This window comes from Nymphaea colorata, chromosome 4 (assembly GCF_008831285.2).
Source record: "Nymphaea colorata isolate Beijing-Zhang1983 chromosome 4, ASM883128v2, whole genome shotgun sequence".
Taxonomy (NCBI): Eukaryota; Viridiplantae; Streptophyta; class Magnoliopsida; order Nymphaeales; family Nymphaeaceae; genus Nymphaea; species Nymphaea colorata.
Genome location: NC_045141.1, coordinates 26,578,302 through 26,636,213, shown reverse-complemented (window position 1 = coordinate 26,636,213; position 57,912 = coordinate 26,578,302). Strand labels below are relative to the sequence as shown.

At 38.5% G+C, this 57,912-nt stretch overlaps 7 protein-coding genes across 16 annotated transcripts; 5 read left to right on the top strand and 2 right to left on the bottom strand.

Moving 5' to 3' along the window:
• Positions 1 to 1,418: 1,418 nt before the first annotated feature.
• LOC116253112 (ethylene-responsive transcription factor ERF106-like) lies at positions 1,419 to 2,924 on the top strand. The gene has a single exon (XM_031627880.2). The coding sequence runs from the start codon at positions 1,898 to 1,900 to the stop codon at positions 2,753 to 2,755; it is 858 nt and encodes a 285-aa protein (XP_031483740.1). The 5' UTR covers positions 1,419 to 1,897; the 3' UTR covers positions 2,756 to 2,924.
• A 2,233-nt stretch (positions 2,925 to 5,157) lies between these two features.
• LOC116253620 (ethylene-responsive transcription factor 5-like) lies at positions 5,158 to 7,093 on the top strand. The gene has a single exon (XM_031628542.2). It carries the CDS (start codon positions 5,503 to 5,505, stop codon positions 6,697 to 6,699), a length of 1,197 nt encoding a protein of 398 aa, XP_031484402.1. The 5' UTR covers positions 5,158 to 5,502; the 3' UTR covers positions 6,700 to 7,093.
• A 5,257-nt stretch (positions 7,094 to 12,350) lies between these two features.
• Positions 12,351 to 17,697, top strand: LOC116252477 (nudix hydrolase 8). 4 transcript variants are annotated; one of them, XM_031626761.2, is made up of 9 exons: positions 12,351 to 13,072; positions 13,685 to 13,956; positions 14,227 to 14,292; positions 15,524 to 15,661; positions 15,764 to 15,820; positions 16,303 to 16,353; positions 16,523 to 16,557; positions 17,172 to 17,280; positions 17,367 to 17,697. In XM_031626761.2, the coding sequence occupies exons 1-9, from the start codon at positions 12,940 to 12,942 to the stop codon at positions 17,565 to 17,567; spliced, it is 1,062 nt and encodes a 353-aa protein (XP_031482621.1). In that variant the 5' UTR covers positions 12,351 to 12,939; the 3' UTR covers positions 17,568 to 17,697. The 4 variants fall into 4 exon arrangements, with proteins under 4 accessions (XP_031482621.1, XP_031482623.1, XP_031482620.1 ...); XM_031626760.2 differs by having other exon boundaries at positions 12,353 to 13,072; positions 15,743 to 15,820; XM_031626762.2 differs by lacking the exon at positions 12,351 to 13,072 and adding an exon at positions 13,079 to 13,505 and having other exon boundaries at positions 15,743 to 15,820.
• A 3,554-nt stretch (positions 17,698 to 21,251) lies between these two features.
• LOC116252478 (deSI-like protein At4g17486) lies at positions 21,252 to 26,075 on the top strand. 3 transcript variants are annotated; one of them, XM_031626766.2, is made up of 6 exons: positions 21,252 to 21,515; positions 22,180 to 22,423; positions 23,673 to 23,960; positions 24,033 to 24,113; positions 25,115 to 25,274; positions 25,628 to 26,075. In XM_031626766.2, the coding sequence occupies exons 2-5, from the start codon at positions 22,273 to 22,275 to the stop codon at positions 25,255 to 25,257; spliced, it is 663 nt and encodes a 220-aa protein (XP_031482626.1). In that variant the 5' UTR covers positions 21,252 to 21,515; positions 22,180 to 22,272; the 3' UTR covers positions 25,258 to 25,274; positions 25,628 to 26,075. The 3 variants fall into 3 exon arrangements, with proteins under 3 accessions (XP_031482626.1, XP_031482625.1, XP_031482627.1); XM_031626765.2 differs by lacking the exon at positions 25,628 to 26,075 and having other exon boundaries at positions 21,253 to 21,515; positions 25,115 to 25,533; XM_031626767.2 differs by lacking the exons at positions 21,252 to 21,515; positions 25,628 to 26,075 and adding an exon at positions 21,887 to 21,930 and having other exon boundaries at positions 25,115 to 25,533.
• Positions 26,076 to 27,871: 1,796 nt separating this feature from the next.
• On the top strand, positions 27,872 to 35,994 carry LOC116252558 (uncharacterized). Of its 2 annotated transcripts, none has more exons than XM_031626905.2 (12): positions 27,872 to 28,181; positions 29,235 to 29,319; positions 30,150 to 30,201; positions 30,298 to 30,318; positions 31,043 to 31,096; positions 32,091 to 32,141; positions 32,649 to 32,711; positions 33,004 to 33,069; positions 33,171 to 33,209; positions 35,018 to 35,137; positions 35,271 to 35,363; positions 35,713 to 35,994. In XM_031626905.2, exons 1-12 carry the CDS (start codon positions 28,094 to 28,096, stop codon positions 35,908 to 35,910), a joined length of 930 nt encoding a protein of 309 aa, XP_031482765.1. In that variant the 5' UTR covers positions 27,872 to 28,093; the 3' UTR covers positions 35,911 to 35,994. The 2 variants fall into 2 exon arrangements, with proteins under 2 accessions (XP_031482765.1, XP_031482766.1); XM_031626906.2 differs by having other exon boundaries at positions 28,126 to 28,181; positions 30,298 to 30,323.
• An 84-nt stretch (positions 35,995 to 36,078) lies between these two features.
• Positions 36,079 to 46,694, bottom strand: LOC116252557 (lipid droplet phospholipase 1-like). 2 transcript variants are annotated; one of them, XM_050077428.1, is made up of 12 exons: positions 46,617 to 46,694; positions 44,353 to 44,513; positions 42,916 to 42,983; positions 39,098 to 39,168; positions 38,791 to 39,003; positions 38,341 to 38,501; positions 38,185 to 38,240; positions 38,047 to 38,099; positions 37,851 to 37,974; positions 36,826 to 36,923; positions 36,558 to 36,709; positions 36,079 to 36,290 (listed from the first exon to the last, which is right to left on the bottom strand). In XM_050077428.1, exons 2-11 carry the CDS (start codon positions 44,481 to 44,483, stop codon positions 36,638 to 36,640), a joined length of 1,047 nt encoding a protein of 348 aa, XP_049933385.1. In that variant the 5' UTR covers positions 44,484 to 44,513; positions 46,617 to 46,694; the 3' UTR covers positions 36,079 to 36,290; positions 36,558 to 36,637. The 2 variants fall into 2 exon arrangements, with proteins under 2 accessions (XP_049933385.1, XP_031482764.1); XM_031626904.2 differs by lacking the exon at positions 46,617 to 46,694 and having other exon boundaries at positions 44,353 to 44,991.
• On the bottom strand, positions 44,471 to 57,490 carry LOC116252556 (protein ARABIDILLO 1-like). Of its 3 annotated transcripts, XR_004172230.2 has the most exons (16): positions 57,358 to 57,490; positions 56,975 to 57,279; positions 55,023 to 56,784; positions 54,673 to 54,831; positions 54,468 to 54,548; positions 54,225 to 54,356; positions 53,295 to 53,422; positions 52,195 to 52,282; positions 51,306 to 51,400; positions 50,620 to 50,683; positions 50,210 to 50,385; positions 49,625 to 49,846; positions 48,127 to 48,211; positions 47,536 to 47,721; positions 46,617 to 46,694; positions 44,471 to 44,513 (listed from the first exon to the last, which is right to left on the bottom strand). XR_004172230.2 is itself a non-coding variant. In XM_031626903.2 (14 exons), exons 3-14 carry the CDS (start codon positions 56,466 to 56,468, stop codon positions 47,539 to 47,541), a joined length of 2,859 nt encoding a protein of 952 aa, XP_031482763.1. In that variant the 5' UTR covers positions 56,469 to 56,784; positions 56,975 to 57,279; positions 57,358 to 57,490; the 3' UTR covers positions 47,207 to 47,538. The 3 variants fall into 3 exon arrangements, 2 of the variants coding, with proteins under 2 accessions (XP_031482763.1, XP_031482762.1); XM_031626903.2 differs by lacking the exons at positions 44,471 to 44,513; positions 46,617 to 46,694 and having other exon boundaries at positions 47,207 to 47,721; XM_031626902.2 differs by lacking the exons at positions 44,471 to 44,513; positions 46,617 to 46,694; positions 57,358 to 57,490 and having other exon boundaries at positions 47,207 to 47,721; positions 56,975 to 57,337.
• Between the last annotated feature and the right edge of the window lie 422 nt (positions 57,491 to 57,912).

Here is a 57,912-nt window from a genome sequence, read left to right as displayed (position 1 = left end):
ATCTAGATCCAAATCGGTAACTGGGTCAGATTCTAGTTGAACTTGGAATGGTTCATGTAAGGATCCATATTGGGTGAATGAGTTTTTATGATAGTAATTAGCCTCGTACTCCAACCTGCGAAGGTGCCTGCACAATATATCCCAACTAAACTCTATTTTTGGATACATGATCTGCAACAATATCGGAACCGAATCTGAGTCTGTTGCAAAGTTATGGACATGATTGTGAAGAAACTACAAAAATCATCTGAAAAGATCCATTCTATGCGTTTATGGTAGCCATCATCCCATCAAAGCAAGCGTTCTTTTAGGGAGTGTTTGATGGTTTGAAATTTTGACTCGAATAGAAATTCCAAAATCATAATTCCTCTTCAAACTATAATGGAATCGAAATTTGAAGTTTTAATTTCCTAATTTAGAAACAAAATACTCCCTGCTTATTTAATACTTTCAATTTAAAAAAAAAAAAAGAAACATTTTGATTCTAAAATTCCGTGGTTGTGGATATATCAAACACTCCTAAGAACATCCAGAGGATGATAACTCATGGGTTAAGAGAAATATGAAGATATGAAGTCAATGTTTATGAAATGATCTCGAATCTGGATATGGGTTGATTTATAAACTCTCTCTCCTTTTCCGATTGAGTTGGGCAGCGTGTTATAGTGATGTCTTCATTGAGTTTGGAGTGCTATCTTGATGGTACTGAAAAGTATTGACATTGAAATCATAATTGCAATTTTCATGTATGCCAAGGAAACCAGTTCTTATCCCCTCTCTCATCTTCCCCCATATGTATATTTTGCTGAATTCGAATTGGCTTGCTGGTAAAAGCTTGAGCGTTGACTGGCGATGGAGTCAAGTTGACTTGCTTCCCATCGGATGAAGAACGGGTGTAAGTTGGTATGCGAATACCCGCCGGCATTTGAATGGACCGAGGAGTGACATGACATATCTTCTGGGTCAAACCCCGATGACTTTGGACCCAAAAGCCAGTTTTGGTGTGATGGGTAGGCCCTCCTCTTTGTTTGGTTTTTGTTATGTAAAACTTAGCGGTTGGTCCGTCCCGACTCATCCTCACTGTGTTTTTAAGCGAAAAAAGTTGAGTTTCAAAAGTTGAAATCAAGGAAATTTTTCATTAAATGGTACACAATAAATGAGTAGGGTATAAGGGAATAGACATATTTCGGAAATGTTCCTAATCCAATCAGACTCTCTGGTAATCTACTAGCTAGTTAAGATCGAAATAATGGATTTCTCTTCTTCTTCTTTTACTACCTATGAGGATGAATTTTCCAGTAAAAATGGCGTACGAATGGGTGAATAAGGATGAAGTGTATGGAGACAAGTCGTAGATGCTAAAGAGTGAAGACTCGGCGAAGGAGATGGTGTTCTTCCTCGCTCCGTTGGCTGCAAAAGGAAAATGGCGTCTTCCTCCCACCATCCCTCTGCTCTCAGCATCTTCTTCTTCTTCTCCTCCTCCTTTTTCAAACCTTCTCCACTTATTTATGCTCCCCACCTTCTCCCAACAGTCTCTCCAACTCACTATCTTCTTCTTCTTCTTCTTCTAGGACTGCCACCTTTCCTACTGTTCCTTTATTCTCGAGCTCCAGCTTTTCTCTGCTGTTTCGTCACCTCTCCCCTTCTCTGTCGACGCAGTAAACGAGCCTTCTGCTAGCGGAAAGCTCACTAACTTTAAGCTGCTGTCGGATTCGTCATGGAGCATTTCAATTATGAATGATTGGTGCTCGAGAAGATCCACGGAAACAATTTACGCGACGATTCATCGCGCGTCCCGTCCTTTCTTCGCGGTGATTTTGTGGACTATTTCAATTTCGATCACAGCGAGGGAAACGAATCCCAGGACCTCTACAACTTCTCGGTGTTCGGCTCGAAAATGGTGGTTTCTGAGCAGGGAGTGGTGGTTCCGAGCGATCAAGTGTTTGTACTTGACGATCTTTGGGAAGAGTCCCGCGGTTCCGTGAGTATCGACACGGAATCGCAAGTCATTGACTCCAAAATGAATAAATCGGAAGATTCCTGTCAACAATCTTGCACTCTGGAGGAATATTCTAGCCCGGGATTGAGAATCGTCGACCTGAAAGCGGAGGATTTCGATATTCCTTTCGACATTGATCAATTTCTCGCCATTTCTGTCCTCGAGTCCCCGATCAGCCATCAAAAGATCGATTTCCCGAACACCTTTGTCTCCGATACTCACCGATTCAACGATGGAAGGTCGACGATCCTGGAACAAAAAACGGCCACTGCTCCTCCCCATGGTGCAGTCCACCGCAGCCAGCCTCCAGTACCGCGAAATGTAGAGCTTCCGGCACGGGACGTAGGTGGAGAAGAGGAGCCTGAGAGGCATTTCCGAGGAGTGAGACGACGGTCTTGGGGGAAGTTCGCGGCAGAAATCCGCGACCCACTGAAGAACGGCGCAAGAGTTTGGTTGGGAACGTTCGACACAGCGGCTGAGGCCGCTCGGGCTTACGACCGGGCGGCCTTTGAGATGAGGGGGCGCAAGGCCATCCTCAACTTCCCGCTCGAGGCCGGTCGTCTCGGGTCGCTGAGCGAGAGCCGTGTCTGCCGGAAGAGGAAGAATGGCGGGACGGATGCGGCTGACGCCGACCAGGTGGCAAGGAAGAAGGAACGCTGCTCGCCGGAAACCGGCAAGGAGGAAATCCTCAACGCTTCTTCGTTATCTCCGTCACGGTCTTGCACCCATTGTTGGGATATTGACAACAGCTTCTAGTAAGCTAGAGAGGGATCATGCAACGGACAAACAGATGTTCCGTCAGTCGGATATCTAAGATGTTCAAAAAAAAAAAAAAAAAAATGATGATCATATCGGTTCCTCGCAGAGGCGTGATAGAGATGTATAACACAATTCTTTGATTTAATTAAATCTTTTATTGCTTCGACATTGTTGCGAAGGTGCGAACTTTAGTACTGGAACATACGATTTCTCCCTGGAAGAAAATAGTAAATCAAAAATATTGTATATTGCTATCATTCTTCAATGATCTTGCAATATTCATATCCCAGCATCTTATGAACTTGATTGATTCATGGCCAACAATTGTGCTGTTTCCCAAATAATACGATGATTCGGTGGTGTTTATGTACAATCAGGCTCTTTGATCTTGTGTGCTTCAATTGAATAAATAGTCCGGATTTATGAGCATTTTCCAGGCGATAAAGTCCAAGCCAAGAACCAAATCTGGGTTAACGCTTTAGTCGAAACAAACATCTGCTCAACGCCATAAACATCGTTTGTCTATTGGCCACTTATCCAAAACAAGGCAGACCGACATAAATTTTGGCAACAAATCTTAGCGTACTTTCAAAACAGAGATATCTATTGAAGTATTTTGCTTTGCATCATCTATAGGAGCAAAGAATTGCTAATTACTTTGTCTGAAATGTGTAGCAAAGAAAAAAACAGACTTTTCTTAGTTCGGTTTTTTCAAGAAAAGGGATACTCGCTTTACGCCTCAAACATGTTAGATGGAAGCTTGGAATCATTTGAAAAGAGTCCTCTTTTCAATTAAACAAAAAAAAAAAGTGATGAAAAAATTTCTTTGGTGAATGTTGGCTCTCTCTCTTTTCTGGGGCCAATCTCACATATCACCCAAAAATCTCTACGGACCTTTAGATGCATTATTGGACCCGCTTTTCCCGAAAGACAAACACTGGAAGTTTCCAAGATCCCAAAACCATCTGCCTTCTTTTCTACCAGCAGGCAACAAGTACACAATAAAAAAGGCAGGGAAACATCTTTGCCTAAAGTAAGTAAGAATGACAAGTGCGGACATACAATATGGATCCGGTAGTCGACTCTTATAAGACCCACAAGAACTTAATTTAGTAACTACATTGAACACAGATCACGTACAAGGAATGTAAAATGTTCGGACTTCGGAGTCGTGTTGGATCCAGCTTTATGAAATTCCCACTTGATCAAATTTTTATGTAAATAGGTTCACATTCAAAATCTTACTCTCTAAAACTGAATTCAGATCCAACTAGTGTGTGACTATACATTCATATGTAATCACGTTGGATCTTCATCAGATTATGCTATGAAACTGCAATAAAGAAACTGAAACCAACTAGTAACAAAATATGGATTTCCTTGCAGGATCCAATGAAAAGGAATTCTAGTTGGTGTGTCTGATCCACTTGCAACCCAATTTTTTTTTTGTTTTTGTTAGATTCGGTTTTCATGCATAAAATTTGATCCAATTTTGGAAAGTGAGACGTGGCCTTCCAAAGGATCAAGGTTGGGACAAACTGGGACGGACCCACATCAAATTGGCTGGCCGTCTGGTGGAGGTGGAGACAGCTTTAGCTTCTGTGCAATGTTTTTGTACTTTGCTCCACAACTAAGAAGCATCGAAATCAATGATCTGTCTACCGCATCAAGGGCGGGGCGGGCCAAACGGTTTATCAAACTTAATCAGGTAAGGCCAAACTAAATCAGATAGGGCCAAACTAAATCCAAATCAAATTTTATAATGTGATTTTTTCTTTCAAGTAGTTGAGGCAGGCCACGGCCTAAGCGGCCCCCCCTCCCTCCGCCCCTATCCATCACAAGGGTGGATTCTCTCTGACTTTAGAAGACAGGTAGGTCCATGAGGACGTCGGTAGCAAGATAGAAACAGAAAAGAAAAGGTGAAGAGCCCCGGTTAGGTTTAAAGTGACGCCGGCCGGCTGAATTGCAGCGTAGGATGTTGAAGATCGACGTGTTCAGGTATCGGCTGGGACCTGGCCTCAAGAGCTGTAGCTAGGTTTAAATGAACTTAGTTGGAGATTAGCTTAGCTTGGTTCACTCGAATATATGGAATACTAAAAAAAGACCAGGGAAAAATAAAGAGCTTGACTTGAGTCAGGAGATCTTCTAGAGGAAAGAAGTTTAGATTAAAATAATTCCTAAAACGAAAGCTCATCTGTTTGTTAAGGAGATGGTTGATGACTTTTGATTAGAAACCACTTGGATTTCAAAGGAAAACTATGGCTACGTCCCATCAATTCATGAAATTTAAAATCAAGCGCGCACTAATAAGTAATAAGAAATGTTGTACGTGAAACGTCGCCAAGTAAAAGCCAAAAGGTGAGTGGGGTCGCAGTCACTGGTAAGAAAGAGGGGGAAGCATCGTCTACTGGCGGCCTCTTGGCAAGAAGACTCGTGGAAGCAAGCAATCTCTTGCTTTTCCCCTCGGGGATCCCCTGGCACGATGGTTCCCTGCCACTCTCCTCGAACCCCCTGCGAAGCCTCCTCCTTCGTCTTCATCCTCTTCTCCTCTCCCCCTCTTATACCGCCACCATGTCACTCCCTCCAGCCCACTCCCCGCCGCTCCTTCCTCCTGCTCTTCCACCGCCTCTCCCTCCCCCCCCGCCACCTCTCACTCTTCCTCCTCCCCTCTCGTTCTCCCACACTCAGGGAGTAAGAAGCACTGCGGAGCTGATTCTGAATCCTCGACCGCCGAAGCGTCTTGGATGGAAAGCGCGAGTTCGGACCACGTGGTGCTCCAGAAGATCACCGATCACTTGCTCGGCGAGTCATCGTCGCCCGCTCTCGAGGCCATCTTCGACGACCTCTTCGCTCCTGCCGGTAATCCTGACGCGAAGCTAGTAAGTACTGCAAATGGAAGCCCCGGCGTGCTTGTCTGGCCGCCCACGAAAACTTCTTCTCCCGAAACTCCTGAGCGGAATCCTGCTCCCTTTTTTGATCGCGAGCTGAGCCTCCCGGCGGATTTCCGCGCTTTTCGGGGAAAATCGCGAGTTTTCCGCCATACGGGGTCCGGCTCCTTCGTCTACGAGGAGAAATTGGAGAGCTCTGCCGATTCCATGGGAGAACCCGGCGGCTTCCCGGGGCAGAATTTCCGGTCGATAATGATCGAGCCGAAAACCGAGACGGTTGACGACTTTTTCCAGGATCCTCACCACCTTTCGTACTCAACGTCCGTATCGTCGTATCGCGAACAGGAGATCGGAATCCCTAACTTCGGGAACCGCGGATTCCCCGTGGCTCTTCAATCACCGGACGAGAAACTGCCGATTGTCCACCAGAACGTCGCTATGGCCTCGCCGGGAGCCACCGGCGGAGGAGGAAAACGGCGCCGCACTGCGGCGTTGAATCTAACCATCACTCCGCCAACTCCGTCGCCATTGAGTGTCGTCGGAAAGGAGGACGCCGATGTGCGCCACTATCGGGGCGTGAGGCGCCGGCCCTGGGGCAAGTTCGCGGCGGAGATCAGGGACCCGGCCAAGAACGGCGCACGGGTTTGGCTGGGAACATACGACACCGCAATCGAGGCCGCCCGAGCGTACGACCGTGCAGCGTTTGAGATGAGGGGGAGCAAAGCCATCCTCAACTTCCCCCTCGAGGCCGGCAGCCACTGGCAGCAAAGTGAGGGCCGCGTCTCCCGAAAAAGAAAGAACGAAGGGCAACCCGAGGTAGAGGAGCCGTTGCCGGCTGCCGAAAAAACGGAAGAAGCGGAGGGGGAGGAGGAGGAGGAGGAGGAAGAAGAGGTAACGGAAGAGCACCGCCAGACGGAGACCGGAGCTGCCCCACCTTTGACACCAACAATCTGGTCAAGTGTCTCCGATCTGAAGGGCATCTTCAGCGTCCCCCCGCTCTCTCCTGTGTCACCCGGCCACCCCTTTAGCTTTCCTCAGCTTCTCGTCAATTAGGTGTATCGTACTTCCGGCAGGCGGATCGACGGAATCCTCGGGGAATCCCGTCCGGCGAAGGTCTTCCCCCGAGAGATTTGGGAATTCCCATAATGACCAGATTATCCCGGCCGGTTCTCACTGGAGATAGTAAGGTGTTGTACGTAACTAGGTGTAGGGCTGAAGTCGTCCTTTTAGTGTTTATTAGGGTTTGTTCGGTCAATTCGACCTAGATAAACAGGATAAGCTTGGCCAGAGGCCTGCTGGTGTGAATACGCTACCGCTCTCCCGTTCTTTATATTCTTTGATTATTTATTTGTTATTGCTTGTTTGTTCTACTCAAGCAGACGGTAAAATGATTATCAAGCCCATAAGTTCCATGTTAGTCAATTCATAAGAAAATTTGGTTTGTTTACGTTTGAAGAAATGATATGATGCAATTGATCTTATGAATGCAGAACGTCCCCATGAGTTTTATGATTAATTTTAGAGATCGTCATCCCAATGAGTTTTATGATTAATCTTAGAGGGCGTCATCTCAATGTTACTATCAGAAGGAGACGTTAAGGAGAGCCTTTGCTCCGAACACTGGTTGATAACAATCTTTATTAATAACAGTTAGATCATAAAAATTGAGTGAACAAAATCAATTGACTATCGTGCTAAAATTCTGGTTCAATCTGTGAAATTGCACTTCCAATTTGAAGATCATTAATGGTGGAATTTGGTCCTCTTTACTAGATCTGGCAAATTGGATTCAAATTTGGATTCGCAATAGAATAATCCGGTCCATTGACATCGCCCCCTAATCAATCAGGTGGGCTTTTGAATCTTCTGGAGTGAGGACCCTTTGATGACTGATATGAGTCTCAGCCGGTTTCTTTGACTCACCTTGGTCTTACATAGACTCAAAACCAAGCTGGCTGAGCTCATCATGGGTCACCACCAGCCACCGGCGGTGATAAAAAACAGAACTAGAACACCATTATCAAGATTTACCACCTCTCGTTTATATCGTCGCGCGCGGTGGCTGGAAATCACAGCCTCACAGAACGATCGAGTCAAGCCGGAGACCGTTTTTTCCGGCGAGTCTGGAACCTGATTATATGGTTCATATTTTTATGGCTTATCAACTTAACTCGATTATTCACTGGCGCCGTCAAGGTTAGCCAGCTGCTGAATGATGAGGTCGGTTCATTGTTTTTCTTTTTTCTTTTTTCACGACTTTTCGATGCATTTTCCTTTAATTCCGTGGAAAGTTGATTTGGTAAATTGCTTGCTCACCGACTACGTGTACGTGGTAGGAAGATGATAGCACAAAAAAAGAGAAAGAAAAGTCTGGTATGACGCTCAAGGTAAAAAGAAAAAATATTTTTCAACAAATCCTTCGTCCGATAAGAATACCCTTATCAGTCTTTTGACTGTTCAACTATAATAGTTTTTTTTCTTTTTTATGTACAGTTGGTAATGGTAATTACTTTGATTTAGCTTGTGATATATATATATATATATAGAAAGAGAGAGAGAGAGAGGCCAGTTGACTCATGCTAAGTTCATGCCCAATAATTAAAATAAAAGTTAAAAGCTGGGCTGCAATTTATAAAATGCTCATTTCTCGTGCAACTTTCTTGTGCTATTTTTCCATGAATTCAATTCACTTGTACATGTAGAATTCCTTCCATCAAACACGTCATGCCTTTGGTTTAAATTTATATGAACGTACACGTACCTGAACACCATCCCTAGCTTAAACCAACACATAAGTGAGCCACCCAGTTTCTGTTCTGCTCATTCATTGGTTATCAAGGGATAATGTGGTCACAGCCTACTTGCTCTCACCGTTGATATGCAGTCACTTTCTTAAGCAACCACTGTCATTGATTTCGACTCTGCCTCTTGCTTTCCACCACTAATTTCTTCCTTCTTTGTGGTTATAAGATTTGATTTTGAAAATAATTTTTATGAGAACCATCTTAGAACATTTATTTGATTTTACCTCATGCAATTATGAAGGTGAGTAGGACATTTTGATTATAGCTCGCAGCCATAACGTAGCCCAGGGTCGGGGCTTCGAAGCATGATTGAGCTCAGGGCTTTTAGTTTTTAATCCCTTGGGATATGAAGTGTCTTACATTAGACCGTATTTACTAGCAATCTAAATGCAGCCAGTGAAGACTGAAGGGATCATTAAGAAACAGTAACATTCTTGTTACTCTCTCATGCATTTAACTCGAAAATTTGTTAGATTCAATGACTGTTTGTAAAAAGTGTTTTATGAATCTGCCCACTTTGAGGTAGATGCATTACTGTTACTTTTCCCAAACAGCCTGACATTTTTGCTGCGATGCTGAATAATGATTTCTGTCCAGCCGTTTTCCTGATCTTAGACTTTGAAAAATTTTTATCTCATGTTTATGCCTCAGATCTCAGATCTAGAAAATACAGATATTTCCTAAGGGCAGGTGCAGAGCCAAAATTTTTGACAAAAAAGCATTCATTCAAAAATATAATGATCGAAGGGCACTGGACAAATCGTTCAGGGGAAAAAGAGTATAAGCAAAAGTATATTGTTGGGAACCACCAATATGAAAATTAATAAACGTTGTGGCACTGTGTATGCAACTGCCCACACAGACCCCGCGTGCGGCTTAGCTCCTGCCTGAAGTAGGTTAATTTGGTGACACGATCAGCGAAAATCTTAAGCCGCCCATGCATCTTTGGATCGAGATTGGGGATGTATTACCTCAAATAAGAAAATCAATCGACAGATTTTTCTTACAAATTGTGGCTCCTATTTCCATAGAAGGTCCCATCGTTGAAAAAGATGCGGGCGTCGTCGATGAAAAAGAAAGCTGCTGGAGTTTTGTGCTAAACCAAATATTGAAGCGACCTTTTGAGCATTCTCGCTGCAACTTACGCGAAACGGAATTCAAAAGTGGGGACTGTGAAATTGGATCTGCAGAGGGGACTGCGACTCTAGACATGCATGTTGGATGTGTTCTTACAGGAGTAATTTTGATCTGCTGACAGATAATTCGAGTGCTCTAGCCATAAAAACTATTCAAAGAATTTCGCCGATATCGCTAGAACTTTACTGGGCCCATTGCCAAATTCAATGGCTCCCACAGGGACAGGGACATGCTTCTATCAATGCGATTGGTGGAGAGGGAGATAGAAGAAGAGCCCGAGCCGGAAGAAGCTGGCTTTTTATTGGCTCGTCTGATCTCCCAGCTCCAGTTAGACGCATGAGAATAACAGATGTGACATGGGAATTGATAGTACTCTGATCCTTTGAATGTTTCATCTAAATCCAGCTACAATGGAACTTCCATTGTAGCAGAGTTCAGTTGTCGTTGGACATGGCCAAAAGGAAAGATAAAAGAGAGCAATAGAATCTAGCATTTAAGCGTCTCTGAAAACCCGCATGGTTCTTAAAATGGAGGATTTCAACTGGAGGGATGAGAGAGTTCGAGTGGCAGATCTCTTCACCCTACAGAAACAAGTAGCATTTAGAAGAGATGTTGGAGTTCGAGTGCTAGAACTCCTTGGGGCGTTTTTTGAGCTAGATTACATTGAATTACCATGTGACAGCTTTAAAATTCTATCAGTTTCATTTGTTTCAAATGTAAAGTATGAATCACTTACATTTTGATGGGTGTTCCGCTTTTAACTTAGGTTTCAAAGCAGTCTTAAACTCCAAAACGAAGAGAAAGAGAACCAGTTTCGGCTTTTCATGGAATCACCAGTTACGCATCTAAAACAGGTAAGTTGGTAATTAAGGTCTGGCCTAACTTCAAGATCCACCTATCGACAAATGGGAAATTTTTTTATTAAACATGCAAGATTTTTAATTGCGCGGCAGTCGGCTGCTCAGAGAAAGGGCAAATGGTGTTAATCTGCTAATCTTATCGTTTTGTTTTCATAAGCACGTTTAGATGCATTAATCGCTAAATCTATCCGCCTTCAAGTGTCAGCGAAAAACTTCACATATTTATCATGTGCTAAGGTAAGGAAGACGAGACAAAATCTTATCATCTTCTTTTTCAAACGCGTCTTGATATATATATATATATATATATATATATATATATATATATATATATATATATATATATATTCCCTTGCTTTTATAAACTCGTTTCAGGATTTTTTCCTCGACTACCATTTTGAATGGAGTCTGAAGTTGTTTTTATCTCATATTGATCACGAGTCACGATCTTTGCGCAAGCTGCCACCAAGTGTCAGCCGCACGCGGAAGAACAGGTTCCGCAAGAATAATGCAAATATTAATTTGGCATTTGGTGATATATTAACTTTGCTTTCCATGCATTTTTTGTGGTGTAGAGAATTTATTAACTTTGCGTTGGTTTCCATGCACGTGATTTTCCGCTTTAAAGTCATGCCTTCCTAGCTTGATAATAGGAACGTTTTGTCTTCACAATCCATAACACCTTCGTTCTATAGAACTGTTGACGCATTTCTTTGCTAACCAGAGCCACTTCTAAGATTTTCAAGTTCAAAGAAGGTTAAAAAATTCAATATCTTAATCAGAATCCCCAGTTCGAATCGAACCGAAACGGTGGACATAACAGTGCCACATATCAACTTTTAGTAAACTTTTAGACATTGTTTACCAATATTTCACAACCCGATTCAAGCGAATTGGACAATTTTTACGACGCTGGATTTATTTTTCCAGAAAAAGACCCACACGGTGGATAGCAAACATGAGAAAAGTTGTCCGCCAATAATTTTTTTTCAATCGTGCCAACACGCACTAATTGACAACAAAAAAAAAATTTGAAGATGCATGCATTATTTGTACGTTAAACGGGTGGCGAACGAAGTATTGAAGCCGCTGATATTTTAGCTAATCGGCGGGATAAAAGTTCCAAGTTATTTTTTTGTCACATTTCCTCAGACCTCAGTCACAATAATGCCTGAACCCTGCATGGGGGATTGGATAAGGTGGGAAATTTATTTATTATGTTTTTATTGACATTTTTCATATTCTTAGTGTCAATCTGAAAATTTTGCTGTTCCAGAGACCAACAGCTCTTTCAAGGGTAAGTGTCCTTAAAGAGACAAAAGGCAAAAGGTCAGTCACTTAAAATCTAGTTCAATCGACAAGAAATTAAAAAATATTCTTAGAATGAAAATTTTATTAGACTGCATATTGTTATTATTGTTGCAAGGAGGTAGATGGTTTAAAATATATTAGATTTATCGAAATATGTAAAAAGAATAAATCGGATTTAGATTCGTTACACTTAAGAAATCCAAATATTCGAATGTGAATGAGAAAACCGACCCAATTACGTGCAAAGGTAGAATTTTATTTTAGCCAACTCTGAATTTAATTAGAGTCTAAATCCGAGAATAAATATAAATTTCGGCAGAATCCTTCTAAGGCGAATTCTGATGAAAGCTGAAACAATTCAAACGGTTTACATATGCTGATAGCCTGCCCTTGTCGATACCTGGTTTCTATTCTCTGCTAATCTTGGGGCTGATAAGACTTCCAGCAAAGCTGGCAGAAGAGGGACAACCATGTGGGTCACGAGACAAGCTCCCTTCATTATACAATTACCCGAATTTGTCGACATGCTTGTGTGGATATTTTGGCTCTTCTAGTCTTCTTCTGGTAATAAGTTAAATCTCTCTCAATTCTCAGTGTGTAGCTATTGAGGGCCTCCCTGGTCTTTCAGAGTGTAGTTACCGGTGTTGGTCTTCCACCATTGGTACCTTTGTGGTCCTGTTCTTGTGAAACTTGATGAATTTGCTTTTGCTGTCAAGGAGACCAGGCGCCGGTCATAGAAATTTCCACGTTTGTTTGACATGTTTTTCTTCTTTACCAGCCATGAAAGTCATTTTCATTAGACCCCACTTCTAGATACTGGGCTGTTATTGAAGATAGGGTGTTCGTTCGTGTTGCTTTTCTTTGTTGTTCTTCTTTCTCCACATTTTGCAGTATCTGCCATGTGGATTGTGGCGTAAGAGTGAGGGAACTTAAGTCCTTTTTTTTTCGGTTCATAGTGGGCGCTGAGTCGATCCTGCTTTCTTAGTGTATTCCTTGTCGTCCTGGTTTTGCTTCTATTTTGAAAGTAATGTGGCCATTTTTGTTGCTTATAGTACTACTGAGAGGGTTTTTTATGGAATCAGGAAGGATATTGCTGCGAATTTGGGGAGATATAGAAGTATAGGCGAATTTAATGCGTAATTTCTTTAGGTATCGGTCGACATTGTTTATATATCACCTTAATGGAGTCGAAATTGTTTAGTTCTCGAGTTGGGCATGTGTTGGAGGTAGCAGATGTTCGTAGCATTCATACAAAGCTTCGTTCAAATATAATTATCCGGAAGAGGATTCCATGGTCCTCTCTTTCTTGTCAAGGTAGGGTTTCCTCTCTCAGGTGCACTCTGAAATGGCGTTTAATTGCTGGCAGTAAAAGGGGATTCTTGGTGATATTTTCTGGTGCATTTACTTTCAAGTTCTTGATTTTTTATACTTGTACTAATACAAATTTATTTGGGAGAAGTTCTGGAGCAGAATCTGGAAATGGATCGTAATCTTTTTAGTTTTATCTTAATCTTTCCACTAAACCCATAATTTACAGGAACGCTCCGTTATCTCTCATACATGCTGTTAGTGTCTTCCCTGGAAGCAACTATCTCCTGTGTATATGTCGTTCAATTTGGTTAATTTGGTCTCCTTTGAGAAGAAGCTGATAGAGATGAAACCGTACCTTGACGACCTAGCACATTAACACATAACAGCCTTCAAAAAAGATGACATTGATGATTTGTGGCATATTCTGCTTTTCCTGGTCTGGTTTCTATCCCATCCCAAGTTTCGTGAATAGTGAAAGTTATGACAACAAGATGTATTATCACATTAGGTGTTCATAACTACTTCGGTATATGCTAAATTACGAAATAGATGGCTGTCTCCAGCTTTTTCATCTGATGGTTCTGTTTTCTCTTCCTACTCTGTTGTTTCCTGCAGGTAGAGCTTTCAAGCCTTCCTATCCAACGACTGAAACATTTAAGCTGGAAACCGATGTTGTTGGCAGAAGTATCTTCATGCCAAACAAAGAATCTAGGATTCTTGGAAGCAATGGTGTTCCATCAACCGCAAAAGCCAATGTGAATTTCTTAAAGTTGGATGCCTTTGAAGATGAATACGGGGGAATCATCATCAAGTCAGAATGCTTGCCTGCAGATGTGAATACATTTGTTTCACTCCTTCGGACTTCCCTTAATCGTTGGAGGTTGAAGGTAGCTTCCTTTATCACTGTTCTTCCCTAGTCAATCATAGCAAAGGCACTGGAAAGAACTAGATGCTATAAACTTTTTTCCTTTATATCCCCTGTGTGAGCTAGTATTGGAATTTTACAAATTAAGAGGAGAAGCCCCTCTGTACTGCCTGCTTCCCCTAAAAAGCACGCATGCACACCTACATTTATCTTCCCTTGCCTAGCAGTCTGAAAAGGTCATTTCCCCTTGATTTCCAGCTCCATCTTTCGCTTATCCTTTCCTCTTTTGCAGGGAAAGAAAGGAGTATGGCTTAAGCTTCCTATTGAAAAATCTGAACTTGTCCCTGCTGCGATCAAGGCAAGTATCATTGCTAAAGAAACATCAGTTCATGTCATATATAATTTGGACCCCTAGATAAGTCACTGGCATTTTCTTTATTTTGTTATGGCTGCCTGGCTGGTGCTGCATGACATGATTTTTTAATGATTTGCCATAAAAAGGTCTGAAGATCAAGTAAACAGTTTTGTGGCTCATTGTAACTTAAATGTGGAAACTAGGCTGCTTCTTTTTTCCTCTATTCATAATTTGACTCATCAGGAGCTTTGTTTTTCAAGAGAAGTTGTTAGATTTTTTTTTTTAAGGTTTACAATGATAGCTGTCATTGTGGCCCACAAGTTGTCTTCTACAAAATCACAAAGCACAATGAAGGCTTTGTACGAGTAAATGCTCTCTGCACTCTGCAGTATTACAGTTTCTGGAATTTATTACAAAAAGCCACCGTGAGTTTATGAATATTGTGAATTTTTTTCTGGTAACTAGTTTATCATTCACAAAGTTGGAATAGGACAAGAGCAATTTTGAAAAGGTTCAATGGGCCAGTAACAATTTGATTTTATATCTGCCATGCCTGGCACCTGTGAGTGTTCACATAAATTATGAGCTGAATAGCAGTTACTCAATAGAACTATATTACGCATTTTGGTTTATGATAGTTATCACAAGTCCAACCCAATCCTGTAACTTCAATAAAAGGAAAATTCATGTTAGAATTTCTTTCCAGGATATGCTCTTCTCTTCAACATTAACTTTTAATTTTTAGTTATTTTTATCAAGAACCTGCTGAATACCCTGCTGGAACTTTGGCCCTGTATCCAGAGTTGGACAAAGACAATGGCAAGGAAATGATGTGTTGCTCCATTGGAACTTTTTATCCTTTTCAGTGGTAAAACTAATCTTAGATGACAAATATCTGAAAGTTCAATGTCTCTCCAGCGATACTTTGTTTCTCCTGCTTGCTGCATATGAGCTTCTTTTCCTCTTGAATGTGAATGGAATTTATGGCCGTAGCAAATAAGGGCGACTTTCGCATTGCAAACTGCCCTGTGGAATTAGATGGTCATTAAGATAACCAGGGACAGGCTCATTATCCTATGTCACTTTGGCAGTTAAGTGTGAGATTTACAAAGTTTTCAAGTGATCAGGCTGCCCAAGGATTAGATTAATTATTGGATGAGATCTTATACACACTGCCTTTAGTAACTGGACTTACAACCTTTTCTCAGAATTCTAGTATTTGTGTGCCTTGTAGGAAGGATTTATCTATCACCATGCAGAGCCAGGCTATGTGATGCTGACCTATTGGATACCACCAGGACCATGTCTGCTTCCATCTAATGCTACACATCAGGTTGGAGTTGGTGGTTTTGTAGTCAATGATAACAAAGAGGTAAAATAAATGCTTAACTTAAGAGCATAATTCAAGTTTTATAACATCCATATAACATTTAGGGCATATGTGCTTATACAGCTACTTGTGGTGCAAGAAAAGCACACTGCTTCAGCATTTGAAGGATTTTGGAAACTACCAACTGGATTTATTCTTGAGGTATGAATCTGCAGATGGATCTCATTTTTCTCAACAAATGCATGTTTTTTAACACTCCACGCCCATCAAGGGCCATGTAATAAATTTGTAGGTTCCACAATGATGTACTGGAAAATGGTGTCATTGGCACCAGAAAAATTATCCTAAAATGGTAATGCCACCAGGGATGGCTCAACCTTGGGATAGAGTGGGTTTTGTGTAGGCTTGGATTCTATACTATTTTTTCTATGTCTACATACAGGATGCATGAACAATTCCTGTCCGTGATTAGGCTTAAGCTGGTACCTGCTTATTTGGCTTCTATGGTCCTAGCTTGGACAGAATAAACTCAAGCTAATGTAGTCTCCTGCAGCTTCTACACTATCCTCTGACCTTCTAAAAGGAAAAAAGTTGTACCACAAGCAAAATGGTTATAGGAGTTCAACTTGTTGATTTTGAACCTTGGGGATATTAATATTGTTCTCCTCTATTGGAATTGCCAGGATGAAGAGATATTCTCAGGGGCCATCAGAGAAGTTAGAGAAGAAACTGGTGTAAGTATAACCTGAAACCCCTTTGCTTTCTTTCACTGGTAACTTTCCCTCCCTTGTTTACACTTGTCAATAGGTTACTGGAAGTTCATTCACCATTTGTTCCGCTGTCATTCGAAATCTTCTACATCAGAAAACCCTCGCATTTTGATGATAAAATTCTATTGTGCAGATTGACACGGAATTTCTGGAGGTGCTTGCTTTCAAGTGAGTACTTTTTACTATTCACCTCTTCCTTGTTTGAAAGCATCTGCACCATGCCGTTGTGCTTGTAAACATAGTTAGATAGGCAATTTGGCATTTGAATGCCAGGACTTACGGACACTTTTTGACATTTATCATGGTCAGGACTCGCAGTATAGGTGCTTGACTTTGTTACTTTGAAATACCCGATTAACCTTGACTGTCCAACCAATGCCAAGTAATCGTACTGGATAGCTTTCTTTATCAGTTTTGGTTCAAGGCAGATAGTGACAAGACCTCTTGTTATTCATGCCTTGACAGTGTATATTTGGATGATGAGAAATTATTATTATTCTTTCCCAACAAAAAGAGGTCAGATCATAATTAACAGTAGCCCAATGCACTAGTCCAGAATGAACAGCTTTCGATGAAATCCAAGGGAAAACCCTTGCTATTTCCCATGTACAGTAATCATTTCAGTAGCATTGAACAGCAAGACTTGAAACTATCCTGTACTTCGTTTGCCCCTCTGCTGGTCTTTTCTTTTAGTATTTTAATATCAACATTGTTCGATCAAATTTTTTTTATGTTTTGGGCTTCCAAGTTTCTTTAATTTTTGATTCTTGAAAAAATCTCAGACATGCTCATGGGGTGGCATTTGGGAAGGCAGATTTGTTTTTTATTTGCTTACTGAGACCGCTATCAAGTGAAATTGTAGTAGATGAGTTGGAGATTGGAGACGCCAAGGTAATTTTTTAAAAATAAAAGCTAAACTATAACTTTGTACAACAATTTCTGATTACCTCTCTCTCTCTCTCTCTCTCTCTTTCCAGTGGATGCCTCTCAATGAATTCATGGAGCAGACAATTCTTCAAAAGGATGACATGCTTACCAACATCATGAAAATATGCATTGCGCGGCTTGGTCAGCAGTATCGCGGATTATCAACAGCTCAACTTGTCTCTATGTATGATGGCAAGCCTTCTTCTTTGTATTTCAATTTGGCAAATGAAAATGAAGGCCCGTGCATGTGAAGGACTCAAGGGGGCACATATTTTTTTCACCTGACCCTCCCTGAGGTTACGTAATTTGAAATAAATGTGTCTGTGACACGGTGTACATGCTTTAAAAAATCGTAATGAAACAACACGATTCAGCTTTCTACACTGGTGTTGATTCTTTTGTATGAACTTTCTCTTGTGTTGCACATACTCCTAAGGCGAATACTGCAAAAGCAATCCATTTAGTTTGCGCCGATAAGAAAAATTGAGACAACCGAAATTTTTTATTCCTCAAAAATTTACTTTTTGCTTCGTTTTAATTGGTAGCTTTTGTTCTGACACCAGATCAAAAAATACTGTTTTCTTATATGGTTTTACTTGATTGACAAAGAACTTTCTCCGTTCGTAGACGCACAATGTTAAACACAGCGGCGAAAGAAATTCAAGAGAGACGGAATGGTTGCTGAACCTTAGGTGCAGGATTGCAGAAATCACATTAATTTGATCATCAAGGTCTCTTCTGTGCCAACTTTGGACTTCATTTCTGTTTGATAGTTTATTGCGTTCTCATCCTGAGCCTTTCTCGATATTTTCCTATAGCATCTCTCCTTTTTTCGTCGTTTTTAAGCTTGAGGTTTTTCTTTTGTTCTTTCACTTTAAAAAAAAAAACTTTCTTTTTATATTTGCAAGAAAAATCCTAGAAATCTATTATCTCGTAACATTTTTAGCGTGTTTTTGGAACTCAAAACCTGGTTATGAGTAACCCAGTTTTGCCGTCATCCAAACATCTCCGAAAGGGTTGATACATAGAACATTTTTTAGGGTGTTCCATGAACGAATTTGTCACAATTTTTGCCATATTCATAAAACAGTTGCACATTTTTTTGTTTGTCAAACGGACCGTAAAATCTTTTGTAATATTTGAGACTGACTTCAAACTGAAGTGGCTCATCGTCCATGCCCGATCCAGTTCAGTCTGATTCGTTTGCATCTTTAGTTGCACTTGCCAAATGAAAATAACACAACATTGCCTTCCAATTGCATCTCAGTGGAAGATGCGGCTGAAATCATAACTTGGGTTGCTGATATGGTTCATGAGGATTTTGTTAATTTGATGATGGTTTTTTTTGGGGGCTTAAGTATGAACCCTAGTTCTTGTTCTAAAAGACTTGAAATTTTTATTAGAACTATTTTTTGTAAATAAAAATTGGTCTATTTTCTTTTATTTTGCTACACCTTTTTTGAAAATTATAATTTAGTGCAGTCATGGACGTGAGACAGTTTTTTTGTTTTCCCAACCCAAGTTTTTTTTTTTTTTCTTTGTAATTTCTCTTTGTTTGTCCTTTTTTCTTGTTATAGTCCATAAATTGGCGCTGTTTGGTTGGAGCTTTTTCACAATCTTATATCCCAACATTTTTCCATTTGAAAGATCCTTTTTTTGTCCTTAATTTCAAGAATGTTTCTCAAATTTGCAAATTTAATTTATTGACCTTGCTTTTCTACAATAACCTGTGTTTGTTATGGCTTTTTTACCTGCGAAAGTGAAACACATCAACCACTAACTTTTTCGCAGGTCGTACATAAAAAGACATAACATTTCCTGAAATCTGTCATATATAAGGACATCATATTGTTAGTTACTAGCTAAAGACATCTTTTTCTAAAGTTGCGAAACGGCATGTCTATTTTTTAGTGATATTTAACTTGAGCTATTGGGCATACAGTGAGGAGAGTAGGTATTTGTTTTGGCAGTTAGCTCCTATGGAGTATACACACATATTTTGTCTCAAGAACTTTAGTAAAGTGATACCATTTTTCATATATGTCTATAAGAGGGGAAAAGGTAACCTCCAAATAGAATTTTCACTTTTTTCACATGCATGTTCTTACCAAGTGAAGGAAACGGCCGTAATTAATTTACATGTAATCAACATGAAATGCAAGAGATTGAAAGTTAAAACAGCAACATACTGCAGATAAATATCATGTCGCCCCCTTGCCAATAAGATGCAGGGTTATTGTGGGTTTTTATTTTCTTAATTTTTAAAGCCAACTTAAAGTATTTTAAACTATTTATATTTTATAAACAAAAAAAGAAGAAGGCCACCGATATGTATTCATCATACAAAACGTTTTCAATAAATCCTTTTTTTTTTTCATAAAGACTTCAAAAAATAAATTTTAAATATAAAATTAAAGACCAAATCCACAGAAGTTGATATTGTAGGAGACCAAAGGCTGTGTCAGTGAGAAAACCAACGTGGCATTTGACACCGATATTGACCACACGGGCTTTTGGAAAAGCCCCTTCAACACTTTTGATTTATACAGCAAAAACATTTTTTTAGGAGACCATGGCGCAACTTCCACTAAGGGAGATTTTTGCTCGTGTTTGCATTTGAACCTTATGACATATAAAAGATGAATGATCTTCTCCAACAGTAAAAAAAGAAAAAGAAAAGAAGGCTACATGTTCAATTATTAATCTTATGAGACAAGACAACATTATTATTATTATTATCATCGTCGTCGTCATTAAGAGATAATTTTCAGGATATATTGTTCACCAAAAAAACAAAGGCATTGCTACAATTATGTTGTGTTATTTAATTTGACTTGAATAAAGGTATCTGCCAAAAAATGCAGCTTTTATCAGGACAAAAAAATGGGTTCTAATACCATACACTCGTTTTTATATGATTTCTCTTGTCCAGATAACTTTTTTTTTTTCAATATAAAACAATAATCGACCTTCCTCGCTTGGTTATTAAGTTAAACAAATAAACGAAAATGAAAAATGAAAGGGTCGATTAAATTTAAGGCTGGGGAACTAATAACCATAATTAACTATTTTGAATCCGCGCTTTGCTTTGGAACCTCTGGATTCGTTGACGCTCGTCAATTTCGTGGAGCGGAGGGCCCGTTGTCGCTTTGCGACTCCGCTTTGGATAAAAAACCTCGGTATGTCTAAAAATAACAAATCTGCCCTCCTTCCCCAAAACGAGGCAAATAAGCCAAAAGAGTAACGAAGGTTTTGTTCATCTCCTTTGGACGTTTTAGAAGGGACACGCCCAATGCTCATTTTCTCAAAGGTTTAAGGTAAAAAGAAACCAAGCGAAGGTTTAAATCCGATACTTTTAACCACCTGAGTTGCACATAAAAAACAATCAAATGGAAATAATTTCCAATGCAACCTCCTCTCCCCTTGTATATTAATTAACAAATGAGTAACAACGATGGGTATCATCACCAATATAGTTATTGCACTCCCAACTCGAGCTTCAATAGTTGAATAGATGATATAAATATGGTAATAAGTTAAGTCTTACTTGAATACCATATACATTTCCAGTTCCTTAGATATATATAAAGTCAAAAATAGTCAAAAGTCGTATTGAGGTCTTCCATACATTAAAAAAACACTTCCACTTCTCACCAAAGAAGGACAATCAAATCAAACCAGTCCACGGGTTCAGGCCTACAATCCAGATCTAGAAGTAATCGTGTTCATGGGGCTCGGGGTATAACCTTGGGATGTAGATCAAATGGAATCAAGTCGACCCGTCTTAAGCACCAAATGCCGTGCTCGGTACGGCGGTCACCAACGCAACGCAACGCAACGCAACGAATGGCACTTGCGAAGCTCCGGGCGGATCCATGGGCATTTCTGCCGTCGCGTCCTTCCTTCAAATCCACAAGAAAAAAGTTGAATCCTTCAAAATTCTCAAACTGCCCCTCGCACACACACTCCCTCCCTCTCTGTCTCTTCTCTGAGATTCCGACTCTCTTCTTCCCCTCTCCTTCTTCCTTTTCTCCCTCCGTCGCTCTCAGAACAAAAGAGAAGGGCGGTCCCCGGATTCCTCTGAATCTCTGGGGCCGCCTCTTTTTCTCTTGGTAATTTTCATATGTTTTTTCTGCTAATAAAAAGTCTCGGCCTCTTTCTGGGTGAGGAGAAACTCTGAAGCTTCCAACTTCCTCTGAGTGAGATCTCTCTGTCCATCTCATGCTTTGGCTGACATTTTGTTGCTTTCGTTTTTATTTCAACTGCAGCTTTTGCCGTTCCTGTTGTTGCAGCTCATGTCGTTGGGGGTTACCTTTTATTTCTCCGTGTTTATTTTTTGAAACATATGGTTCGTTGTGGCTTATCGTGTTGATTGAAAAATTAAGGGTTTTGGGTTTTTAATTATAGTTGGTTTGGGTTAAATGCTGGAACCGAAGAGTTTTGGAGTTTTGTCTATTGAATTGCAACTTGAATTTGGCGGTTGTTTTATTTTTTTTTCTCAGAGATTGTCCTTAGGAGAATTTCTTTATTCTTTGATTTTTCTCGTTTTTCTCAGGTGAGTTTGCAGGGACTGTCGGGAACGATCCAATTTTGAGCGTTATTTAGCTTTCTAAGGTTTCACATTGTCTTACAAACTTCTAGGTCTATAGCTAGTCATGATCTCTTCTACATGTTCGTCCTGTCCCGGGAATTTATGTGAATTAAACTTCCTCCATTTTATGATTTCGCATCCATGTTCATTTGGACGGAATTTTGTTCCTGTATTGTTTTGAACGTTGGCACTTGATGAATTATTTTAAGGATTCTTTCCTCTGTAATTTCAAACTTTGTTAATTGTTTGCTTGTTATTGTATCTCATTTCAGGACGGGAGTGTTTTGGATCCTTTGGCTGCTGGAGATGTTGAATTAGTTTCTTGGTGTTTATCTTTCTGGGAGAATCTCGCTGGGTTTGATACAATGCGGTCCTTCTTGTCGAGCTCTACATGTTCTGATCCAGGCAGCGGTAGTGGAAATCGCACGCATTTGTATCTGAATATCTATGATCTCACGCCCATAAACAACTACTTATATTGGTTTGGCCTAGGCGTTTTCCACTCGGGCATTGAAGGTTTGTCCTCTTGTGCTTTCTTAGAATTGGTTGCGCTCAGTTTGGTCTCCGTGGCATGTAACATTTCTTTCTCTTTGTATAATCTAAGTATGATCTTTTTGCTGCGACTGCATTGCTATGTCTTGGCCTGGACATTTTATTCTCGGACTTAGAGCATCTTTTCTCCTATAATTTCCAAACTACCGGAAATGGTGGTCTTGTTTTGGTGGAAGGGCAAAGATAAAATAGTTCAGCCATTGTTTCAATTCAGAAGCTGTATTTCTCAAACAAGATAGTCCTCACGACTGTATGAGGCTACGGGTATTCCAAAATATGGGAGTCTGGATGTTCTCTTAGATTCTTTTACATTGTAATATGTCTAAGAGTTTAAAAGGCACATATAGAACATTGATCCGGTAGCCTGTTACATGTCCAGCAAATATTGAACATTTTCTAAACCGAGTGTCTTGGTACCAAGTGATTTAAACTGATAAAAACAGATGTTGTACTTGATCTAAGAAGGTCAAGTTGTATAACAAAGATGCAAAAAAAAGATTGAAGAGGCAGGCAAAAATGTGGATAGGTTATTAGCACAGTTGACTCGTTGAGATAGACAAAATAGTGCACACACACCCCTCCTCCTCACTCTCTCTCGATCTCTTGGAAAAAAGGTTCATACACAAAAAGGAGAAAGCTGTGTATAAGCTGAAAAGAAAAAGAATTCATGAGCAAAAAGCATAAAAATGTATATACATAATCGGTACACCTTTTAGTTTGTGTCTGTCACCTTGAAACATGTTTTCATCTTTGAACCATTTATTTGAGTAGGTCACGGTCTTCCTTTTGCATGTGTTGCTCCTTCCTGGTTTCCTGTCATGGTTATGTTTGATGCTTGCACTTTGTTTTTGCTGCACTCCCAGAAGATGACCGTATATGAAAAAGGTAGTATAATAGAATTGTTCATGTTATCATGTAGTTTAACAATATGTGCTGAGAACCCCTCCTTGTTGGCTTCTTCATATATCCAACAAACTTGTTTTTGCGTTATATTGTCCTCAGTAACAAAACAAAACGTACGAGGAAAATATGGGATTCAGTATGTTGATTTTTCAGTTTTTGTATCTGAAAATGGCAATTATGTGTTGGATTCCTTTGGCCAAGGTCCATCTTTTCACACTTTACATACTTGAACTGCTTTTGACTTCTCAAGAAACATGAGTTGTTAGCGCATGGTTGAAAATAAATGTCTTTATTTGTTGTCTTTAATCAGCTTATGGCAAGGAATATGGCTATGGAGCCCATGACTACCCAACAAGTGGAGTTTTTGAGGTGGAACCTAAAAATTGTCCCGGTTTTATCTATAGACGCTCTATCTGGTTGGGCACCACAGATATGTCAAAATCAGAATTTAAATTGTTCATTGAGCATCTCGCAGGAAAATATCGTGGAGACACATATCATCTGATTGTGAAAAATTGCAACCACTTCAGTGATGATGTGTGTATGCGCTTGACTGGAAAACCTATTCCTGGCTGGGTGAATCGCCTTGCGAAATTAGGTGACTGCCTACTGCTTCTCTTTCTTGTTAACTTACCCTTTTGCTAGAGCTTATCAGATCTTTGTTCTTTAGGCTCTTTGTGCAATTGCCTACTGCCTGAAAGTATTCAGGTTACTGCTGTCAGGCATCTACCAGATGATCAAGAATATTCAGGTGAGTTGTATGCACCTCATTTCCACAAGTAATTCGTTGAATCAGAAATGTTTTTTTCTTTCTTTTGCCTCTCAAATGGAGCAATTTTTGTTCTCAATTACTGATAATCTTCTGCTTGTTACATTGTCAATAATAATAAATTAATAATATTGTCATCATCATTATTATTAGCAACATTACCACTGAATACTGATATATTATTGTCATCCCTGTTCACGTACCAAAACAATGCTTGTTACAATGTCTTCTTTTCCACCCTTTGTCTATAACCATGTAGATTGTGTCAAAATCTTAAAGACCACACACTATGCTTTGAGGTGCTGGTAATACAATTTTGGAAAATTGTTTTTAAAATGAAAAGGTTAGTGTTGAAGGCTTGTGGTAGTGCTAGATACAAAAAGCTTCCCTTGCAAATGACATGTTTCTTGAAAAAATTGACTCTCAATCAGGAAACTCTTGTCAGAAGCTTAGACCAGTTGGGAAGAAAATATTTTAAAACAAACTGTTGATCTCGTGGTCCATGTTGTTTTATCCAGGTGGGCCGAGTTTCCCAGCCCAAGTGATACAGATGCTTGTTCTTAGTTATCTGAAAGTAGAGGTGGTTCATGCTCCTTCTCAGCAAAACTGGGACGTCTGTTGTTGGGTGCTACCAGTAGCTTGTGGCAGTCTTGTTTTGTACATGTCTTCTTATTACTGGATATCCCGAACATGTCTTCTCTTATTTCTGAGTTCCTATTGACCTATGGGCAGAATTAAGAGAAGACCTAATCTTTGACGATTTCATGATGCCTGATTAAGCTGTGAAAGCTAAATAGCTATCCCACTTGGAACTGTTTTCTTTTTGTCTCGTTAAATTTTCCAATGTAATCTGCAAGTTTGTTATTGCATCAACTGGAAAATTCAGATATACTACTATGCAAGCAAACTTATTTCAGGAAATAAGAAACAAGTTCACTGGCTCTTCTAGTGTCATTGACTGATTGCATGGTCTTTGTATGTAGATGATGAGATTGATTCAGTTCTATCCTCCCCGGTTGCCGACAGTGATGATGAAGATCCAGATCACCATTTGCTGACTGCACCAAACCTTGACGTCACATTTGTCAGAGACAAGCCTGTGAGATTGGCCAGAGAGCTCCTTTAATGTAGTTGTGGGCCGAGGTACTCCCTCAGTTGTACTATTGAACCCAAATGGGTTTACTGCTCTTGTATTGTGCCTGTTGTGACCTGAACTCTGCTGAGACTGGAGGTTCTAGGGCTTCCTTGGTCTGCTTCCAGGGTTTGGAACTTCAATTAATGTGTCAATATATAATTCTTTTTCTTGTCCTGGTAGTTTGAATCTGAGAATGAACAGGTGGTTTCTTATATAAATGTATGTTGTAGAATTTATAAAAAAGTTATATCTGTTCACTTGTTTGCCCATGATTTTCACATGTTTGTATGATCCAGAAGTTTGTCCATTTTTTACCATAATTTTGTGTCACCAAAACTTAAGGATTATCTTTTTCGTCTAGGATATGTATAGAGTTTTCCCATCAAAGCAAAGGGTCAGAGTTTCAGAATTTTTTGAGCATAATGAGTGATGAGAGGGGATGGAGATGGTGGACAGAATCGTAGGCGCAGCTATAGTGACCAAGGTGGAAGTGCTGGGCAAAATGATGGTTGCTTCTAATGGTGGCGATGTCTGGAGGATATTGAGCCTAGTTGCTGGGGCAGGCACGTTTCAGAGTTGAGTGAAAAAGCGGAGTTTACCTGTTGGCGTGTTTGGATGACAAGGGGCAAAAGCTTAGCTGAGTTTGGGAACTTCTCTGGTGCGTGATGCTTATGCATACTTGCAAATTACGAACGAATATCAATTCTCTTTGAATTGTTTCCTTTTCTGAAAGTATGTGGTTAAATCAGAATCACAAATGGCACTGATAAAAACACATGAAATAAAGTAAACATGAAAATATTGCAATATCTTGACCATATCACAATATAGTTTTTGCAAGACTTTTCAAAAAAATTGTGAATACATTTAGAGCTTTTTTGCGTTTGCTTATTAACACTTAAATATCTATCAACAATTTTTAGGAATATTGGAAAACTAAAAATTTGAGAATCCCAAAGACTTTTTCAAGAAAGATAAGTTTTTCCATTAATACCTGGGGGAAACTTCTCCAATAAAATCCCTAGAATGGTTATGTGACTATGATTTAAACCTACTCTTCAGAAGTTTTTCATCCAATTTTAGATTTTAGAATTGGAAAAATGGCATTCAGTAAAGGGAGAAAGGTACACTTCATGTAAATGGAAAAGCACCTTTTTTTTTTTTCATTTCTGCTGGAAAGTTTGAACTGTTTATTTCTTTCAGAATAAGAGCTTTTCATAAAGTTGGGGAGATTGGCCTAGTAGAGTTAAGCCTCAGAGGTTGGACTGACAGATATTGTTCAAGTTCTATCAACGTCAATTCTTTGCACAAGCAAAGGCAAAGTTTGTTGACAGGGTTTTACAATCTTGAGTGAGTGACCCAAGTCTGTTGACTCAACCGCGAGTTTCCCGTTCAATAAACCAAAGAAAAAAGGTTAGGTGAAGAGCATGCGATGTCATGCTTTCTGTTAAAGAAGGTCCATGAATTCTCTTGAGCTTCCAGTAAGATTATGTGACCAAATGTGAGCCTCAACTGCCAACCAATATCACGAGGCGCTTAGTGTTGGTGTCTGTGATAGTGCCAGTCCACGGTAGGTATCTGGTTATCATTTTATTTTCTCTAATTAACTCAGAAATTCTTTAGAAAGACAATTCACATTGGGCGGTTTAATAAATTAAAATCTTGTAAATTTCGGAGTATGTCCGAGCACTTGTAGTCCCGGATGAATTCATTTCCTAAATTCTTGAACAAGCATTTCGAAGATGATGATTTTCCCAGCTCCTCTTAACAGAGAGATGAGTTAGGTTGTATTTCTAGATTTGAAAGAAGAAAGATGAATATAACTAGTCTACAGTTTTTATTCTATCTAATTGAATTTTAAGACCTTTGGAGTTGAAGAAGGCCAAGAGTTCAATGCACTGGGTGCATGTCTTTAACCTGATAGCAGTCGTGGAGCCGCCTATAAGCCAGGGGGGCTCCTGCCTCCCCTAACTTAACTAAAATCTGTGCACCCACCTCTTCTCTTAAATTTTTTTTGGCTCCACAACATTCTCAGCTGCAGCTCATCTATCAAAAGACAAAAAAAAAAAAAAAAAAAAAAAAAAAAAAGGAAAGAAGGATGTACCTTTCAATTGTTGCAGAAATGCATAAGTAACGTGTAGAACTTGAATCAAGTAGTGACTTCTAAACTGAAGGAATCGGTATGATCTTATCTGCACATATAATAAGCACTATTTTTCTCTCAAAAATTTGAGGGAAAAGTATTGTGAGGTCTGTCCTGTCTAGTTGGCCTCTTGCAAGAGTCGCCGAGTTGAAGAAATGCCAAAATCCGTAGTGGACAATATATTGATTTATGGATCTTCTTGTGGATCGCAACATCCAAAACCAGATTCTGTTTTGGATCCAACCTATTTGCGTCCGTATTGGCTACGGGCCCGAATAAGGCATTCGAGTCACACACACCGTCAATGTCATGGAAGGGCGCGTGGCCCGTGGTCCGTGCGCGGGAGTATTAAAAAGCACAGACTCGGATCGGATTACTCAGTTACATCGACCCGAATGGAGCAACATCAGATCAAGAAAGGGCATTTTCGGTAATTGCCTAAATCGCGTCTGCCTCCCCATCCTGTAGGCTGGAGCACCTAACAGTCGTGGCTTCGCCCGAGCAGGAGCGACTCCATCGTCTTCCCGTCTCTCCCGCATATCGAACAAGAAGGCGATTCTCGGTTCGGCATCTAGGACGCATAATAAGTCCTAGAAATCCCAACGCAGAGAGGGAGAGAGAGAGAGAGACAGAGAGAGAGAGAGAGTGAGTTCCCAGGGAATCTCTTACTTCGTCCCGCCATCGATGCCTGCTTCAGCCAAACCCGTCCTCACCTCCTTCGTCTTCCTCCTCGTCCAGACCGCTTCTTGCCTCCCTTTCATCGTATTGCATGGTACCAGAAAAGGACGATCGGGTTCCTCTTTTTTTTTTAATTCTGAGTGTGCTTTCTGTTGATTCGAGGGTCTCATCTGGCTTTCATATCTTGCGATCTTTAGCATATAATTTCTTGTAGGCATTTCTGCTAGATATTCGAAGGTTATCTTTAATTATGTCGTTTCATATTGCGATTCGTGAATGTTTTTTGTTCATTTTCTTTTCCGTGATTCTTTGCTTTCTTTTAGTTTTATGGTCCACGGACTACGCTGAAGATGGTTTTGGGTGATTTCTGTCGCTTTTTGAGGGTTTTGTGTTTCTTTCCTTCTCTGTTGATTTGCTAATGGTTTGACATCTTTAATTCTATAGTCGTTTGATAATTTTCGTCGTCACGGTGAGAATGATTCCAAAAGGTTCATCATGAGCCTTTGTCGCAAATATAGTGTCGGTTCCGAACTTACTAGTGAAGGAAAAAACTTGTTAAATTATTCCTGAAGGTACGAATGTCGTAGAATTTTCCGCTGGTGCTATTTTCCAAAATCCAGGCGTTGAATCGGGAAATTCTATTCATAAGTCGAACTCGTGGTGAAGCTTATCGCTAATTCGGAAACTTTGAAGATAACGTCTCGACATGCAAAGAAGAAATAAGGAAAAATGGAAACTTAATTGAAGGTTAACTTTACCGCTCCTCCGCATCTTTTAAAGTTTTTACAAGGAAACAGTCCAACAAACATCAATTTAGCATACCATTCGGAAAACACATAGTGGCCACACATCTTCAAATCCATAATCGGATGTCCTTTTCTTTCAATCAAGATCCAACAAGTCGGTGAACTTTTCTCAGAAAAAAGAGTTGTAGTCCTTTGATACATGAGCACTTTGAATTCTTTTAGTGACCACAGTTGTCAAGAAATTTAGATAGCCTTTTGTACTATCAATACTCTCTGTAATCTATTTGTGATTCATCGGTTACTTAAGTTTCTTTGTTCCACAAAATATGACATGCAGGTGGGAAAGAAATTTGCGGATTTGATGATTCATATCCCTTGTTTGGTTTTGCTTTGTCCAACAGGCATTGGAGATCAATGCTCCAATCGAGGGATCACACAGTTCACCAAGCTATTGGGCAACTGGTCTGGCAATGATGGCTATTGCATGTATGACTAAGTTCTTCCCTGTGCTTGTTTTCTTTATGAAGGACAATCATGCTAGTAGATTTTCATGTTGGTGTGCCTCTTATGACCATTCTAATCCATACGATTTGTGCAAGAGGCATAGAACTTGTAAGAGAGTTGTTTCGTCGCAGAAACTATTTGTGGTAAGAAATAACTAAGTAGCAAGTACCTTGAGTATGGTAGCTTTTTCGCTAGATTTCATATTCCCTTAATGAGGTCCTTACTATAAATAATTCAAGAACTTAAATATCCAAATACATCTTTTATTTCCATGCCAATTGTTAACCAATTTCCTATCAACATGAAATCACTGTTTGGCATTCACTTTACAATTTTGTCAGTGTGAAGGAAAAAGCTGGAATTAGTTATTATCTGAAATCTTACTATGATATGTCATACTATGTTGTGTGTTTTCCTGCTAATATGTTTAAACTGTGAAGAGGCCAGTTAGTTGGCATTTTTGGCTGATAGTGTCCTTCAATGAAAATGGTGATGTCAAGACTGCTTTTAGTTTTATTAGTCAAAATGAGAACTTAAGACTTGGTGGATCTTCTGGATTTTGGTCTTCAATTTCTTTTCTGGATATGCATTCACAAAAGAGTAGGCCCAAGCAGAGAAAGTCAAAACAAATTATAGTGAATGGAGATTATATGTGTTCAAGTTAGTTTTCTAGATTACACGGATTTGTGGCACCTGAAGTTTATGTGGTGTGCTGTAGATCATATAAATCTACTTTTCCCACTCAAGCATGTTGTTGTGGACTTGGATCCCCCCCCCCCCCTCACAATTTTTCTTTATGTCTTCCTTTATAGAGAGGTTGGAGATGGAACATGGGATTCTTGGGTTTTGCCACTTCAAGAGCAGGTTAGAGTTTAATGTTTATTTATTAGTTCTTTACTATTTATTCATGTGAAATATTTGCACTTTCTAAGTTTAACATATTCTTTTTTTTTTCTGCAGACAGAAATTGTTTGTCAGAAGGTCTGGTACTATTTCATCCCTTGGCCAAGTCTCTTGATCTTTTTATAGAAATTTTCAAAAAATAAATGTAGGTGATAATCAAAAGACAAACTCTAAGATTTTGATCCTAAAGGCGCCTAAGTTTTCTCATTGTCAATTGAAAAAGTGCACGAGTTTTTTTTTTTTTGTCAAGTTATCAGAAGTTAAGTTCATGAAAAGTCACCTTCTTACCCTCTAGAAGGATCTAAAAAACACACCTAATTTTTTGACTAATTTCCAGAAGGTGTCTAAGTTTTGAAAGCACTTTCAAGTATCACTTGAGTTATGGTAATTGTAAAAGGTTCAAGTAGCTTTCAAAGACTATTACAGGAACATGCCTAATTTACTTAGATATAGTTAAAAACACTTACCTTCTTCATATTTTGTTAATCATGCAATAATAATGTTGGGCATGATTAAAGAGGCTGATGAAAAATAATGAACATGAAACTGACTGTAGGATATTTTTGCCATTTTAACTCATTAAACTTATCTTGGATTAGTGATAAAATGATATAAATTGATGAAAGGGTTTATTCTGCCCTTTTGGTTAATGATGCAGAAAATTAGGTGCAAATTTTAGCAATATTAAAAACCCAGGTTTTTTTATAACTTAAAACTTTGTCTGTGGCTTTAAAATTCCCCCTTTCATGTAAGTTTTGAAACGAGAGATTGCTCTGATGAATTACATACTGAACACTTACAGGTGAAAGAAATGACAGAGCTGGCTGGGGGTTACAACATTGTTGGCCTTTCGCAGGTTATATGCAAAATGAGCTTTTCAGTATCCAAAAGCTTTCTTCTTCTTCTTTTTCAGTTTATTAATTTTAAGTATCATAACTAATCACAGTGAGGAAGTTCAAATGTTAGCCAATTCTTTGATGGTGTAAGCATGTTCCAGTGTTTCATCGAGGCAATATGGGAAGCGCAAGTTTAAAAGTGAGATGTAGATCCCTCATGAGCAAGCAGTAATAATTAAAAGTATAAATCAAACCAGGAAATTGAATTCAAGCTGGGAGAGAATCAACTGAATTGGAATGTAATATTCTTTTCTTAACTGTAAAATCAATACCTCTTACAGTAAAGGACAAACAATCCATCAAGCAACATGTCTGATTTAATTTGGTGTCTAATTCTTAGCTTTAGTATGTCTTCCAACCAACACATTATAAAATATGAAGGGTCCTATTCCATATTGTGAGTTGCACAATCAAATTGCTAGTCCTGACAGATGAATAAAATAAAGTAGTCTAAAATCTTATATATATAGGATTTATAGATTTCTCCACCCAGGTTTGGGCAGAGAAATCCTCTAACCCCTTGCAGCACACTGCCCGATGCATTGCATTGGGCAGCCATGGTATATATGATGAAAAGAATATTTTTAAGTCCTGATATAAAATTTCATGTTCCAGTATTCTGAATTACTATTTATGATCAGATGAATATGACAAAAGTGACTTAGCATCCTTGATGACTAACCAAATTGTTTTCCTTTTTTTTTTTTTTTTTGGTACATCAAATTGTTTTCCTTTCTTCTGGTGAAAGATGAGATGTCCCATGTTTGAGAATCTTGGTGTCTAGCATTGGAGAATTGTGCTTGTATATGAAAAGTTCATGGCATTGAAGCTTGCTTATCTAAATCTGGTGCTTCCACGTTACAATAGACTTGGCCATTCTTCTGTGATAACAGATACCCACCTCATGTTTATTCTCATATTTGGATGAAACTCATTTTTGTTAATTGTTCACAGGGGAACTTGATCGGTAGAGGTGTTATCGAGTTTTGTGATGGTGGGCCACCTGTAAGATCATTGAAATTCATTGAACTTTTCATATCCTGGAATTTGAAATGCATTGTGACTGATTTTTTTAATCTTCTTTTTCTATGAAAAGTCTGAAGGCCCCATATCGGTCATGAAATTATCTGATTATTTTCATGTAAACAAAAACTGTATGCTAGCAATCGTGAATATTTCACCAGCTTGTAGTTGACTGCTAGAACATTCTCTTAAATGCTGATATTAATTAGCTTCATCACACACTTGCTTCTAGTGCCTTTACATAACATGATCAAATGTGATGTTTGTGGATTGTGGGTGTCAACATAATACGTTACTTACCTTGTCACTAGATGTATCATCCTTGGTGTAATCTTACACATTGGAAGGTATGCTGCGTGGCATTTACAATGCAAAATTAATGGATATTAGTCTGCCTGTCAGCTGTTAGTAACTTAGTACATACCTCCTCTAAGGGAGCTGCATGGTATTAAGTATTAACTATTAAGCCAGTCTTTGTTAAATATGCAGGTTAACAATTTCATCTCACTTGCTGGTCCGCATGCTGGCATAGCCAATGTGCCATTTTGTGAAGTAAGTTTCAATCACTAATTTTGTTTGTATTTTGAGGTTACGTTGCTGCCTGTGCTCTCCCCATCATAAGGCTTTCCAACTTCTGCAGGAGCCCTAGCATCTTCCATTTTCTTGTTCTGACTAGTTATTTTCAGAAATTTCTCAAATCATGTAGTATCACCACCTGTTCCATTAAGTGTCCATGTACTGAGTAGTGCTCCTGTGGATAAGAATGACATGATTGCCACCAATCCAAACTAAGAGCAAGATTTCTTAATGAAACTGAAGGTTTTCCTTTTGTTTTCAATTGCAGTCTGGGTTGATATGCTTGCTTGTTGACAGTCTCCTTAAAATGGAGGTGTATTCAGACTACATCCAGGTTTTTTGCTGTTAACATTTTGTAGTTTGTTGCTTCAGCTCTCTGCTTGTAACCAGTATTACCATGCATATCACGGCCCTTCTGTTTTGGTCATCCTACAGGAACACTTGGCTCCAAGTAATTACATCAAGATTCCAACTGTAAGTATTCACAGAAGTGTTTGATTACACCTAGCTTACCGTAAGGTCGGTTTGCATCTAAAGCTTGAGGACTAGTATTGGCAATTTGACATGCTTTTATGGGCTTGTGCTTCAATAAATGTTTGACATTTGTGGGCCTTCTCTGGAAATAGCAACTGCCTTGTCTACTGAATTTTCACATCATGAGAGGCAGCACCTAGCATATGCGCGCTAGGCGAACCTAGGCAAAAAAGGCAACCAATTCTTTTTTTTATGTTTTTTTATCTATGTTAATATGTTAAGTTATTTTGATTAACTATTACTAATATTTGAAATGTGGAGAGTAGTAATATAACAAACATAATCAACTTAAAAAATCAAAAATTAATTGTTGACTTCATTGATATGTAAAATCAATAGAAGTTTAACATTACTCATTAAATGTAATCTAATACATATTACAATACAATACATATTACATATTACAGTATGTAACAGTCATAAACAGAATACACATAATAGTCTATTAATGGTTAAATCATATTACTAGAAACAGCTATAACATATTACAGTATACATATACTAGAAAATTAGAAATAAGAAACAGTCATATATACTATTAGTATAGAACAGAAATCACTTGAGACACGGTCATATAACAGAAAGAGAAGCATAACAAATTAAAAATTCAAGCTACAATTAGAAGTCAGAAATCAGAAACAGAAACATATCAGATAGACTATTTAATAATATATTTATATATAAGTTATATAATATCACAGGTATAGTAAACTGTACTTAAAGAAGGTGTAATATAATAAAAAAGTCTAACAGTACATAATAGGATACATATAAGTACATTACAGTAACAATATATACAAGTACGTAACCATACTAATATATACATATAACAGGCTAACAATGTACATATAATAGGTTGATGAAATGCTATATAACAGGCGTAACAGACTGTACATAACAGTATAGAATCTATAGACATAACATGTAGTACAATACATATAACAGGAATAAAGAATTGTATTACAACATATAACAGGTATAACAGCAGGTATTATAACAATATTATAACAAATTAACAATACATGGACTAGGCATGCTGGTGCCTAAGCCAGCCTAGGCACGCCTGGGCGCCAGCACATTTCCCATCGCCTAAGTGGGGGACTTAGGCGACGGGTGTGGACTCACGCTTACTCCATGCTTAGGCGTGGCTTAGGCGTGGCTTAGGCGAGGCCTTGACAACATAGAGCAGATGTTGGGAGTGGGTTCTCGAAGTTGCATGACCATTTTAGTGACTTCTGCTTTGACCAACTGTGATGCTCCAAAATCATGAGTCTTGATCAAGATAACTGCTCTTGGACTTTGGACACATGGAAAGATGGAAAGAACCATCTTACTAATTTTTTCCCCTTAATTAGGCTGTGCGTGGACTTTGTGTCATACCATCTTAGGTAAGAAGATATCAGTTTCTTCTATTCTATCGCTGGACTAGCAAGCCTATTTTTGGTGCGACGAACTGTTTAGTACATGCTTGGTGACTTAACACCCTGAGCCGTCAATTACTGTTGCAGAATTTTCAAACAATTAAATCTAGGCAGCACTGTGTAGACAATTTTAATCATGGGTCAGCTGACTCAGCTCCAGTCCTTGGTGTCGGTTACCAGTTGGTAACCCCATCTAACCTGTGACCTTCAGTTAGAAATCACAGAAGAAGACTGTACTTGTTATCCTTTCATTTAAAGCTAGTTGGTACTGGTGCTTCTTCGTTATAAATGGTTTCTCAGTAAGGGGCATGTTTGTTTAATTTCCAGGACATTCCTGCCTATTTAAAAGACTGCAAGTTTCTCCCAGCTCTGAACAATGAACCGCCTTATGAGAACACCACTTTTAAAGAGAGGTTCAGTAGCTTGAATCGTCTAGTTCTTATCATGGTAAGTTCTATGCAGCTTTTGGTTTCTTCATGGTGCTACATTTTAGGAAGTGTCGTTCACATGTTTATTCTGTTGCTGATTGGTTATATGGTTGTTACAACACCGATCACGTACTACCTTTGTCGTGTACAAGTTTGAGCAAGACAATGTCCTCGTTCCACGGGAAACCTCCTGGTTTGGATATTATCCGGATGGATCCTTCAGTGAAATTTTGCCTCCTCAGCAGGTTAGTATCTCTTGGTAATTATTCATCAACTTTATACATCAATATGGTATTGAACCCCTTCTAAAAGGTCTGTTTGGACAACTGAAATTGAAAGAGAACTCATCCTGACAATGACTAAAGTTACTATACCAAATCTAAATTGCCAAGAGGCCTGAATTAGACATACCCATGGTCAGGTTGGGTATGCTGGCTGCTTGACATTTGATAAAACTTTGGGTTATCCATGAAGGCCCTGAAGAAAGTTCCCAAGTCAAACCGAAGGGCGTATGAGCTAAGGCTGCCAAAGTCCCTCCTTTAGTTCCCATGCGATCCATGTATTACATTTTTGATGGAATTCTTGGTTTTGCAGACGAACCTCTACACTGAAGACTGGATAGGTCTCAAAACTTTGGATGAAGCTGGCAAAGTGGAATTTGTTAGTGTTCCAGGTGGGCATCTTGCAATCTCAAAAAGTGACATGCGCAAGCATGTGGTTCCGTACCTCAAAGAGAACTCAACTGCAATATTCCAAAAAAAGAATATTCTAGAGCAAGTGTCATCATTGTAAAGTTGTTCACATGCATGATAAATGAAGCATTGATATTGTATGGATCTCTGTGCATCAAGAATGAATGATCACTTCTTTGTTTAAGTGGATCGGCCATGTGGCACGGGTATAGAGCCGGCAAGGAAGAATTGTTGCAAAGCCGATAGTGCACTATTGAAACTTTCCAAGTACAGGAAATACTTGATGGTTTATTTTTAATTTTACATACTTTGGAGCAATTATTAGTGCAAGTCACACTAGCACTTCCTCTAAAACGGCAATTTCGGTGTTTACATTGACATAAACTACCAGCCAAACAAAGAGAACCCAATTTGTCTCCTTGATCGCCTTTTCATTAGTAATATATTAGAGTATGCAGATGATCTTAGCTCTCCATTCACCTGCAAATAAAGAAACTGAAAGAATCAATGCTCGGAAAGAAATTTAATAATTGATTAAAAAAATTAGAAATGGAGCAGGATGCTGCCTGTAAATTTATAAAATTATAAACCATGTCAACATCTTTTCCTCATTGCTTTTACTTATGCTTGTCCTTTGGGATTAACACACCTCAACAATACCAAGAGCATACACAAGCTAATATCCAGGGATGAGAAAAGATTAAAAAAAAAAGAGTGGTCGCCTGGAAGAAAAATGTAGAAGCTTACTTTATTGGAACTTCCTTGCTTGTCACTTGTACTTTGACTCAAAATTCCTTTTAGAAGGTATGGCTTCCATGATATGTGTTCTAGCAAATGAAATTATCAATAATGTGCATAATGCAATCAACACCTTCTGAATGCACAGACGGAATCTTAACCTACAAAATTCAATTTTGCATAAAGGAGATTATTAACAGAACATATAAATATAATATAATTTGGCCCACGTGGGTGTGTGTGAGAGAGAGACAGAGTGAGAGAAAGAGCGAGCAACCTGAATCAGACTGTGGGCAACGAACCTCCACTTGCTAGTATGGAAACTTACATCAACTCGTTCCCAGGGAACACGTAAAAGCCCATATGCTAACCGATCTGCAAGTTGGACAATTTATTAAGCAACCATGAATATCGACTTTTTTTTTTATCCAAGATGACTGCACTCCCTGTTCATTTAATATCCTATTAACGATGAAACAGCAAAAACATGAAATGCTTCCTCTATGCAGTTAGATTTATCAAAAATGAATATATATATATATATATATATATATATATATATAGAGAGAGAGAGAGAGAGAGATTGGTAGAAATCAGACTGTAAACCGGACATCTTAATATATTTATGAAAACCATTTTGATATAAAACATGGTTCATTGAAGTTGCTTTTTGTGAAAAATGTGAATTTTCCTATTATCAAAACATTGACGCTATAGGAGTCATTCATTTTATTCTTGTCCAAAAAAATGATCAACTTAATATATGTTTTGCATCGACCTATTCTTAAGATCATATTGGTAATGTTAAATTGCAAAAACAAACACCTTAAACATCACATTTAATCAATCTGGTTTTTGTCCCTGAGCTAATGGTCTGCTTTCTACCAATTTCCCCATATATATATATATATATATATATATATATATATATATATATATATATATATATATATATATATATATATTAATCACTGTTCTTATCCTTTTTCAGTGCATCAAATCCCATCTAGACATTGAAAAGAAAAATCATGATTTTTCTTTTCTGTCCAGACACTTTGGGAATTCTCGGTCCCACTATGCAATTAGATATATATATATATATATATACATATATATATATACAGCTGGGGATTCAAAGACCCCCAGGTTTCTTAAAGGTTCCCAAACATGCCCATATCACAATTTAGGATAAGATTATGATGAAAATTAATTAATCTGATGTCCAACCTTTACGAAGCATGTGTCCTAAATAATGCAGCAAATATGTTGTTTAATGACAAATATCTGAGTAAAGAGATAAACCTTCCAGCATATCAAATTCATCATTTATGCATGACGATGGTTCATATCGTTCTGTGCATCCCCCGACAACCTCTTCATGCACAATATGTGGATACTTCTCATTTAGTGAATCCTCCCAGTGCTCCTACGAAATTGTAGAATTTTTGAAATTTGAAACAAATAAAGGTATTAAAGGGGTAGAGAAACAATAGTATACCTTCGGCAATTCATGATTACACCGAATCGATGCAGTTCTCCAGCCAACAATATCTGAGTATCAGTTAAGGGCAAAAAGGAAGCCCTAGACCTTGCTAGATTGAAAGAAATATCAGAAAATCTGATAAAAGAAGGATACGGTCATAGTTAACATTAGCATATGCTACTCTTCGTCTAAATGCCCGTAGTGCTGACCTACATTATCAAGTAACATGAAAAATCTTTTGATAGGAATCCTGCAGAAGGTTCATACTTAAAACAGGTACTGGAAAGTAAAGACACACCAAGTACATACATGAAATGTAGGTCGCCACAATCTGCCACCATGCGTTGAAGTAGAGGTGGTTCCCCTTCACAATCAGTAAGAAAAAGATGCCTGCCAGTTCTCCCAAAGATCCAGTGACTCATCTGACAAGCAGCTCTTTCAAACACAGCAACACCAAAAAGAAAGGGAACCTGTGAATGGAAGATGCTAAGTTGTGATACCGCAAAGGAAACTGTACCTTTAGTTGCATTAAAAGCAAACATTGGAATAAACAACACAAACATGTTTGACTGGCACCCATATCCATGTCATAGTACAGCGTAAAGCTAATAGAGGTTAAGATCTTGTAGGAGCAAACCACATAGAGGTCTGTTTTTACACTATAATACATCAAATATTTGGCGCAGAAAATAGGAAGAAGAGAAACTACTTGTGTCATCAAGGACATCATTTACTTATCAAAGAGCACGAGAATGATACCTGTTTGTAACCCCTTGAACCAAGATGAGGTGTTGCAACTGTAATGAAATTCATTGCTTCCAGACCGCAGATTGTCCCTTCGTGAGAGCCTTTCTCTGAAGAAGGGGGGCGGTATAGTCTGCCAATAGCATACCTAGCAACTAGCCCTCCCAAAGAGTGTGCAACAAATGAGATCTTGCGAACACCAGGCATTTGTGTAATAACTTCTTCCACCTAACAGATACATTTGCCATAAACTTTCAGGAGATACAGTATACGAATGCTTTAGCCTTTAAGACTAAATGAATACTCCAGAAAAGAGCAAAACCTCTTCTGCCAAACGCTCCCCCATCACATCAATACCATCTAATGTCAACGTGGAGACATTTCTTTCACTACCTACATGGAATTAAATGCAAAAACCTGTAATATCCATAACCAGTTTGAAGGATCACCACTTTATAAAGAGGTGACCACTAGTTAGAAGCAATACTAAAGAAAGACATGAAAAAAATAAAGAACAATTACTAATTATCTCTTTCTGATTGATAGAACCTTATAAAACCAATATTTACTTCTCTGTTGTAATTTTTAAAGAACTCTTAATTTTTATTTATTTTTATATATTTTTGGACCTAAAGAAAATTGTAATTTAATTTTTCTGATTTAAAGAAAATTTTGATTTGATCTAATGCTCTGAATCTTTTGAAGAAAAAAACAGTTTTAGAAACAGATTTCAACAACATTGGTTTTGACACAACATAGATAACAACGTGAAGGGGCAAACCGGCAAATATGAAGTAAAACTTGAAAAGCTACATGATTGTGTGGTCTGCCATAAGAATACCCTGCTGTTGCTCCCATTCTACATGCCTTTATTTACCAAAACTTCATATGAATGACCATATGCCCGTGTTTTCATCTGAATTCATGTGACATGCATGAATTCCTATAGGTACAATCCAAATTTATGTGCTATAGCTATGATGTTATTGTACATGAAGTGATGAAACCACCAACCATCATCCTAATAAGCACGTAATGTATGAACACCAAAACACCTAACTAGAAGTGAATAACATCACATGAATAGAAAAAGGTGTCATAAATCCTGACTGCATGCCATGCCTTCATATCTGCCTGTATCCAAGAAGCAATAGCAGTGTTGCTGATGTGTGCAAGTTAACATTATCCAATCCATAAAAAGCATGCATTTTATAGCAAACGAAAGTGATTACTTTGAAGTTGCATAATACAAAATTAACCTAAAATTACCCAATCAAGAATTCAACAGACCTCCATGTTTACTGCTCAAAGTATGTAAACATCATCAATTTTTAACCTAAGTCACGCTTAGGTGCAGGTGCAGAAATCAACATGTTCAATGAGAGTCCAGAGTGATTGGCCACACCAGACTTTTTGTTAAAAATGAGTTCTTTCACAACTTGAGACAACAGCAATCAATCAAAATGACAGCTCTAAAACATCCTCAATTTGATGAAAAAGAAATAGAAAGCTCCTTCAACCCCACCCCACCCACCAGCACACCTCCCTCCTCCCAGGTCGCGGCCCCAGCTCTTTCTTCTCTCTCATTCTACTTCCCACATTACTCTCTTTTTCTCTCTCTCAGCTCCTTCCCCTTAGGGAGAAGTAACCAGTGTTTCTGGCAATTAGGAACCAAAGCCCGGTGACTACTCTTTGTTCCCCTTCCCTCTCTCTCTCTCGCTGTTCATTCTTCCTACCAGTAGCAGTAAGGTTCAGTTTTCCCACCCCACCACCACTGGTGACTGATCAATTGCTGCTCGCTCTTCCTCTCTTTGGAGCACAGACCAGGTCTACACTCTGCATTATTTTTTCTCAGACCTTGGAGTGAAGACCCCTCTCTAGTTTTTGTTTTAGCCAGTGTTAATCATCAACATTAGTCTCCCTCTTTCTGCAATTTTTTCCAGCCTGTGTCATTAATCTCTCTCTCTCTCATTGGAGCACAGACCAGGACTAGTTCTTGTCTTCTCTGACATTGGAACCCATGCATCTCTCTCTCTGTGTTCCTTTTAGCCAGTGTAGATCCTCCACATTAATTTTCCTCTTTCTGCAATTGTTTTTCGCAGCCAGTGCCAATCTACCGCATGGATCTTACATTTCCCTTTTTTGCATTTTTTTTTCCAGCAAGCCAATCTATTGCATCAATCTCCATTCTTTCTTCCTGCAGTCCTCCCCCTTGAATTCTTCTTCTCTGCATTTTTTACTGCAACTATCTTTGAAATCTGCTTTTCTGTTTCCTGAATTTTTTTTCCTGCACTATGCCTCGGTGTGCCTGCATGACTGTGTAAGCCATTGCTCCTGTTTCCGCTTTTATATGCAATCTGTATATAACCTGTCTTATGTATAGTGTGTAACAAATTGCTTTATTTCCACCAAAGCATTGATAGAATAATAGCTTGTTAATTTTTAATCTTATATATATATATATATATATATATACACACAATCTGTTTCATAATTTATACATAACCTGTCTTATATATGGTGTGTAACAGATTTCATTGTTTTCATCGAAACATTGATAGAATGATTGTTTATTAACTTTTAATCTTATTGTTATACATACATTTTACGTACATACATATGTACTATATAGTATACATAGTACATTGTCACAAATACTTTTCTTGGGAAAATATTAGCCAGGCTTTTCTTGGGTATTTTTTTAGAAAAGTTGTTCTTATCGAAAAAATCTTGGAAAAATCTTGACAATTTAAAAAAATAAAAATCATAAAAACATTTAAAATGAAAAAAGTACTAAACTCAGGAAAAATCGTAATAAAATAGTGAGATTTTTGTGTTGGTGAGATGTTCAGAATCTTGAAAATTTTTCCTGACTTTTTCATTTTACTCGATTTTCTCATAAATATTGTGATACGTACATACATATAGAGTAAGTAGATTTGGCACTAAAATACAAATTTAGAAAAAAAAAACGGCAGGAGGCGAACGGAGACGGCGATTTGCGACGGCAGGAGGCGAACAACGGCGGTATATTTTTGTTTTTATCATTTTTTAGTTCATTTTCTTTGGCTCCACCACTGCCAATCTTACTTCTGTCGCCGACGACAGCAGGGGAGATGATCTTACTTCTGTCGCCAGCGACGGCAGACGGCAGGGAGATGATTTTACTTCTGTCGCCGCTGTCAGACGTCGCTGGGGCCGATTCTGTATACCTAATTCGTGTTTTGGTATACGTATACCTTATTCTGCATATTCTGTATTGCATGTTCTATACTGATTGAGAAGAAGTCCTATTTCAGAACATTCTTTGTTGCATGTTGTCTTGTATTGATTGAGAACAAGTCCAACTATCTTGCATGCTCTTAATATGGATCTTACAGAACCTGTTGTTCCTTCTAATCTTGATGATGCAACTGAGGAGTGAGGAGAATGAAAATCAACAAAGCTGATGTATTTTGAATGTTAATTATGTGACTGAGGAGAGTGAGACTGAAGAGAATGAGAATGTATTTATGAATATGACAATATGTTATTCTGTTTGAAATTTTTGATATAGATATGTGCAAATATGTTATTTTTCTGCATTTTTTGACATATATATGTGTGTGTGTACGGCCATACCCCCGTACCCAAGTTTTTTGAAAATGGTCCGTACCCGTACCAGTACCAGCACCTGTACCAGCACCCGTACCCGTACCCATGTGACATAACTTACATACTTGCTGCACTCAAATCCTGTACATGTGACATAGCTTTTAATATTCTATTTTCATGACTTGCTATTATCTTTCAGTACATACGATGTGCCAAAATTTCCGTTTCAGCATGTGTTGTAATATTCAGATCCTTCCAAATACATCTTGTATGTATCCATCAGACATCAAGAAGAGGGGAAAAAAAATGAAAAGTACATGGAACTCTTCTAACATGCATCAATCATGTGAAAGTAGTACATTAAAAAGTGATGGTTTTTAGAAATATGTAAGCATGAGATGATGCAATACAGGGGCACAATAAAGATGTGCCAACTGCAAAAGAAAGAAAAAAATGACAAATAGCATAAAATTACGTTCATATCATTATTTAAGAAAGCTCTTCACATTAATAAGGAAGACAACAAGAAAGAATAGCATCACTTACAATGAACAACCACTTTATCTGGAAGCATCCGAGCAAATTGTTCAGCACCAAACTTCCAGTCAGTTACACTGCAACAAAAAAAAAAGAAAAGGTGCCATCTTTAAATCTAAAGAATAAAGGCCACAATATATATATACATATATATACATATATATATATATATATATATACATATATATATATATATATATAGACACACATACACAGAGAGAGAGAGAGTTATAGGCACACACATAACTCAGACTTACAAGCTCAAGGTTTCATTACTTGTGGAATGACAAAGCAAAGCATGTATTGATATAGCAATTCACTTCAATTTTCATATGAATTGAAATGTTGTTTGTGTTCACAAGATGACAAGACTTTGCCACATGGCTATAGGGTCACCAGTGAAAACCATCAAGTCGATGTGATCCATCAGTTCAAAACTAAGGGTATGTCCTGCCACAAGACAGAACAGCAGGCAGCAGGGATAGTACAACGTCTGCGTTTGCTTCTCTCTCCCTCCCTCTACTTATAATAGGCAGAAAAACACGTTAAAAAGAAAAAAGGTACTAGGCAAACAAAACAGAAACAGAACAGACAAAAGGCAATAATATATTCTGAAGATATTTTATACAAGAAAGAGAGAAACAAATCTGCAGTGGTTGAGTACTGAAAACAAATTTGACTCGTTTCAGCGTGCACTTATCAAACGTCTTCCTAAATCCTGAATGAATCGTGAAATGGGTTCTCAAGTACCAGTAATTTGTGTCGCCTAAGACCTTATTTCATTTACATTATTCACAATTGGCATCGATTGACACCCATAGCAGCAATGCTGCACTTTCTAACTTGAAACCAATATGAAAAATCAGGTGTCTAATGGAAACGAGCCTTCATTGTTAGGAAGTCCACAGAAGTGCCTAACATCATTGCTTTGCGGTGTCTCATCCTTCCCACCAAATTATACTACCTCAAAGTGAATAAGATTGTAGAGGAAAACAAAAAGCATAACAACTTCAATTCTGTATAGGTGCAATGTTATAAGAAACGTAAACAAAAAATAAATTCATTCCGCATATAGAAGACCGACTTCGAACTTCACGTACCATGTCGGCATTAATTCCCGACAGAAACACGAAGCACAAAATAATCTAACACGAAGCTTTAACGCAATAGTGGGGTAAACCAAAACTTCCGAGCAAGTATCAGAATTGAGGAAAGGAAAACTATTCAGAGCCGCTGCTCAAACAAAAAAATCTGAACCAAAGGCGAAGGAAAGCTAGAAATCAATGAGTTAAAATGCGAAGGAAAGAAAAAAAAAACATATATATAGTAGTGTAAATGGAAATTCGACGAACGGAAATCCCGAAGAAAGAAGAAACCTAATAATGCAAATGGAAACACGATGAATTGAAAGCCTAAACAACCAAGAACTACAAAAATGAACGTTACCTTCCAAGGATGCCATTAACCATGACAACGAGGTGATCGGGTGCCGCCGACGCGGACGGTCTCCAGACGGTCGTCCCCCCTCCATTGGCAACGGCGCTGCTGCGAACACCGTTGCCGCTGTCTTCAGGCATTCCCTTACGCTTCCGCGCAAACCAGAAAGACTGAACCAGAATAAGAAGAGGAATCGCCAATAGGAAGAAGATCACAACCATAACACCTCGAACGAGCACAGCAATTATCAAATAAAATTCGTGCCAATTTCTCGCACCACTCGATTCTTATGCAAATCCCATCGTGCAGAAACTCAGAAGAATCCAGAAAATTGGAAAGAATAAATAGGAATCGCTAATTTTAGAACGACAGAGGGCCACCAGAACGGAGGAATCCGGCCACACGGTTACGGGTTTCATATATTTGCATTAACTCGTTATCGGCGCACAGAACCTTTTGCCGGGAAAATTATATTTAAAGTCCACACACTTTCACCCGATCTCAGAAATGGACTTCAGGTTTTTATTTAAATTCTCAACAGGAATTTAATTTTTTTCTGTTACTTTTAAATATAGTTAGCAGGCTATCATGGTTACTTAACCAATAGAAGAGTTTCTAAGTTGACTCTTAGAAACTTTTTTGAAATACTTTGTTTCTTCGAAGAATGAATATGTCAAATTCCCAATTACACATGAATGAACCCGCGTAGGCCCACTCCTCTTGTTTCCAGATCCTTCCTTCTCCCTGCTGTCAAACGGTTCCCCGTCGACGGAGACGGACAAACCAAGGGATCCCGAGAAGCTTCCTTCCCTTAAAAAGCTTATTCAATTTGAAAACCTTCTAGTTGAAAGGGGCTAAGAGTATGACATTTAAAGTACAAAAAGATCATAAAATTGATTTATCAGAGAGTGCGTCTAAATATTATTTAGCAAAAGTTGCCTGATAACAGCTCATATTAGTGACATATGGTTACTAAAATTTCAGAATTTTTAAACTCTTTTTCAAATTCATTTATAAGTAGAAATCTACCACGGTGTTTGCCAAAATTAGACCGGAACTGTTTTTTTGGCAAATATAGTTTTATGAAATTTTAGGTGTTTGATTTTCAAAAATTTCTATAATAAGGACAACGTATTGTAACTGAGGAAACTAAGTGTCAGTTCTTGGAAAAAGTTCAATCATGTGCTGTTTTATATATATATATATATATATATATATATATATATATATATATAGACCCCATGAATCTGCGGTATCAAGAAATATGAAAATGTTGTTGAATCATACATCAACTCGATAGCTAAGGGTATTAGAGTTATGAGTAGAATCTAAACTTGGGATAACACAGCCTCTCAAAAAAAAAATTGCTTTCAATCATTAATTGATGCAGTTGGCCTGTCACGCTAAGGGCTAACTATAATGTATTTGAAAAAGCGCGATAGTGATATATAACAACTGAATTATATATAATTCAGTTGTATATATCTAATTCAGTTGTTATTTATATCACCATCATCACGTTTTTTCAAATACATTATAGTTGGCCCTTAGCGCGACAGGCCAACTGCATCAGTTAATGATTGAAAGCAATTTTTATTTAAGAGGATGTGTTATCCAAAGTTTAGATTCTACTCATAACTCTAATGCCCTTAGCGATCAAGTTGATGTATGATTCAACAGCATTTTCATATTTCTTGATACCGCAGATTCATGGGGTCTAATTTGGGTTTGACGTTAGATATTATGAAAATCAGTAGACCCAACGGCACTTAATAATGAGCTGATTCTATGGATCCGATCTGAACGTTGATTGGATCTCCTTTATCATCAAACCGTAGCTGGTCATATTTGATATGGGTCAGATCTGGGTCAGCAAGAGAATAGGGTCAGCCATCTCACTGATTGGGGAACCAAACCTGACCCACCAATCAATAAGGTACAATTGGACGCTTTGTGGATATGGTTGTCAGCGGCTCCAGGTGTCATCCTGAACTGTAGACAAAGTAGGTAGGCAGCCATTGGCTGTTGAGGTTACTTCTTTCATAAGCTATGCAGGAAATAAAAGAAGACTGCCGGTTGGGGCTAGAACCGCGGATTTTAGGCTAACGTTAGTCACGCGTGATGGGATTAGAGCATGTCGGCTGTCGCCACAAAAACAACCATCACACGAAGACCATTTCACATGGGTACCAAAGGTGTGCTCAATTGGAATTCACACCATTCAATAGACAATCTTCTATGATGTTTGCCAAAAAGAGATGGTCAGATATTACCTTGAAGTAGGATTGCCACAGTAGGCCTGCAGTAACCTTAGTGAGCAATCACAGTTTGACTTCCATAAGCATTGCTCTCTGCACAAGACAAAGGCATTCTTATGAACCTATAGACACAGTAGAGGTTTTTATTGCAGTACACTAGGCTAGCTTATTAACAGGACAAACGAAATTCAATAGTAATAATCAAATCAATATACAAATAATAGTAAAAATAATAACAACAATAATAATAATAGTAATAACTCAGAGAGGAGGCTTCATCAAGATATGCTGCCAATTGATCAAAATGGTGTTGAGTTTGAATTGACCGTGGAAAGCAATTCAGAAACAGAATGGAACTTAAGAGAGATGGGTAGAGTCACCCATACAGCAATCTCTTTCAAGGATCCTTTTAGTCTGAGAACAAAAGGCAATAGCCTCGATTTTTTTATTTCAAATATATCATCAATGGAAAGCTAGTCTAAGACTCTAAAATTCAGTCAGTCAAAGGCAATAAGAAACAGTTTGTACTCAAAACACACGCGAACTCTGAATTACAAAACTGAGATACTGGTAGCTGCCATCCAGCACCATCTGGCTACAGAAAGTGAGCAAAATTAAATAAATAAATAAACCATGAATATGTCAGCTATTTATGGGGTGACAATCCCATTCCATTACAGAAGTAACAATCAGAAAGCAAGTTGCAAGTCACATCTGTCATCCTCACAATTGCCTTAAAATTCTCATTTTCATGCTATCCTGATTGCCAAGAAAGAGAAAACCCAATGATCTTAACCAGAAAACACCCCCTTAATAGTGGTTCAAGGATAATATGCACTGCACGTCCTTCAGTCCTGACACTTCTCTTTTTCCAACATTTCCTTCCATCATAAAGAAGAGAGCAAGCAATCCGGAATCAAGTTTTTCTCATCACCTTTCACGTCAAGCTGCATGAGTCAATTGGATGATGTTCAAGATTGCGTAAGACAATTCTTGCAAAGATTTTGGCTTCTACTGGGGCTGTTGCTGATGCTGCAGCTGAACGCAATATACGGGACGCACTAGCCTTGTGCAAGAGGCCTGCATGGTGCATAGCATGTCGGCTGCCAGGAATTGTGAACTGCAAGCAAGAAATGAGCCGTATCAAACCAATGGTGAGAATAAATCAGATGTGATGGGGAAGAGTCTTGCTCAGTCCTACCAAAAGTGAACAAATAGCCCACATGCTCGGTCGGTAAAGCTTCCTGACTTAAAGTATCAAATGCCAACTTACGGGGAAAAAAGTCATTGAACTAGCGACTAATATGTAAACCACTGACTTATCACATTTCAAATCAACAGCTGACAGTTCTCTAATCGACAAAATATACCTTAAAAGGGATTTCACTATAAAAACATTAACCTAGAGCATCCCAGCATTAGGGAAAATATTTTCAGTTGCAAAGTATGAGCTCATATTCTCTAACCAAGTTGTCTAACTGTCCTTTTTGTCTTCTTGAGCAGATACATGATGCATTGTATGTACCTGGAGAAGAGCAAAAGCGGCACATGCTCTCAAAGTAGGTGATGCATTCCGCAGCATGCTGACAAATCTCCCAATTTCTGCCCCACTGCCAGAAAAGCATAGATTGGTTTTTTCAAGAATAACCATAAGGGAGAAATACAACCAAAACAAAAATGCATGACAGAAGCAGATAACCCGATACAATGCCTGATTCTGTGGAGAAAAATAACCACTATACTGGTTAACTAATGCAATTTAGAATTCATAACACCACCTATTCATTATAAATATATATTCAGAAAAAACAAAAAAACACCCAACAGGGTCTCCTGCTATAGCCAGACCTCTAGACATCTTGGTTTACCTTCATTACAAGGAATTCAAAACTGCAGCACAGGAAATGCACCATTCCGTCTCAGTCCTTGATTAAGCGTGCTATGCCATGCTCATTGTGAGACTTGTGCTAGTGAACATCTTTTTGATGCTTTATGAGATTGAAACAATATCAATGTTGCTCATAGAAAATATCAAAATTTAGGTTTCTTGTTTATTAAAATCCATGTGCTCGTCTTGCATTTTTCCACTAAAATTTCAAGAAGGTGCATCAAATTTACATGGACCTGTTAGGTTGTGCCTGTGACTTGGTAACAACAGCTTGTTAAGAATTTGAATTCATTTTATGTGAAGTCTATGAAAGATTGCCTGTGGACACCACATGTTAAATTATACAAAAATAAATAAAAAGGTAACAACTGGGTTCTCAAGATCTTTAAATATCAAAAGGATTATACTTAAACATATAAATATGATCCAGACAGAGTATGTGGGAACACGGCATGCACGTCTGCATCCACATCAGTGTATATGTCACAGAAAGATCGTATAAACAGACCCTGAGGCCAGGGAACGATCTTCACCAATGCCAAATAGACAAATATGTCAATCATAAAAATTTTCAAGCATAGATGTACTCAGCATGCACAAGTGATTCTGCAAGGGGACTAGATTGAAGTTATGGATGTTACAAGGCGAATCAGAAATCTTAGCTTATGCATATTTACCAAACTGCTTTTAAAAAGGTACAGATCATGGCAGGTTGCTAGCTGCATGCAGGCACTCACTGCCCAAAATATAATCTTTCAGATGGCAAGGCCATCACAATCTGCATATAGACATTCATTAACCAGGTCACAACAACCAATGTGCCAGTAAGTATTTCCCTCATCTGCTTCAGGCTAGACAGCATACGGCAAAACCTGCCACTCCTACAGATGTCTCTATGACATATACTGGATTTGTCTTAGAACTAAAATGAAATGATTTAAGGTTGAAAATAAATTAATAAATAAAGATAATATCTGCTTTTGCAATAGAAGTCCACAACTTCAAAGCTTATTATAGGTTTTGATTTGACCAACTTCATTTGAAATTTAATTGCCACATTCTTGATTAGCATACAGTATCTCAGAACTAACTTGTCACCTACGGCAACTTTATTGAACAGAATCTCAGAAAGAACCTGCATCTAAGATGGCCTGCTTCCTGTATCCGCACTGCCTCCACCACTTGAGCTAACGAGGTTGAAGCTGAGGATGCAGCTGCTGCAGAGAATAGTGGTGGATCATAAAACGCCTGAATAAAAGCTTCAATATGCTTTAGCGCTATTTTTCTAGCACCATCCAGGCTTCCTGCCTTTGAACCGCCTTCTGCAGATGATCCAATTAAAGCAACTTCATCCATTCTGTATAAACAAAAATACATCAGCCCCAAAAGAAGTAGCATTGGAATTGAGAAAGTTGCACTGAAATAGAGAAAGTTCCATGGAATATGTAATTGCGTAAAAGTGAGTGTGATTCAGGATCTAAAGAATTGGACCAAAAAATAGTTCTTAAACAATTTTCATTGCAAAACATATTTCCAGCTAAGCACAAGCTCTAGTAAAAAGTTGATTGAGAAGATACGCTGCCCTGGCAACAGCTTGAACAATAAAAACAAACTACCTAAACCATCCAATGAAAAAAAACTGCATAAACAAGTCTGAATAGCAATTTGGCAGAGATTATGTTAAAAAAAAAGAATGAAAAATAACCATGCATAGGTATACCTGCCATCAAACATATAAGCAAGGGCCAGTGCAGCCATGAAGCGTGCCATTTTTGACACAGAAGAACAACAGAGGTGTACAAGGGCTGGAACACCCCCTTCCTCTACTATCCTAAGAGCATTGCCAGGGTTGAAAGCAAGATTCCAAAGTGCACCTGCAGCAGTCTCATGGACATCCTGAAAAGATAAAGAAAAAACAGGTGACAACTTCTTTTGAAACAAACATACTAATATAAAAACAAAGCATGTTAATTACAGCTGAAGAGTGAAGATACTTGATGTAGCATACAAGAAAATATGTTGCATGAACATTTCACTTGAAAGCATCCATCAGGATAGAGGAGACATTGTAAATTAAACACTAAAATGTTTCAAAAAGGAAGATACATTCATCAGATAGAAAATACTCACTTCAGCATCAGAGCGTGCTAAAGCAATGAGTGGTGGAACACCACCTTCTTGTCCAATAGCAATACTGAAAAAGAAAAAGGATTATGTTAGAGAATCAATATGCCCAAGAATATTGACTACTTTTGTTAAAGATAAAGAAAATTCAACTTCTGCTGATAAAATATCCTAGCTGCAGGAGGCGTCATTGGCAGCATGAATATAAAGCAGCAGACTTGTGTCATACATACAGCAAGCAGAGAAGCTACGTAACATCCACTCTTCATGGAGGTCACCAAACCCACATATATACATACTGGGTGAAGGTGCAGGTGTAAATTCAGCCATGTCAGGTGCAGCTGACTGCACCCTCCTGAAAGCACCCACACCTAAGTGCTGTCTGAACTCATTTTCTGTTCAAACATGCTGTAGACTGTAGTAAAAATGTAAGAGGCCACACCACATCAAAATGTATTTGTAAACTAGACTGGATCAACAACAAGAGAACAGAGTTTCATCCATCTTTTGTGTTCAAAAGAAGAGGGTGATACAGCATCTTTGATAACTTTCTCTCGCTGTCCATAAATAGTTGCTATTTTATTTTTGTACCACAATGTACAACTCAATGGGTAACTGTAAGGTTAGATACATATCATGTTATCATGAAGATATAAAATCTTAAAGAGGGATTCTAGCTCAAAACAGCTCACCTATTAGCTTCAGAAACAGATAATCCCCATAATGCACCAGCAGCTCTTTCTTGAAGGCCTTGAGAACCATTTGAACAAGTCTGTGCCAGAGCCACCTAATCAAACAAAACCTAGTAAGAATGACGAACAAAGTAAATGCACATAAATCATACTCTTTCCAGCTTTCAATAGAAAGATGCTTAAAACAGTCTTGAAAGTAAAAAGTCGGTACTAGTTGTGACAATAAGATGAACAACAATGTACACAGACCCAAAAATGAAAATTACTTCTAGTAAAAGCAAAATAGCGTGAATAGCATCAGTATCTAAGCAAGTGTATCTGTATGTGAAATCCCCATTCACACATGCAGAATGTTATTATCCCTCAGTACTGTTGAAAGGGAAATTTAAATATATCTATGGCCAGGGGGATAGACTCACGCTTATGATTAGTAAAAATATAATTATAAATCACAAAGCAATAAACATGACATCAGCAAACTACACATGATGGCACATGAGAAAGGCGATAATCTCCTAGGTCAGAGAAAAATCTAACCAAGAACACTGAAAGAGAATGCATGTCACAAGGCACCCAACTTTCAGTGAAACAACACGAAAAATGCTCATGTTTCAACAATTTCCATTAATTGCCCATTTTTGGTGTACACATTAATTAAAGCGGCCTGAAAGGAGGTTGATTCATAGTGCGGGTTGGAGAAGTGCTCCAATCATGGCTGTTTATGTTCAAACCTGAGTGTGTTTTTGTTACTCCTTCAAACATTAAACAAGCATGTAATTATGAATTGGAAAAGGATAGCAGCATTTCTTAACCACGAAAGATAACAAAGAGATATACATTCCATTGGAAACAGCATGGACCAGGAACCAATGTGAGAAAGAGAACATACCAAGGCCTCCACACCACCTGAAGCTGCAATTGCTTCTCTATTTCTATCATCAAATGACAAGTTCCACAAAGCACCAGCAGCCTCTTGTCTGTTGCAAGTCAAAAGCATCAAAATATAGCAAAAAATAAATGAAGCAACCATCTCCCAATAAAATATGCAACCACAATCATACACAAACAAGCACCCACACATAAAAACACACACATATAAACACATGCATAAAACTGTAATCAACAACCTTGATTTAATTCATAAAATACAGTACCTCAGAATGCAAAATGCAGACCTAAATATGAGGCCATTGGATCCAAAACCGAGTTTTAAGAAAAGAGGAAAGGGAAGAATAAGTTTAGAAATTTTCTGCATAGCTATTGTAAAATGCTGAGAATAATCTTTTGCAGAATAATTACTACAGAAGTTCTTAAAGTAGATATATATCCATGAATGGAAGAACACTTTAAGCATAGGAGTTGGACAAATAATATATTACAAACAGCAAACATTAATTGCATATCGATCCTGGAAGAAGAGGCATTTAATAAAGAAGAAAAGCCTTTTTGGTTTCCTAACCCTTACAGTCAACCATCTCAATCATTAGAAATATGATGACAGGAAGACATTCCAATGATGGTCACAAATATCAACGAAATTTGAAAATATCACAATATTTTCAGCATTTTGAAATTGGCTGATATTGTCAGGCAAACCGTTGCAATATCGTCAAAATATTATTAGAAAATTAAACATTGTCACATTGTCTTGATGATATCTCAATATCTCCCTTTTAAGAAAAGTGCATATTTTAAATATATGTTTTTTATTATTTGTTTCTTTTATATTTTAAAAAGCTTTTCTGTATGTTTGCCAATGTTTTTCTAAGAAAAAATACAGGACCCATAATTTTATAATTTGTTTAATCTATCTTCCATATTTTAAAATTGTCTGAAATTTTGAAATTTCCCTGAGAAAAAACATGATTTAGAATTTAGAAAAAAGGATTAAGGAAAAACTTACCAAGAATGATGTTTGAGACTATGGTTTCAATTCAAGCTCAAAAAGGGAACAAGAATTGAATTTTAGACGTGCAGTTGATGTTTTACCTTACACCTTCATGGTTAGAACAAGTGAGCTGTACCAGGGCTTCAAGAGCACCTGCCTCCTGTCCGACAGCAGCATTATTACCATTGCTGTCCCCATGTGCAGCCAAATTAGCCAAAGCACGAGCAGCCTGAGAAGGAAGTTCAAGTAAAGAGGGACAATGAATCAGAATCAACAAAACAAGTTGCAAGTAGATGATTGTGCAAATAGCACTATCATTAAATTATTTTAAAACTTTAAGTGTAATAGCAAGACTAGACTTTATGCACTTTGGAGAGAATATAAGTGATAAACACAACTCTGCTTCCAACAAATGCAGGTTAAAAGGATTTTTTTTCACTAGGAATAAACTTACTTGTAAATGGATAACGATGAAAGAAAGACAAGACCAAAGCAGTTTCAAATTTTGTAACCAACTCAGGGTAAAGAAAAGATTGTGGTCTTGAAAGTTCAGTACGTCTTTATGTCTTCTCTGCATATGCTATCCTCCATTCATACTTTGAGAACTTATTTATAGCCCTCTTTCCTCTTTCAATATATTTTCTATGATAACAAGATTTTCAGGAAAAATGTTTATGTCCATGACACAAAGACCCCTAGAGTATAATAGTATTTTCTGTAAACAATGACAAAGTGTCATTTTTGTTGTGTTAAGGCTTAAACAGAAAAAGTGGACATAAATAAGTACTTGACAACCACCACCAAAGCAGGGACAATGTCAACAACCAAATAACAGGAAGGGTACAAATAGGCAGATATGACTGGTACTAACAAGACATGAAACAATGCAAACAAGTAGCTGAAGCATACAGACTTCTTTTTATATATGTAATCTATGACTAAAAGACTAAAACCATGAGAAATATGGCACACCTGATGCCACAACCAACTGTAGATAAAAATGAATTGTAAAATGAAATGTTTGAGAACACCTGCTCCTGCACCCCCTCAGATTTGCAAGATCGAGCTAGCATCACCAGTGCATGGACTCCACCAGCCACAGCAACTTCCATACTACATTTATCATCTGCTGCCAAATTTGCAAGCGCTCCAGCAGCACGCTCCTATTCTCGAAGGATAAACAATCCAAAAGTGAAGAGAAACTTGTTCACCATGATGCACATTGTAGCTTGTTGAGCAAAGTATGTGAAGAAACAGAAAAGACAAACACATACAAGGACTCCATCACCACCCGAAGGCCATTTGAATATAAGGTCAACCAGGGCTTGTACTCCACCCGCTTCAGCAATAGCTGCCTAAGAGATGAAACAATAAAAATTCATAGGCAGTCCATTTTTAAATCAAAGCAGAGAGAAAGACAAAAAAGTATAATATGTAGAATCAAGATGGTGTATCAGAAATTAGCCAGAACAAACTAACCTTGTGTTCCTCTCCAACGGAAAGGTTCCAAAGGCCTCCTGCTGCCTCTTCAGCAACCAATCTGTTTGGAGACTTTGCAAGGGCAGCAAGGAGACTGATTCCTCCTTCAACAGCCACCGCTTTGGCAACATCAGCATTCACAGACAGATTTGCTATAGCCTGCACATTTAACGCTTCAGCATCATTCATAGAAAAGCATGATCAGGAGAAAACCAGTCAAAAACATCCTTAAAGCATAAAGGACTTTTTAACCTTTATCAAGTAAAAGTGGGAACCATTAGCGAACAAAAACTTGATGAAACCTAAAGAACCTATGACAGTACTGAAGACAATTAAGTCATAATAATTACTTTTGCTGCCTCTGATTGGACACCCTCTCGACAAGACCTAGCAAGGTTAAGTAGAAGACGAATTCCAGCCCCTGACATCACTGCTTCTGCCCTTCCAGGGTGAACAGTTGCATTTTCATCATCAATAACTACAAAAGTTGCCAACCCGGTAGCAGCTCTCTCTTGGACATCTTCTTGAAGGCTTTGGACTAGACTCAACAGCAATGCCGCACCTTGCCCCACCCAAAAACCATCCAGTCCAGGAGGATTGTTTTCTGCAATGCGCAGTAGAGAATGTGAGAGAACCCACTCCATCCAATCTATAACATCCCTAGAGGTACCATCAACCGCTATTTGGTTTCTCTGGTTCCAAAGTAGTTTTTTATCGATCTTAGTTATTCTTTCCTGCTGAACCAAACCACTAATCAAGGAAGAGAGCCAGAATAGCTTACTATCATTCTCCAAAACTCTTTCCTGCTGAACCAAACCACAGATCAAGGAAGAGAGCCCTTTAAACATGTCAGTGAATGGAGTAAGAAGAAATTTAGACTTAACATCAGACGATGCATAATTGCCACCCTCTTCAAAAGATAAGCAATGCAAGGCATTTACAATCTTCAAGCTCTCGGAAGATAGCAATCTGAGAATAGCACTGGTGGGCACATCCGTTCGAGAAACATCTAAACCAACCAAATTGGGCAATTTACTCAAAGCCTGGGAGGACAAACTCCAATTTATGTGTTTTGACCCTGAAAGAGAGAGAAATTTAACCGACACAGCATCTTCAAGTGCGGGTGCATCAACCCTCAAGCAATCCATGAACCCAATCTCTACAAGCTGCTTACAGTTTCTCACCAACGAAAGGATTGCCTCTCCATCAATGTCCCTCACTCCTGATAACCGCAACCTCTTCAACTTTGGACAGCACATGGAAACCTTCTGAATTGCATCGCTAGTGATCCTATCACAGAAGTCAGGTCCAATCTGGAGGCTCTCGAGGGCTTCATGTCGAGCAGCCATTACCGACAGAGTTGCATCAGTGATGTCCCTGCAACAATCACCACTTATCTCCCGAAGATCCCGGGCATGGAGAAACATCACTGCGTTAGCTGAATCGGAACCACGAAACCTCAGCTTCTTCAGATTTTTGCATCGACTAGCGAGGGAAGCTGCTGTCCTAATGTCGCACTTGTGTGCACGCAAATCTAATGAAGTCCACAAATATGGAGAAGATCCTAGAGTCCGAAAAGTCTTGCAAGTAGAAGAAAGGCTAGCTCTGTCTCTATAGTTCAAGCACGAAAATATTTGAACAACTGTGTCATCTGGTAGACTTGTCCAGTCGGCATCTACTAAGTTACCCTCCGAATGACAGGTTTCCTCACATACCCCATTGCCACAAGAATTGTGGACGACAACCTTCTCCTTATCCTGGTTGAGGATGGTTTTTCGGCGTACCCTTCGGCTCATTGTTGATCAAATTTTAAAACCCTCCCGGAAAGGCTTCATATAAAGTTGTAAACTTGCCCAAAAAGCAAATACCGATTTAAACCTAAATGACTGAAACCATCTTCTACTTCTTGTTCGGAAGCATCAAGGTAGCTAAGGACTCCAATTATCTTGAGCTCAAGTTTCTAAAGAAGAATCAAACGAGTAAAGCAAAAGCTTAATTCAATTGACGGTCTCCTATTTCGAGCTAATGAATTTATTCACAAAATCCGCCATGACCATTCCTTAGTCCTCCATGATTGCTCCGTAAGATTCCAGTAACTGTTCATATTATTTCCTGTCAATTGAGAAAATGCGAAGAATGACAGAAATCAATTAGATACTCCATCAAACGTGTGACGCCTGTGACAATGAAGAAAACAACTGAATTTCCACATGCTTCGGTAGTATTATGCATAAAGAAGACATTTTTCTTTTGATGCCATTGATTACCAATAGAAGCAAAACCAACAATAAAACAAGAGTACCTGTTTAATATAATACCCACAGCTCCAGTTATTCTAAAAGAGGGCCTTTTCACGAGCAATCACCAACCAAATCTTCGACGGGGGTGGCGAGAAAGACGGCTTAAGCCTAAGGAGAGGAATCGATGTGAAAAGGAAAAACCGCAGTTGAAATTCAAAGAACCCTCAAGGAGTCGAGCAACGCCACCAGGTCCGCCGCTCTCCTGTTGTGAAAGCAACTGCCCGAATTCTCACGTTGTTTCATTCCCATGGGAACGACGGGGAGGATTGGAGGGGGTTCTTACTCAAATTATGAATTCTCAGGAGTCCTGCAGGAGAGGAGGAGAAGGGGGTCAAATCGAAGAAGCGAAGAGCGAACGGTAGAAGCATCGCATATTTATACTTACATATGTTTGAGAGAGCGAGAGAGAGAGATTTGAATTTATATGACAATGTTTGTAATATTTTGCAATGTAATGCCTTCCGATAGCTTACGGACGGATTAGTTGGCTTGACCAAGGGCGCGGTTCACCCGACCAGGTACGAGTGAATTCAAAGCAAACTCTAAAACAGAAAAACTATTAGTCAACTTGTTACCTTACGGGACTAGGAATTTCATATAAAGGCCATCAAATGAAGTTCAACGAACAAGAAAACTGAGAAGACAGACCCTTTTGGCTAACTTGATATATCTACACGACCTCAGGATGTGATTTAAAAGACAAACACAACCAAATAACTTGTCAACGAGAGCTACGAAAAATTTCAGAAATAAATAGAAAAGGCATAATCCACGTGCAAAATGTTTTCTCAAAAATGACCAAATTGATGTGTTCAGTATGACTCATTTGTTAGGAACTCTCATTTTTTTTCTTCTTTGTTGGCAAAGTGGCATTTTGTATTTCATGTTTTAGAAAATATTTAATCCATTTATTTCACGACCCCAACGAAGTTTATACATG

Coding starts and splice junctions, on each gene's coding strand:
- LOC116252557 (XM_031626904.2), bottom strand. CDS start 44,564: ATGGTTGTGATCTTCTTCCTATTGGCGATTCCTCTTCTTATTCTGGTT. Junction 39,169..42,915: donor AGATAAAGTGGTTGTTCATT/GTAAGTGATGCT, acceptor AATTCCATGTAG/GTAGTGAAAGAAATGTCTCC. Junction 39,004..39,097: donor GGGAGCGTTTGGCAGAAGAG/GTTTTGCTCTTT, acceptor TGTATCTGTTAG/GTGGAAGAAGTTATTACACA.
- LOC116252556 (XM_031626903.2), bottom strand. CDS start 56,468: ATGAGCCGAAGGGTACGCCGAAAAACCATCCTCAACCAGGATAAGGAG. Junction 54,549..54,672: donor CCGTTGGAGAGGAACACAAG/GTTAGTTTGTTC, acceptor TTCATCTCTTAG/GCAGCTATTGCTGAAGCGGG. Junction 52,283..53,294: donor TCTAACCATGAAGGTGTAAG/GTAAAACATCAA, acceptor GACTTGCAACAG/ACAAGAGGCTGCTGGTGCTT.
- LOC116252477 (XM_031626760.2), top strand. CDS start 12,940: ATGGAGTCGAAATTGTTTAGTTCTCGAGTTGGGCATGTGTTGGAGGTA. Junction 14,293..15,523: donor TTGTCCCTGCTGCGATCAAG/GCAAGTATCATT, acceptor TGTGCCTTGTAG/GAAGGATTTATCTATCACCA. Junction 17,281..17,366: donor TGGAGATTGGAGACGCCAAG/GTAATTTTTTAA, acceptor CTCTCTTTCCAG/TGGATGCCTCTCAATGAATT.
- LOC116252558 (XM_031626905.2), top strand. CDS start 28,094: ATGCCTGCTTCAGCCAAACCCGTCCTCACCTCCTTCGTCTTCCTCCTC. Junction 31,097..32,090: donor ACATTGTTGGCCTTTCGCAG/GTTATATGCAAA, acceptor AATTGTTCACAG/GGGAACTTGATCGGTAGAGG. Junction 33,210..35,017: donor ATTACATCAAGATTCCAACT/GTAAGTATTCAC, acceptor TTTAATTTCCAG/GACATTCCTGCCTATTTAAA.
- LOC116252478 (XM_031626766.2), top strand. CDS start 22,273: ATGCGGTCCTTCTTGTCGAGCTCTACATGTTCTGATCCAGGCAGCGGT. Junction 23,961..24,032: donor GAATCGCCTTGCGAAATTAG/GTGACTGCCTAC, acceptor TTTGTTCTTTAG/GCTCTTTGTGCAATTGCCTA. Junction 24,114..25,114: donor AGATGATCAAGAATATTCAG/GTGAGTTGTATG, acceptor CTTTGTATGTAG/ATGATGAGATTGATTCAGTT.
- LOC116253112 (XM_031627880.2), top strand. CDS start 1,898: ATGGTGGTTTCTGAGCAGGGAGTGGTGGTTCCGAGCGATCAAGTGTTT.
- LOC116253620 (XM_031628542.2), top strand. CDS start 5,503: ATGGAAAGCGCGAGTTCGGACCACGTGGTGCTCCAGAAGATCACCGAT.